At 39.5% G+C, this 67,648-nt stretch overlaps 1 protein-coding gene across 1 annotated transcript; it reads right to left on the bottom strand.

The window, feature by feature from the left end:
* Window positions 1-8,718: 8,718 nt before the first annotated feature.
* On the bottom strand, window positions 8,719-47,252 carry LOC5564389 (pupal cuticle protein 20). The gene is made up of 4 exons (XM_021846542.1): window positions 47,069-47,252; window positions 21,601-21,790; window positions 9,383-9,584; window positions 8,719-9,320 (listed from the first exon to the last, which is right to left on the bottom strand). The coding sequence occupies exons 1-4, from the start codon at window positions 47,075-47,077 to the stop codon at window positions 8,870-8,872; spliced, it is 852 nt and encodes a 283-aa protein (XP_021702234.1). The 5' UTR covers window positions 47,078-47,252; the 3' UTR covers window positions 8,719-8,869.
* Between the last annotated feature and the right edge of the window lie 20,396 nt (window positions 47,253-67,648).

Raw genomic sequence — 67,648 nt, 5'->3', positions numbered from 1 at the left:
TTGTACTACTTTTCTCCGAATGTCGTTTCCCCGAATGTTGATTCCCCAAATGCCAGTTCCCCGAATGCCATTTCCCCGAATAACCCGCTTCCCCGAAAAGAGTAGCAGTTCAAATAGGTGCTATAATAGTTTTCAGTGGTAGGATGGTGAATTAGAAAGAACGATAAGCAATCAATAGAAGGAGGTATTTTATCATTCTCGACTAAAAATTTATTGCCAAAAATGCCAAGGACGATAAAACTCGTAAGAACCGCCAATCAAATAAAGAAGGGTGCATGTTAGATGACCAGTACGTTCACCCTCCTGATATGTATAAAGTTATGATAAATTTGAGTGCAAAAAACTTTTCGGGGAAGTGGGCTATTCGGGGAAACGGGATATTCGGGGAAACGGGATATTCGGGGAACTGGCATTCGGGGAACTGGCGTTCGGGGAAACGACATTTGGGGAAAAGTAGCACAACCATCCGCCGTAGTAGAACATTTTAAGTTTGACACGACGAATAATAGCGCTGATGACGAAGTAGTACGAAACCCTATTGCAGTGGTTTTATTGCATTTTTGGTGTTTTTTGGCGCACGAACCAGAACATCTTTCACAAATTTACACTTTGGAAGCTTGAATATGCGCTGTAGTGGTAAATTTAAAGTTTGATACGATCAGTGTTGTAAGCAATCTCGGTAGTCAATACGATTTCGCTGATATTCGACAGCATTCACAACATGATTCGTTTGAGCGGAATGTCGAAAAGAAAAATGTCAATCCATTGGCTCTGATCACGACAGCTGCGCTAGGAAACGTTACGGTTTTGTTTGTTTCTGTCATTTTTCGTAATAAAGGCATTGTTTTCACTGTTAGTGTGTCACATTTGAAATGACAAGCTACTCATGTTCTTTATGATCCGATTTGTTAGAACTACATGCAAAACTTAAGATTTATGCAAGTGTCATCGTATCAGACGATATTCATCTGACAGTTTTTTATGTTACTCGATGTTCATTCTACCGTTCTTGTTGCGTGTGACGGTAGTGGATGAATGCAGAACAATGAAATGACAGCTGACCATGGCAACCAAACGAACGTCACGCAAAGTGTCAAATGTTTACAGTACTGGGTACGACGAATAACAGCGCTAATTGCAAAGTAGATCGAAAACTTAATTTAAACAAATAATTTTCCATACAAGCTAGTAATCCTGCACAAGGTTACTGATATAATTAAATCGTGCGCTTTTACAAGCCAATATCTCACAGGCAAGACGTCCCTTGATATTCTCTTAAACGACAATGGATTCAACAACCCTAAATTTAAAAAAAAAGCAGCAGGCATAACATATGTTCTGCATTGCTATCAACAAATACAACTACCAATTATAAAAATGGAATCGCGTATTGCAGCACCTTGAAAAGTTTAGCATCATCTAAATTTAATTTTATTTCGGGATTCCGAAATAAAGCTTCAATGTGATTTTTGGGAACATCTTTTGGAATGTTGCCTTGAGCCACTAAGATTTTTTATCTTAGTTGATTAAACTCTTTTCACTTGGTTTTGGTTGATGCTAAACTTAAAACTTTCGGCAGGTAGTGCACTTGAAAACAAGGACAATTGTAATGGTTCAATGGTCAAAGCGAGGTTTCTAAAAATTGTAAACTATCTTTAAAGCACCACCAGGTATATTTCATTGACCCATTCCTAATTCCTTTCCGTATAGTTCATGAAGGACATTTTAGCGTTGTTTTCAGCTTCAACTATGCTATTTTACTATAAGATTAGACACATTATAAACTTTCGCCAAATCACTGCGATTCAAATACAATGAGATTAAAATTTCTTGATTTTACACATTGATTCATAATGTGAAAAATGATGTAAAATAGTGTTTTCAAAATTCAATACAATTTTTATTTTTTATACATGTGCTATCTAGAATGTCGTGCACTGATTTTCATGAAAATCATTTAAGATTAGAGGAAAAAAACTGATTTTCAGTTTCTTACAAGGTTTCTTAAATAATACTAATGATTCAATGATGGATTCTCGAGCCTTAAAAATGTAAGATTTCTATGTTGGTTTTAATGAATTTAATAGATAGGGTTTGACACTAATTGACCCTTAACTGTGAGATGATCGTACTTCGATTACTCTGATTAATAACGATTACATGTAGATTGCACTATTATTCTGAAAAATAATCGTTGTCATTAGACTTATGCAAATGTTGAAGTTTTTGCTCCCTTATGCTAAAACGGTGTCAATTATGATGAAAATCATTCTCTCAAAATTGGAAGTGATTTATAAGGAATTTGGTTAAGCACACGCCTTTTGACGTTTATATGTAAATTACTATGGAAAAGGCTAACCTTTTCTGTTCAGTCCTCGTCATTATAATCTATGGAAAAGTGAACAAATTTTTTTGGTGTTACAACTTTGCCGAAGACCACATTTTGATAAAACGTAAAGATAATTTGTTATTATTAAGCACGAGCATGAGCATTGATGACCGTACAATTCGTAGTTGCTACTCCGTGATTGACCAGAATAGTCAAACTTGCATAAGGAACCAACATCTGGAGCTTGAAAGAAGCTTACCATCTTCAGTGTCTAATTTCGAGATTTCCAAGTACCGTAATCCGGGGTATCATTAATCAGCGGGGTAACAATGATCGGAATGACCCATCTCGTAAAAAGTTCGTATTCATTGTTGAAATATTTCCAAAGCATGAATTGCGCTTCTCTTTCTTATATTCATGAGCTAATGAAAATTAAGATGTTTTCGAAAATTGCATCTACTTCATGCGTAAAATTAACAACTTTTTGAAACAACGATTTCAATGGTTAAGGATCACACAACCGAAGATTCATGTCTCACATTATTTGTGCAAGCGATATGAGCAAGGAAAATGTGATTCTTACTAAAAATGGCATCGCCAAAAACGATTCCGTTGTCAAAACATTCATAAGAATGTTCAATTAGGCAAAATTAACGAATTACTGTTAAGAATCTAGAGTTTCCTTAGGAATTCAAATCTTCTGAAATCAAAAATACACTATAAAGACACGAGCGGTGGGTACCATTACTTATTTTAGAAATACAAAACTTGTGACATTTGGGTTTTCAAATGAAAAATTTAAAAAATATCTCAAAAACTGATCAATGTTACCCCGAATTACGGTTTTATATAGTCAATAACGATGCTGGCAACGGGTCATTGGGGAAGGGAAGGAATGTTAGTGTGACATGCATCGTTGCAAAAGACCGAGTATAGCACTGCATCTTCATGGTTGTCATGGGAGGGAGTTTTTGTTAGTGAGAAGGATTCACAATACACAATCTGGATTCACCTTGGTTAATGATGCGATTCATGTAGCCTCAGTATATGAAAAATATGTCGACAGTTATTATTTAGAACCATTCAAAGTTTTTATGTAATTACAAGCAGAAGTAATGGTAAGTGTTCTTCAATATGTATTAGGTAAACTATGAATTATAGTTCGCCAACACCGAGTGCCAAACCAATCATTGTTTTTTTTTTCTAACAAATACACAAATGCAACATTCATACCATTTTCAAGATAAAAATATGCGTAAATTCATTCCACTCTTTGGAAATACAAGCATGAATCGAGCTCACCAATTGATGATCCATTGCTGATGGCGGAGTCATTTTTATCACCAACAAGCTTGAAGCATTCGGGCAAGCTTGCTTAGGCTTCACGAAACACTGCCCAGAAAGACGCGATAAAACAGGAAAAAAAAGACGAGTTTGGTCTTCACGAAGCCGTCCGTAAGGATAATTTGTTATTATTGATAACAAAGTCTGAATCATGCTGAGAAGATCATTCAGTTACTTTCAGAGTAACACTGCTTTTTTGCTGTAGAACATAGTAGCCTAGATTACTTTGATTTATTCTTCCCACCAGCAGCACCACTGTTGCCTGCCGAGCAGTTGGTGAAGCATCCTACTTGCAAACTCACATTATGATGATGAATAACAATTTATCCTGACGTCTAATCAAAATGTGGTCTTCGAAAAAGTTGTAGCTGAAAAGATTTCACATGAGAAGAATGTGTTCATTTTAATATAGAATATTATGATGAAGAGATAGAGAGCTGAACTTAAAAAGTTGGCATTTTTATAGCAATCTCCATATAAACCTCAAATGGCGTGTGCACAGTCAAATTTCTTCCGAATCATTTCAAACATTGGGGGGATGCTATTTATTTACCATAATAAAAATGGGTGGGAGCAAAAATTTCAAAATTTGCATCACTCTAGTAATCAAAAATTAGTTTCAATTGAAAGTAATAATTGATTACTGAAATGTTTGTTGAAAACCTTGTGCTGAAATGCAGTTGTTTCTTTCTGGGAAGATGTCTTATCAAATAGATGAATGACTAGTAGGGCGATTCAAATTTCAAAAATGTATGAAAATCCAATCTCCCATATGCTTATTATCATCCTTACAATAAAAATAGTGTTCTGTGAAAGTTTCAGCTTTCTTTGTGGTGATTTGAAGGTGGCCCAAATTACTATGGAGAAATTTCGAGAAATTATCCAAACACGCTAGTACTGTAATGTGAGTAGATACTTGTCATCCCATATTAAAAACTAATTATTCAAACCTTAATGAAGGATGTTGCTGAAGAAGCAAATTCCTTTTGAATTAATTTTGTTTGGGATGTTTGTGCATGTTTGCAGGGTTATTATCACATATTAGGCTATATAATAGTAAACAATCTTATGAATACCTCTTCTGATATCCGTTGGATTGAATTTCTTTCTTCGGAAAATTTCTATATTATAGTTTGAAGAATAAGAATTTACTATGGGATAATTAGCTTGTACTTACATTACAGTACTAGCGTGTTTGGAACATATCTCAAAATTTCTCCATAGTAATTTCCATATAAACCTATATTGTCTTTGGGCCACCTTTAAATCATCACCTAGAAAGCTGAAAATTTCACAGAACAGTATTTTTATGGTAAGGATGGTAATGAACATATGGGAGATTGAATTCTCAAACATTTTTATATTTTGAACCAGCCTAATGACTACCTTAATAAACCTAGTCAGATGAAAACCATCAACCACGTTTGAAGATCAGAATTTCATGGTTACCGTACCTAAAAGCCTTTACATATTGACAACCGCTTTTTAACATCAATAATGTGAATTATATCAATTACCCTGCAACATACAAGGCACGTACGGAATACAGCCATTTCTTACACCCATCTGCTCGATCGATCGAAGCGCCAGTTTATCAAGGAAAGCTGCGGTAGTTAGCGATCAAAATATCACCTTTATCGAACAAATATGGCTCTCCACTGTGCGAGGTACGCATCGTCCACGTCCGGCGAGACTATAAATTTTTGACTCTGACCTTTATCCAGAAGAGGATGATCAAGTACGATCCTCGTTCATGCGAACAAAGTTCTTCTCTGTTTAACATACGGAATAGGGCGTAAATCACATGATTTAGGAAGAATCGCCGATCAAAACAATCATAATTTGTCGGATATTCGTTAAATCGTTCACTCACCCACTTGAGTTGATCATAACATCTTGTTAGCAGCAGCAGCATAGGATTACGTTTCGTAGTAATTGATCAATCTTTACGGTATCTTTTGTAAAGAGGGGTTACTGGAAACTCGATGACACTGACCTGTCCCGAGAGCGTAGGTCATCGGTCAGGAAACACTTAGGTTGAGAAATATCATCTTTTTTTATCTGATGAATTCGGTACCATTTCAATTGATAATTGATGATGGTGGAACACCAACCCTCTAATTCCCAGTCTTCAGGTTCTTATTGATTTAAGACACCACGAATCAGATGGATGCTAGTTAATCATGCTGCTATGTTCAAACATAGATATAATAGATTTTTCGAATTAATCACCAAAATTTGTAATACCAATTCTACAAAAATTGTATAAATTTGATTATTTCTTTTTTAAACAATTTAATGTAAAGCACCATATTTTGGTAAAAAAAATTCAACTTAAGTGTTGGGGTAGAAAGGGTTAAATTCGTTACGGTGGCACGCAATAGTTGTATCGGAGTGCCTTATCGTAGAGTTTAGTTTGTTAGACATACACGTTCAGTGAGATCGCCATTGCAATAGAAGCAGCGTGAATTTGTTGATGGTTATTCAAGACATGCATAATCAATCTTATGATTTGATGTAACAATCTTCGTAGAATACTGTGGAATGATTATTTTCGATGTTGCATCTGAAATCTAAAATAAAAAACAGGTTTTCAGAGGTTCATTGTTGTATTGTAGAAAGAATAAAAAAGCAATAATGTATAAAGAATAAAGTTATATAGAAAACCATCAGCAATCTATCCATAAATTCCTTCAATGCTTATTTTGGATTAATTCTACGCATTCCTGATGGAGTTTTTCAGAAATTATTCGAAGGAACTAACGATTCCTATTTTTCCATGTATTGCTTCTACAATTATAATACAATAATTAAAAATACCATAAAAAAAGTTTGTAAATTCCATCAAGTAATGAAAAAATGGTTTCAACACCAACTTGTTCGCCATAGTAGCATAAAAAATATTTAAGATGTTGAAAAAAATACCTTCAAGCAGAAATTCCATCTGCTTTAACGCCAAGCATTGGACAATCAGAAAAGACGAAAAAAAGAACAAGAATGTTTGTAGTTAATCCTACAAAAAACACTTAAGCTTTTCTATGATGTATATATTCAGATATTTAGTCAAAAAAATTACAGAAATACTACGGTACGTGCTAAAATTTTCCGACAAAAATTAAGTAAACTTTTCCGAATTCAATTTAAGCTTGAATTTTTACTCCAAAACGTGTTTTTTAATCTATAAATCTAATAAAAATTGAATATGGATATGTATTGATTCGTACAGTAATTTACAAAGTAATTTCTAAAAAAAATGAGGTACTTCTGGAGTACTTTTTAACCAAAAAATGGAGTGTGGTTGGATTTCAAGAACCCAAATAAATTTTTGATTGATTTATTTTTTAAGAAGTTCAAGAACGATTTGAAAATGTTTTAATTGACCTTTTGAAAATTTCTTTAGTAAATTCCCAAAACAATCGCTAGTACTCTTTAAAGAAAATCAAATCTGTGGAAAATACTTGGATGGATCTCCGGTGCATTTTTCAGGAGGATCCTAGGACGACATCCTATGAGAAAAACGTTCTGAAAAAAATCGTTGAATAAATTGTTACGGAAATTTTTGAGTATTTCCGCGAAAAAGTTTTCAAAGTAACGCTTCAAAATATTTCGCAATAAATTGGAATGGATTGATCGCTTTATTTTTTTTAAGTTTTTCTTGGGTTTAAATTTGAAAATATTTTTCTCAAAAGAGTTATAAAGGAATTTGGGGAGCAACATCAAATTTATTTTAAGAGAAATAAAACACACTTGGTGAATATTCTGTGAACAAAAATGCAAAATGCCAAGCTTTAAAAAATTTAAGGATGATTCTTGGAAATAAACGTAAAATAATTCCACACAATTTTGAGCTTGATTGGCCGCCCGTGGATGCTACTCCAGTATCGCCAGATCAGCTGGGGGAGGGGGAGGAATTGATGATGCATTATACTGGCTCCCACGTAGACCGTATATACCACTGCATCTACGCCAGTTCATGCGGGAGTGTATGGATTGGAGGAAAGGCATGGCAGAGAGGTTTGCTTTTGTGGTTAGCAGACTGCCTATGAATCAGGCGTAAGGAAAGGCATGCGCGTGGAAGAATGGAAGCGTTAGGGAAACGGTTTCTTGTCCGTCTCTGGTTCAAGCATTTGCTATGAACGAATAGTTTGAGTGTGATAGATTTAGAATGGAAGATAGAAGCAAGTGAGAGATATACAACTACAAAGTACGAGGAAAGGGATGGGCCTGGGATTGATCCCATGACCTTCTGCTTATGCAGCAGAAGCGGTAGCCATCAGACCACCAACCCCGTCTTTAAAATAATTCCACACAATTTTTGGGAGAAAATTAAGAAGCTTTTATGGCGCATTTTTTAAGAAAACTATAGAGATACTTGCCGAAGGAATGTTCTATAGATTTTAAAAGAATTCGCAAACAAAATTCTCATTTCTCACACTATTGTGTGTCACCTGGTCAAGATTTTTAGTCTCTGTATTCTATTTTATCAAAGTAAATGACCCATAATTGTGGGTGACCTGTAAATGTGTGGTCATTGCATCTTAAAAGTATTTTGTTGTTAATTAAACAAAATACTTTCAAGATACAATGGTCACACATTTGCGGTCTAATTTCGAAAAGTTTGCTGGTTCAATATTTGTAGATTTGTGAAAAGGTAGACGAAAAACGCAATCATTCGATTGCAACACCTGCCTGTGCCTTCATCGACTGGTATTAGGAAAATTCCAAGAAGAGACTCTTGTAATCATAGTTTACTGAGAGGCATGAAATCTCTGATCATCCAATAAGCCTAACTCGTAGGCGCAAGAAATCCTGCTTAAAACCTATTTGTCGACTGCCGCATAGCTCGTTTCCAATGTTCACGGAGATTACTACTTATTAAAAACTTTAACCTACACATTGAGCGCTTGAGCTTTCATTCATAAATACAGCATCTACAAATGAATGGAGCGCCCAGAACGCAGCAGAAATATCCGCGCGCTCTTTGCGTACTACTCATTGCTCGTTACCGGTGTTTCAAGTTCGAAGCGATTAAGACAACCATTCCGTTCATTCACACATCACCGTGACTTTTATTTTTCGTTTTTATTTGCTCCGCCAGTTTTGCTCCATATTTACAGATTAAGCGATTTCCCGTTAAACTCACTCAGATCCAAGTCTGTTTCACTCGTTCATATTTGACTAAATGCAAAAAATTTTCTAGTATTTGTAACCGGACTGAGGACTGAATGATCCGCTTCCCGATGGACGTCCAGTTCCGGGTCGTGCATTGGCCAATGGTCCTCCGGAAGGATAACCAGCTCCTTGCGCTGGTCCTGATCCAGTCGATGGATATCCTCCTGCCCCGGCACCACCTCCATGGCCTCCAGATCCAGCACCAGCACCAGCTCCAGCAGCGGCAGCACTTGCATGAGCGGCAGCATGTTCCTGTTGAGCCTTGAGAATTTCTTCCGGAATTGGCGGAGGAGTTGGCAGATGATCACCCTGGGGAACGAATCCATTTTCGTCGGCAACGTAGGTTAGCGAGATGACCTGTCCTTCCGGAGAAGTGTACGAGTACGATCCCTGAACCGATTGGATTTGGTTATCGGAACCCTTGTTTTTCAGCTCACCCTGCTCTTGGGCCTTGATTCCGTTACCAGTTTCGTAACTGTATGGAAACACAATTTGAAGTTAACGAATATCTGAGTTAGCCAAGTAGGAATTATTCACCTGAATTTATAGCTGCCATCTCCGTTGTTTACGTTTTCGTAGGAAATGATCGGAATTGGTGGGCCTGCTGGGGCGGCTGGAGCAGGAGCAGCACCTCCAAATCCACCGGATGATGGAGCACCACCTCCGAAAGACGACGGAGCACCACCGCCGAATCCACCGGCTGGTGGACCATAAGCCGTAGATGGTCGCGCCGGAGCACCTGAAATATAATTACTTCATTAATTGTCCAAGGAATTCCAGCATATAACATACTGGGAATTTTATAAGGATTCCTTCAAACGTTTGTCTAAGATTTTTCTATGTATTCTGCAAGAAATTCCTTTATTAATTCCTTTAAATTCGTTCAATAATTACACTAGAAATTCTTTTTAAGTAATTGTTTCTTAAAAGAATTACATCAATTCTTATTATTTTATTACTTGTTGCATTCATCCAGGATTCTTCAATGAACAGCTACATTTTGAGAGATTCGTCCAAGAACGCCTTTTTTATTTTGTTAGATTAATCTTGTTGAAAAAAATCTGAGCTACACTACTCCTCTAAAATCGCGTTTAGAGCAACTTTCAGAAATTCTTATGATATTTTTTCTGGATATTTTAAAGATTGTTGGAAAATTCCAACGGGAACCATCGCCACGAGTATTTTGATACTTTGACCAGGAATTCACTGATAAAATTTCCAATAATTGATTTTAGGGATTCCCAGAAAAATCCTTCAGAGATTATTTCTGGGCATTAATTTTTGAGGTCCACCACAAATAACTCCAGAGATTAAAACAGCAATTTGCCATAAGGCGCCACACAGTGCGTTATTCCATGGACAAAAATCCAATTTAACGTAGTTTTAATCGGTGACAATAAGTATCCAAAAGCGTTTATAGATTACATTTTCAATGGAAACTAGTATTGTTAAACTATAAGAAGCATTATAACTATTATAATATGCGTCAAAAATGGGCTTTGTTGCCGTGCGGTTAGCGGCGTCAGTCGTTTGGGCGTATTGTGCTACGAAGCGTGGGTTCGATTCCCGCTTCAGTCGGTGGGAACTTTTCATCAAAACGAAAAAATCATCACTGGGCTACTGGGTGTTATGTGTTGTCCGTTGCCTAATGTTCGTGATTGTCCAGTCTGTGCAGCCTTTGGCTGAGGACGATGTGAATTGTGTCTTTTAAAAAATGAAAGTTGTTGGAAAAGCTCAAAAACTGATATTTCGTCGCATGTTTATAAAATTGTTTTCAATTAGTATGGAGAGGCTTGAAACAAACCATTCAATCAAAATCCAAAAGAGAATACGGCTGTGGATTGGTAAAGAATTTTTGATGGAACAACGACTTCCATTTTGTCTTTGAATCGGAGGAATCGTTACGTTGACGGGTTCATTCGCATATCATAACGCTGAAAATGGCCATTTTTGGCACCCACCCACCCCCTCATAATGCTTTTTGTATGGGAAGTCTTCAAATTTTGTATGAGCAGTAACATCATGAGAACACCCACCCACCCCCTATAGCGTTATGAAATTTGTGAATAAGCCCTGATATGGTTATGTAATTCATCTTCTGAAATAACATCATGCAATTTGATTATTGATACGCAATAGCTCCACTGAGTTCCACCCTAAATCTTACACAGAATTATTTCTTAAATTGTCTTCTAAAATATGTGAAAGAAACTATCTGCAAATCTTCAAGATTTTTTCTATTTGTAGGTACACTTCTTAACCAGTATAAGAATGTAAGAAGATTGTTTGCTTTAAAAATCAAAACATTTTGTAACACTATATGACATTGACTCAACCAGACATTACATCAGAGCAAGCTTATGATAAAAATAATATGTAGTTCTCGATATTTTTTCCGGAAATCAGATTTGGAAGAGATTCAGAAAAACTTAAAATTCCAAAATATGCGATTTTTATGCTTAAAGGCATAGAAGCATAGGCATATATATTAGAGTGATTCAAAAAATCATTTTTGCTCCACACCACTCATTCGATTCTAAAGCCTAGATCATTTAGAAATGGGGCACTTCATTTTAGCGATAGCAGCGCAACCAGTGGTCGGATATGCAAGTTTTTTATACCGTTTTGTTGTTTGTAAACAGTATTGTTCGGTCTATTTTTTCACAGCCTGAAACTAACGTGGTTCGAAGATATTCGCCATGCAAGAAGAGAAAAGGAAAAAAAATGTGCACAGTTACCAGCAAAATCCATCTGCGTCAACTCGGGACGCAGACGAAACTCGATGGATGTCTTTTGATCGATGATGAAACATACGTGAAAGCCGATTTTCAACAAATCCCGGGGCTCAAGTTCTACAAGGCTCCTGCTCGTGGCAAAGTTCTTGCACGATTCAAGTTTGTTTTCGCGGATAAGTTCGCAAAAAAGTTCATGATTTGGTAAGGTATTTGTTCCTGTGGGAAGAAAACCAGTGTTTTTGTAACAGATAAAACAATGAACTCGTAAGTGTACAAGAGGGAGTGCCTCCAGAAACGGATTTTGCCCTTCATTAGGTCCCATGATGGTCCAGTAACGTTTTGGCCAGATTTAGCCAGCTGCCATTACAGCAAGGATGTGCTTCAATGGTACAAAGATAATGGGGTCCAGTTCATCCCAAAAGAGAAGAATCCACCCAATTGTCCTCAGTTCAGCCCAATAGAGAAGTATTGGGCGATAGTTAAGCGGAAGCTCAAGATGAAAGGTGCAGTCGTTGGTGACATTGGTCAGATGAAGAATTGGTGAAATCGTCTTGCGAAAACCGTGACTGAAGAAGGTGTGCGCCGGCTGATGAGCGGCATCAGCGGAAAAGTGCGAGAATTTCTTCGAAATAATGATGATTAATTTGTTTCAGATTTTTTTATGAAATAAAACATTATAACCTTTGTTTCATTCTTGGAAAGTTTTTTGATTGAAAGAAAAGTTTAAGAAATACACGCATTTGAAAGTGCCCCATTTCTAAATGAACTAGGCTTAAGATCAATTTATGAGTGTCCTCCCAAAATTTGAGCTCATTTGGATGAAAACTGAGACTGCACAAGCCCTTTAAAGTTTATATGGGAATTACTTTGAAAAAAGCAAGCAATTTTTTCAATCGGTCATAGTATATGCCCATGTGCTCTTGGGGATTAGAACTATGTTGACACTGTGAGATACAATAATCAGCTACAACTTTGCCGAAGACCGTTTTTAAATCGGGCGCACCGTTAATTAGTCATTGATTTTTGAATGATTTGTAAAACTTTGGCTATAATTATTAGGCTATTTTGCAGGCATCACTGGATATATGCAGTTAAAAATAGTGCCATGATTTGTACGTGCTATCTTTCGCGCCATCAGCAGCAATGTTGCCTGTTCAGAAGTTAAATGAGCTCTGCTGAAAAATTTGTGACTGGATATAAATGAATATCTAATTACTGAGGCGTCCGATTTGAAAACGGTCTTCGGCAAAGTTGTAGCTGATGAATGTATCTCACATTATCAACGTAGCTCTAATCCCCAAGAGCACATGGACGAACACTATGACCGATTGAATTAATTGGTTGCTTTTCTCATAGTAATTCCCATATAAACTTTAAAGGGCTTGTGCATTCTCAGTTTTCATCCAAATGAGCTCAAATTATAGGAGGACACTCAGAAATTGATTTAGAATTGAATGAGCGGTGTGGAGCAAAAACGATTTTTTGAACCACTCTAATATACATTTTCAAATACCTATTTACGTGATATACTGCAATTTACGAACAACTTGTAATGTTTTTCAAGAAAAAATATTTAACTGGTGCTTGAGAATGTTTTACTATTATGCGTGTATCGTATGATATTTATGCCAATTACAGCTCTTTTGACTAAGAACAACCTGCACTTCCATGCCAAGGTGTTGAAATGGTCTTCCAGGTTTGATTTTCATTCCGCATCTTCATACATTCAGCGCAATGTGCGTCGTCTACAAATTTCGTAACGTTCGAAGACCAAAGGTGGTAGACTCATGCGTTAAAACTTATACTTAGTTTTGAAAATTGGGCAATAAGATAACATCCTGGCAATTTCTCTCTGAACGCTTCCTGGGTCTCTTCATATAATTTGAATTTTTAGGAATTTTCCTTGTTTTCTTTCCAAGCATTACCTTCTGGATTGTACTAAATATCTCCAGTTATTCTAGGGTGAACAGCTACTTGGGCATTTCTATGGTTCACTTTGGCAGTTTTTCTAGGCCGAAGTGTCTGAAACTTTGCAGTAAGGAGCACTTTAATACGACGCATATTGTGGCCATATATGAGCTCAGTAGCTTTCAAAAACCTCACTGCCGAAGTAAATCAAAACTACCAACAATAGGATCCAGATCCCCATTCAACAATCCGGCGGCGATTACAACAGAAAATATTTAGTCAATTCTTCGATTTTTCACTAGACATATTACAAAGAATTTAATCGGGGAATTCTACCTCGACTTTTTTCAAAGTTCCACGAAAATCGAAAGAAGGACCTTTTAAGATATTTCTTTTTTTATCTTAAAAAATGCGAATGTATGAAGTTTAATTTTAAGTTTTGAAATAGAAATTCGTCTAAAGATGCTACAGAAACGATTTCAGAGATTTTTCCAGTACTTTAACCAATACTCCCTACAAGTTTTACTGTTATCCATCCATTACTACATTTAAAAACCCTAAACACAAAACTAAAAATAAAATAAAATATTACTTTTTCGGATTTTACAAACTACAGCAATGATTAATTTATAATGTTAACATCTGAACAGATAACTCTGAATCAACAATTTCAAGCCCCAATACTCGGTTCGTGGCCGCATCTCTCCATCCTCGGTTCTGCCCCACGCTCGCCAAATCGATACGCACTTGATCCGCCCACCTAGCTCGCTGCGCTCCACGCCTTTTTGTACCAACCGGATCCGAAGCGAACACCAGCTTTGCAGGTTTGCTGTCCGGCATTTTTGCAACATACCCTGCCCATCGTATCTTTCCAGATTTGGCCATCTCCTGGATACTGGATTCGCCGTAGAGTTGGGCGCGCTTGTGGTTCATCCTTCACCGCCACACACCGTTTTCCTGTACACCGCCAAAGATCGTCATAAGCACCCGACGTTCGAAGACTCTAAGTGCTTGCAGGTCCTCCTCGAGCATCGTCCACGTTTCAGGCCCGTAGAGGACTACGTTTTGTACATGGTACATTTGGTGCGGTTGTGCAGGCGTTGTGGTGAGGAAGGTCATAAGGCACTAGGCTGCAAGAACCCTCCGAAGTGCTTGATTTGTTCCGGCAAGTCCGTGAACAACAATCACCCAACGGGAGGCTCAAGGTGCCCGACCTTCAAACGAGCCATCAACGAAAAGTCACAGTGCAGGTAACGCAGCTGAACCTGAACCACTGTGACGCAGCTCAGCAACTGCTGTACCAGTCAGTTGCTGAGTGGGGGACGGACATCGCCATCATATCGGACCCATACCGAGTACCCGCCGGCAACGGCAACTGGGTCGTGGATGGATCCGGAAAAATGGCGGCGATATGGACAACGGGTAAATACCCTATCCAGCAGTTGGTGTCTACTACCTACGAGGGCTTCGTGATCGCCAAAGTAAACGGGGTCCTCTTCTGTAGCTGCTATGCGCCTCCGAGTTGGTCGACCGAGCGGTTCACGCAGATGCTGGACTGCATGACGACCGCGCTGACAGGGCGAAGGCCAGTTGTAATAGCGGGTGACTTCAATGCCTGGGCCGTGGAATGGGGAAGCCGTAACACGAACCAGCGAGGTCAAATCCTGCTAGAGGCACTGGCCGTGCTAGATGTCGATCTGGCTAATGTTGGTGCCAAAAGTACCTTCAGCCGTAACGGAGCGGAGTCGATTATCGACGTTACTTTTTGTAGTCCTGGCCTAACGAGTAGTTCGAACTGGAGGGTAGACGATGCCTACACTCACAGCGACCACCTGGCGGTTCGCTACAGTATCGACTACAACAACAGCAGGCAGCGGGTTGAGGAAGCGGCTAGGTCAAGGCCAAGCCCTCGTAGGTGGAAGACATCGTACTTCAATGATGAAGTACTTAGGGAGGCGCTCCGCCGTGAGCGTAACCTACTCGGCCTAAGCGGGGACGAACTGGTAGCGGTGCTTACGCGTGCATGCGATGCGACCATGCCTAGAAAAGTCCACCCTAGGAATGGGAGACCACCGACATACTGGTGGACTCAAGCTATTGCGAACCTGCGCCGTGCCTGCCTACGGGCCAGGAGACGGATGCAGCGAGCACGTACCGAGCAGGAGCGTGAAGAACGACGGGCGGTGTTCACCGCTGCCAAAGTCGCGCTGAAGTCTGAGATAAGGGCAAGCAAAAAGGCCTGCTTCGAGGGACTCTGTCAGAGTGCCAACGCGAACCCGTGGGGTGATGCCTACAGGATCGTAATGGCGAAGACAAGAGGTGCAATTGCTCCTACGGAGCAATCTCCACAGATGCTGGAGGGGATCATCGAGGGGCTCTTCCCGCGCCACAACCCTAGCCCATGGCCTCCTTTTGTAGGACAGCTGGGGATTGGGGCTGGCGATGAGGATAGAGTAACTGATGAGGAACTTGTAGGGATTGCAAAATCCCTAAGCATGGGGAAGGCACCAGGTCCGGACGGAGTTCCAAACCTGGCCCTCAAAGTCGCAATCTTGGAGGCTCCCGGTATGTTCAGATCTGCTATGCAGATATGCCTGGACGAGGGAGTATTTCCAGATGCGTGGAAGAGGCAGAGCCTGGTACTATTGCCAAAGGCGGGGAAACCACCCGGTGACCCGTCGGCGTATAGACCAATTTGCTTGATTGACACGGTGGGGAAAGTGCTCGAGAAGATCATCCTCAACAGACTGTCGAGGTACACCGAGGGTGTAAATGGTCTCTCAGGCAACCAGTTCGGCTTCCGGAAAGGGAGGTCCACTGTAGACGCAATTCTGGCGGTTAAGAAAACCGCTGAGATAGCACTCCAGCGTAAGAGGAGGGGTATTCGCTACTGCGCAGTAGTGACTCTGGATGTAAGGAACGCATTTATTAGTGCCAGTTGGGCGGCTATTGCTGATGCGCTCCTGCGTCTGGGGATACCCGAGTACCTGTATAAGATTCTCGGAAGTTACTTCCAGAATCGGGTATTAGTCTATGACACAGAGGTGGGTCGGAAGTGCTTTCACATAACCTCAGGAGTCCCGCAAGGTTCCATCCTGGGTCCGGTGTTATGGAATGTCATGTACGACGAGGTGTTGAGATTAAAATTCCCGGCGGGTGTGGTCATCGTTGGCTTTGCCGACGATATTACGCTGGAGGTCTACGGTGAATCGATCGAAGAAGTGGAATTGACTGCAGCCCACTCGATCGCAATTGTGGAGGAGTGGATGAGCTCCAGGAAACTGGAATTGGCTCACCACAAAACGGAGGCAGTTGTTGTCAACAACCGAAAGTCGGTGCAGCAAGCGGTGATCAGTGTAGGCGACTGCACAATCACTTCGAAGCGCTCCGTCAAACACTTGGGGGTGATGATCGACGACAAGCTTACCTTCGGTAGCCATGTCGATTATGCCTGCAAGAGAGCCTCCACAGCTATTGTGGCACTGTCCCGGATGATGTCCAATAGCTCTGCGGTGTACGCCAGCAAGCGTAAGCTTCTGGCCAGTGTCGCCTCGTCCATACTGAGGTATGGCGGCCCGGCTTGGGGCACGGCTTTGAGTACCGATAGCTACCGTAGCAAGCTAGAGAGTACTTATAGGCTAATGTGCCTGAGGGTTGCGAGCGCGTACCGTACCGTGTCACACGATGCACTTTGTGTCATCACCGGTATGATGCCTATTGGTATCCTTATCATGGAAGACATAGAGTGCTTCGAAATGCGCGGCACAAGAGGCATACGCAGGACTGCCAGACTGGCCTCCATGGTCAAATGGCAGCGTGCGTGGGACAGTTCCACCAAGGGAGTGTGGACTCACAGGTTGATTCCGAGGTTAGATATCTGGGTCAATAGGCGCCATGGGGAACTAACATTCCACCTAACACAGGTCCTTTCGGGTCATGGATGCTTTAGACAATATCTACACCGTTTCGGTCATGCGGGTTCTCCCGAATGTCCAGTTTGTGCAGGTTTAGAGGAAACGGCGGAACACGTTTTGTTCGTGTGCCCGCGTTTCCGCACAATGCGTGACCGCATGTTTGCCACATGCGGTCGGGACACGACTCCGGACAATTTGGTCCAGAGGATGTGTGCAGACGAGTTTGGCTGGAATGCCGTTTCATCGGCTATCACCCACATCGTCTCGGAACTCCAAAGGAGGTGGCGTGTGGACTCGAGGAGTGACTAAATCAGACGCTAATCAACAGGTGGTCCAAGGGTTCGCAGTCGGCTACGTAGGTCATACCGGTGCCCTACGGTCGAAATCGACCCTTACAGCGATTAAGTGGCCGCGGGGAGAACATCCTGGTAGCGCTGCTGTCGTGGCGCCGGCCTACTGGGTGGATACGAGCCTCTGGTTGTTCGGGGCAGGTGGAGGCCCCTTCGTCAGCAATCCCAGCTCGTGCTAGCTGATAGGGCCTGAGCCTTCAGTAGGTCAAATTGCGAAGCCCGCAGTATCAGTTCTTGATACCTGCGGTGCAGCTGGGCGCGGGCTTAGTGGTCGACCCTGCCCGCCTTCAGCGGACAACGGGAGGTGAGGACCACCTGGGAAGCTGGCAATGCGCCAGCATGCTACCTTGGTGGACCCCCATAAGCGTGTCATCGATGTTCGTTGCTGCATGGCTACGCAGCTAACCTGGAGGATGCGATGTGCAATAGCCCCTCTCCGAAGCAATGCCTTCTTGGTGGTCCCGGAGAGACGAAGGGTTTGGCGGCAATGGAAATGGTTTAGTGGGTCGGGGGTGTAGTCCTGTTTACTGCTTGTACGTAGTAAATGGTCCCCAACCCCACACTCCCGGACCTCGGTCCGGAGTCTGTTGAGCAGATTATCCCCCCATTGCTTAGAAGGAAAAAAAAAAAAACATTTGGTGCGGACGTGAATCTTTTTTGACCGTAGCTTCTTATGGAGGCCATAGTAGGTCCGACTTTCACTGATGATGCGCCTCCGTATTTCACGGCTAACGTTATTGCCAGCCGTCAGCAAGGATCCAAGGTAGACGAACTCGTCGACCACCTCGAACGTATCCCCGCCTAACCAACATTGCTACCTAGGCGAGCCTTGTCGCGCTCGGCCCCACCAGCTAGCATGTACTTTGTCTTGTCCAACTTTTGCTACCTCGCGTTTCAGGCGGGTTTACAGTTCTGCCACCTTTTCAAATGTTCGGCCGACAATGTCCATATCATCCACAAAGCAAACAAATTGACTGGATCTCATACCCCGGCTGTTAAGCCCGGCACTCCGCATAACAGCTTCTAGCGCAATATTGAACAACAGGAACGAAAGTCCATCACCTTGTCGTAGTCCCCGGCGAGATCCATACGAACTGGAGAGTTCGCCTGAAACCTTCACACAATTTTGCACACCTTCCATCGTCGCTCTTATCAGTCTTGTGACTTGTGCTTCCCGAGAAAGCTGTTCTCGTCCATGATTTTTCATAGCTCTACGCGGTCGATACTATCGTATGCCGTATGGACCTGATGTTCACGACATTTTTGGAGGATTTGCCACACAGTAAAGATCTGGTCCGTTGTCGATCGGCCGTCAACGAAGCCGGCTTGATAACTTCCCACAAACTCGGTGACAGACGACGGAAGATGATCTGGGATAATACTTTGTAGGCCGCATTTAGAATGGTGATCGCTCGAAAGTTCTCACAATCTAACTTGTCGCCTTTCTTGTAGATGGGACATATTACCCCTTCCTTCCACTCCTCCGGTAGCTGTTCTGTTTCTCAGATTGTGCCTTTCAGCTGGTACAGACAAATGGCCAGCCTCTCCGGGCCAATTTTTATGAGTTCAGCTCCGATACCATCCTTACCAGTAACTTTATTGCTCTTGAGGTGGTGAATGGCATCCTTAACCTTCCACAAAGTGGGGGCTGGTTGATTTTCATCGCCCGCAGCACCAGCGAAGGCATTTCCTCTGTTGTCCTGTCCTTCATTGCCTGTGCTCTTAGCGCCATTCAGGTCTTCGTCGAAGTGCTGCTTCCACCTTTCGATCACCTCACGCTTGTCCGTCAAAATGCTCCCATCCTTATCACTGCACATCTTGGCTCGCGGCACGAAGCCGTTGTGGGATGCGTTGAGCATCTTATAGAACTTACGTGTTTCTTGAGACCGGCACAGCTGTTCCATCTCCTCGCACTCCGTCTCCTTCAGGCGGCGTTTTTTCTCCCGAAAGAGGCGGGTCTGCTGTTGCCGTTTCCGTCTATAACGTTCCACGTACTGTCGAGTCCCTTGCTGCAGCATGACCGCCCACGCTGCATTCTTCTCCTCCAGAATCTGCCTAAATTCCTCGTCGAATCAATTGTTCCGTCGGTTTTGCCCCACACCCGATGTTGTTGCTCTCAGCTGCATTGTTGATAGCTGCTTTCACTGTTCTCAAGCAGTCCTCAAGAGGATAGATCATACCGGGGTGGCCGTCGGTACTGTACGTTGTTAACGACGGAGAGTTTCGGGCAGTTTAACCATCACCAGATAGTGGTCAGAGTCGTTACAGCAATGAATATTATAATAAAAATTTTGACACAATTTGTGGTACACATCTTGCAAAAATTTCTTAAATGATTGAAGAGATTCCTGAAAAGTATGGAACATCTCAGGGTGAGTTTATAAGAGATTTTTTTAGAGTAACGCCTAAGGGAATCCCTAGAAGAGTAACTGAGGAAATTACTATTGCTATTTTTGAGAAGTTAAAGAAACCATTAATAAATTTCAATATGAATCCCTATTCGAATAACGCTGAACTAAGAGATACACCTTCTTTAATTCTTGGAGTGGTTCTTGGACCTTGGTCGCATATTTTCAAGAACGGCCCTGGAAATTCCACAAGAAGGAGATCAATCGAGGAACCATGATGGGTTCCATGGAGTATTTATGACGAATAATACAAGGTTGAAAGACAAAACATCTAAAAGACAGAAGGACAAAAGGTCGATAATTTATAAAAGGGAAAATTTCGCAACAAGTGTTTATTGTCGACTTTTTATGCTTTTGACTTTTTGACCTTGTGCATTTTCGAAATATTGTCTTTTGACATTTCGCATTTAGCCATTTATGACAGAGTTCCAGGAGGTAATGCCTGATCAAATATTTTGACGATAGCACCAGAAAAAAGATACAGTTACACCTCCTTAAGCCGATATCTGAAGAGTCCATCGACTGATGGAGCAGTAATGCTTGATCAAAGTTAACATGAAATCTGTAGTCACTATCGAATCATGGAACCTCGACAGCTGTTTAACTGTAGATTAACGTGAAAATGCATCGACGCCAATGCAATCCTAAATTTTCAAGAGCATAAATCTGAAGAACCAGTCAGCTGTTCACGCTGAACATTTCATCGATTGGTCACTACCAGCGAGGTGTCAATCGATCAAGTTTTCAGTTTAAACGGATATTTGGTACCCTAGATTTGGGTGCTTAAAAATTTGAGGTTTGGCTTCGATTTATCTTCATCTTAAATTTGGATGGAAAAAATTGTAAAAAGCATGAAATGATTCCTGAAAAATTAACACATTAGTTGTATCCCTGAAACAATTCCTAAAGGAATTAGGAATCTCGGAAGAATTTGAAGCAATCTTTTAGTGAGATGTGAATGTCGATGTAGATGTAGACTCTTGCTAAATAGTTATTGAATGATAGTTTTTTTCAAAAGCTATCGAATATTAAACTCATTCGATAGTTTTTGAAAAAAAAACTTGCCATTATACATTTGACAGAAGTGTAAAATACCCGGATGAAACACTAATAAAAATCCTGAATGTATTACTTGACAGCTTAGACAGCGTCCATTTATTACGTAACGCTAAAATTGGAAATTTTTGACCCCCTCCCCTCCCTCCGTAACGCTTTTTTGTATGAAATTTTTGAAATTTTTGTATGAGCCGTAACGCTTGAGCGTACTCCCCCCCTCCCCCTAGAGCGTTACGTAATTTGTAGATGCCGCCGTACGTACTGTATTTTTTGAGAGATATCTGGAGAAATTCAAGAGTAATTTCCTGAATGAAGTTCAGATGGAATTTATATTAGAGAGCTAAATTAATTATTATATAATCCTATGGTCGAAAGTTTACATACCTCCAGCACCACCTGGTCGTCCACCGAATCCACCACCACCACCGCCGCCGTGGCCTCCAGCGGGTCTACCTCCGGGAGCAGGTGCCGTCAGTCCTGGACCACCTCCAGACGAGGCAGCTCCGGGCGGAGGTAGATAGTTGTTGTCCAATCGAGCACAAGAACATACCGCCACAAGGGTACTCAACAGGATCTGTAAGATGAAACAAAACTACAATCAATGGGCTGGCTGGCGACTCATGAATAGCTTATTCTGATGTCGACTCTTTTGAGAGCAACAAATGCGGTCACGATGGTACCGTCTTCGTATGTGATACCGATCTATGATTCTATGTTCAACTGCATCGCAACAGATGCTAAATTGTTCTTCCACCAAAATGAGTACCATTAAACGGGGTAACTTTGATAATTTTGTGGAAGAAAATGTGATATTTTTTTCTGCCTCCTTCGTTATATTATTCTAGTATGTATTATTTTTTCATTCGTCATACTGACCTGATTAACAGAAGTTATATTATTTAGTTTAGTATATTATGGGTCCTTCAATATCAAAAATACCCACATTATCAAAAATATCCCGCTTGACGGTAGTTAAGGTTTAATTTTAAACAGCAAACCCATTGTAGACGTTTTCTCACGCGAATCCATCCGATTTGAGAGGAGTTGCTGTTCTTATCGATCTCGGTGTAGAACATTTATATGCGCGGCAGTTGTCTGACGGTGGCAAATAGGACATTTATTCAGCGGCGAATTTGCGCAACAAATCATGTAGCTCAAATTGTGAACTACTTGCAGAACAGAGTGGATACCAAATGGTGTGGTGTTGCTTGCGACGATGAGCTTGGGAACTGTAAGTCATATTCTTAACGGCCATTAATCGGTGTGAGGGAGAGCCCAGGCACGAATTGGAATCATTTTTTAGGGGTTTGCTTTATGGAATAGGAGGCAGAAGGTAGTGATCTGTTCGAGGGAGTTCACTGATGTACGTGACCTTTGTGGATAGTGAAATTACTATCGCTATAGAATTAAGTGGTTGATTGAGAAATCACGTTCTTTTGTGGTGGCGAAATGAAATATCGACAGGTGAAATGATTGAAAATTTATCAACATGTGGTTTGATACCAATTTACGACTCATTCGCGTAATCAAAAGGAAATAAAGAATACATGAGCGTCCCTCCCCCCTGATCGCGGAACAAAAATCTGAATCAACTCTTTTACTATGCACAATTTCCATTTGGGACTCACTAGTCCAATTGAAAATCAAGAGAACGTTATCGTGAATTTCTGGGAGACTAATTTGGAAGAAGTAAGAACTGCTATTCTTATTTCTTCCAAATCAGCCTCCCAGAAATTTTCGAAAACTTTGGGGCCTTCCTTATCCAAGTGTTTAGAGTCCGAGGCTACAAAGCAAAGCCATGCTGAAGGTGTCTGGGTTCGATTCCCGGTCGGTCCAGGATCTTTTCGTAATGAAAATTTCCTTGACTTCCCTGGGCATAGAGTATCATCAGACCTGCCACACGATGTACGAATGCGAAAATGGTAACTTTGGCAAAGAAATCTCTCTGTTAATAACTGTGGAAGTGCTCATAAGAACACTACGCTGAGTATCCGGCTCTGTCCCACTGGGGACGTTAATACCAAGAAGAAGAAAAAAATTGAAAAAATCAAAAATATGAAAGCCCCTAGTGATGATGAAATACTTAACATTCGCATCAAGAAACTTCCAGAGGTAAGGTTTTTACCATAGGTTGATATTATTACCAAATGTTTTTAGTTGGCATACTTGTTTTACCAATTTTAAAACCGAAAAAAAAACAGTTGAAGCCTCTAGCTAGCGATCAATTAGCATGCTTTCCCCCATTGGTAATCATTTTATAAAGACAATTTTGAATAGAATAATTTTTGACAATCAACAGATTGTAATCCGACAAGGACATCCGACCACTCATCAACTTTTACGTGTAACAGTGTTTGGCATGAGAGATCAATTGTAAAATTGAAGGAACTTTAATTTTTCAACATAAATTGTTAGAATAGTCTAAAGTTATCTGTCAAATCTTACACAGATAAAAATATTTAAATTTCAATGTAGCGTAAACAGAAGAGTATGGTTAAAGTAAATCAAGTTCATGTATTGTTACATCATAACGTTTAATTTTCAACTGAAGATGCTTGAATGTTACATAATCATGTAAATTGAAAGTGCATTCGATTGAAAAGTAAGCGATTTGTCGTTAACATTTCAATTTATTTTGATGCTCCAAATATGTGCATGAAAATAAACTGAAATTTACAACATATTTTAAGCTGTGTACATTTCAGGTTAATTATCAGAACTCTTAGTCTGAGAGTCTTCCTGTAAGAGCTGGTGTTCCTCAAGGTATCATTTTGACAATAATTTTACCAGCTGTTGTAATACCAAGAAGAAATCTCTGCAGAGGTTTCAAAATAAGATTTTGAAAATGATCCTGAAGTTCCCTCCCTGCTAATGAGTTACATAGAGTTTCCAATTTTGAATCATAGAAACGGCCAAATAAAATTATTATTAATTTTAAACAAAATCCGATGCAATCTTCTATTGGCACGTTTATTGCATTATATATTTTCTTCTTACTACTTCTTTTCTCGAAGCAAAATCATTCAGAAATGTTTGATGAATTTATTAAGGAATCTTCTCAAAAATTCATCCACAAATTCTCCAGGAATCCATTTAAAGATTGATTTTCATATTCCTGCTGTTTTATTCCTCATATTTGTTTGACAAATAGTAGTATTTCGAACATACACGGTATACAGTATGACCCATAAATAAATTCGAAAATCGCCATATCATGTTTTATGGTAGTTTTCACATAAAATATGTGATTGAAACATAAATATTATTCATGAATTGTATTGTTAAGACATAGTTTTTCGCTTTGGACAGGATTTTTATCTGTTACTTTCACCTTACCAGAGATGAATTGGAAGCATACCTTCAAATTTTATCATGCAGACGTCGAGTTCAATATCTGCGTGATGGAAGCTTCTAAAACATCAACGGTGGCGTGAGATTCTTCACAGGCCTTGTCTCCAGCATACGGCCATATCAAATGATAGAATTGGTTCATAACTAGGTAATTGGAAACTTAAACATATTTTCGAAAAAAACGGCTCATTTTGGAGAACTTTGATTGAACTTTAATATAAGTGTGATAAGCGGCTTCGTTTTGCTCAAAACCTATGAGCTAGTATTGATATAAGTTGTCTCTAGCCGAAGGAATAAATTTCATCCTCAAAAATCTGTTATAGGTCTCCGTATTTATTTTTTATTCAACCTTAACAAAAAACTAAAGGCATATCAAACCTATAACACGCAAATGTCCTCAAAACTATGACCCTGGCAAAATATTTAATTAAGATCATGAAAAACACGTTCTCTAAAAACTCCTCCATCCTCTGCATACCAAACAAACTATAATTTTCAACAATAAAGTGTGATTTTTGGGGATGGAAAGTTTATCACCAGAGTATACGACAATCAGACGCTGTTTCTAGCTTTGGGAGGAAAAAATCTTTGAACTTATTTGCTTTATTACATTATTTAGGATAGTAAGAAAAATATGACAAAAATTGTCTTGGATAGTAAAGTTGTGTCAGAATATATTACAATAATCAGAAATTATATTCACTAGCAAAAACAATGAAAATCACGCTTGTGGATGCTATATTCACGTTCAAACAATTTTCGCATTTTTTATGGGCCATACTGTAGTGCAAAGTCCTCAACGATTCATGTTGATATTTGACTCTTAACAATTTTATAGAAATTCCAGCAAGAACTCTTTCCAGAATTTACAAAATTTTCCCAACATAAATTTATTCATTGATTCTGTAACGAAAAAAGAAATTTAACAGAGAAATCCCGAAGAAATTTTCTTCAAAAATACGAAAAATCGCTTTAAGAATTGCTTAAGAATTTGTTGTATTGTTTTCAATATATTAAAGCCTGTCCACGATAAATTTCGGACACTTTTTTTTCAGTGTAGGTTTTGAATTATTTCACGGATTGCTGAAACGTTTCACTTATATGACAGCTGAAACTCTCCACTTTATTTCGTGGTACAACATGTTTACATTATCGTAACATTCACTGAAATGGCGTCCAATCAAGTGGAAGTGCGCAAACGCATTTTGTTTGAACGGCAGCAAAATCCGAATTTATCGGTACGCGATCTTGCCAAAAAACTAAAGCTACCGAAAAGTACGGTATTTAGTGTTTGCAAATCATTTGACCAGCGCTTGACTGTGGATCGGAAGGTTGGAAGTGGAACAAATCGAAAAGTATGCTCCCGACAAATGGATAAGAAGGTGGTAGCCATTATTGAGAAAAATCCCAATCTTTCTGTGCGAAATGTGGCTCGCAAAGTTGGAAAGTTCGAGAATTTTACAGAAAGAAGGATTAACATCCTTGTCAACTGTATATTTTGTAGATATAACTCTTTTATTCTGAAATAAACAATTGTTTTTGTTGAATTATGAGTAACTTTTTTTTGCTGCCATTATTTGGGTGTCCGAAATTTAACGTGGACAGGCTTTATATAAATGTTGAAAAAATATATCAAAGATTTTTCTTAATATACTTTTTTGATTTGCTTTTGGTTCTTCAAGGAGTTATCCAATTCTTAGCCAAGATTTTGTCACGATCTACCCTTAAAATTAGTTATTGGATTTCTCCAGAATGCTGGATACGATCTGATTGTTTTTTAGACATCGTTTCTTCAATGCTCCATGGAGTTTCTCCAGACATTACTTTGAAGGATTCTCAACCCAAAAGCTGCGGGAATTTTAAATTATGATTCTTCCAGTATTGATTTTTCTAGAACATCCATCTAAGAATCATTGCAGGAGTTCTAAAAAGGATTTTCTAACAATTTCCTCTAGTAATTATTAGTTTTTCTGATTTTTTTTTCATTGCTTATCGAATTAATAATTCAGGAATATGACCAGATACTCTTCTTAGGGTATTTCTCCAAGTATGTTATCTTAACATTCACCAGTAGAACAAAGCGGGGCAAAAGTTTTTTTTTTTTTTTAAGATTTCTACCTCTATTTAAACCAAGTAATTTATATTTCGATTCGATTCGAATTTAATTTCAATTCAAGTAAGGGACTTCCACTCCAAATATCATAGAAATCTATTGAGATTTGGGAAAGCCACTACATGGTGTTTATGTAACTAATAATTAATAATAATCCGCATTTTATTTTAAGAAATTGTAGTCACGGTGCTCCGGGCGGGGTTGGGACCAAGATAGTCATGACGGTGAACGCGCAGCTATTCCACAAGATACAAAGTTGGGTCGTGGGTTCGAATCCCACCAGTCGAGGATCTTTTTGGGTTGGAAACTTTCTCGACTCCCAGGGCAAAGAGTATCATCGTACCTGCCACACGATGTACAAATGCAAAAATGGTCAATTGGAAAAGAAAGCTCTCAGTTAATAACTGTGGAAGTGCACATAAGAATACTTAGCTGAGAATCAGGCTTTGTCCCAGTTGGGACGTGACGCCAGAAAGAAGAAGCAGAATAAGTCACGGTGCTCCTCGGACCGTTATTATCAGGAAAAAAAATTCAATAAAATCTGAGCTCACCAGTCGTTTTCTATGGCTTAACTGAATATTTGGACAACATTTAAAAAAAATCTGGGGTTTGTTTTGAAGTTACGCCCTTTTAAAGTTATAAGACTACGAATTGAAATAAAATCAGTGGTATTCAAACGGTTTTTCGTTAACCGTGTAAAATACCATCAAAAGTTTGTTCTAAGTTGGTTTGTCTAGAGATTTCTCACCTTTGAGAGATACGCCCTTTTTAAGGCGTAACCATTAGAATTTAATTTTAAATAGGTTAAAGAGATGTATCAATACCGTTAATCATGTTCAAATGTTCCCATCGATGCTCTGCAATTGCATGTCATAAAACTATGTATTTCAAAATATACTGAGTTTTCATAGGCTCAAGTGATTTAAGGCATCACGGATCCAGTTTTATCATGTAACCACAATATTCTGGGTAAGTTGGTGAGTCCATTCAACTTACGTTTTAATATATTTCAAATACAACACATATAACAATGCGCAAGTTTACCTCAACGAATATTTCAGGATTTTTAATTTTCTATTATGAGTAGCCCTCCGGTTTTGATTCTTTGTAAATTCAGGGTAGTGAAAATCAACGACATAAATAGCAGAAGACTTTGACCGCCCTTTTCAATGCATGACTAGTATGAATAATTAAATACTAATCTATGATAATCTAGTTGCTATTTTTAACGTATTCTTGAAACTTGTTACATTATATTCACTACTCTAGTGTTAGTTTTCTTTAAAAATAATGGCCCATTATGGTCCAATGCCACCCTGCATGACGGTACTAAATAAAGAAAAGAGTGAAAAGTATAAAGCATTTTTTATATTTTATTTTATGGAGCTCAACATCGTTGCTGATTCACTTACAGAATTTTATTTGAATGATTTGACTTAAAAATTAAAGACTCATCGCATAATTACAAATTACCCGAACAAGTGGATACGAGTAACTGATACTTAAGAAGGTAATCGAAATACGCGTATCTGTCAAGGATAAGCAATTCGGGCAGAAATAAAAGGTACAAGGTACTCAAATAAACTTTTTTGATTCTCTATTGAGATTCTGCTCAAAGGGTTACATTTAATACATTAAAAAAAGATTTTCAACTTGAACATAAAGCTAACATTCTGAGAAGTAGAAAATTCAACACAACATGGAAAAATTGTATAGCTTAAACAGTAAGATTTTCTATGTTCGACTTTAACGGTTATAACGACTGGTGTTTCTTAACTTGACAGGCTCAGTGTGTGACTTTCTTTTCCAATTTTGAATTCAAAATGAAAAATATAAAAAAGAATAAATATTTAGATTACCTCTAATTTCAAAAGAATCTTTCAAAATGTGAAAGCTTCTTTTTATTCAGTTTTCGTTCACATACACTGTACACAGAAATACATCGATTAAGATAGTACTGTACAACAGAGTTAGACTAGGTCAAAATGATTGAATCAAAATGAAAGATGCAGCAATAGAGTACAGACTAGAGCACACAATCGTAAGCTAAAGTTTCTATAGTAGTCTTTGTAGCAAATGGAAGTTAACACAATATTCAATGTGAGTGTCTAAGTTTATCTAGTAATCCAGATTATTCTGATTAAAAAAATATTCCAATATTCATTATAATACATAATTGGCTCCGTAATGCTTCATAGCACTTGTTCCAATAAAAATTGAATAAATTATGGATAAATTCTGCAAAATGGTCTAGCAGTTACCTTCAAAACAATGATTTACTGTTAAAAATGATTACCGATATAAAAATACATATTTAATCTATGAAAAAAAGAATTCCTATTATAGTTAAGTCCCAAAAAGGGAATAACTATAGATTTAACCGATCTTGTGTTTATATACTCCGCCCAGAGGTTTCAAATCACTTGAAACCCAACTTTGTATCAAGTTTTGATGGTACAGGTCGGACTCGATTATCCGGAATATCGATTTTGTTTTTCACTTCGGATAATTGAATCAATAAGAAAAAAAAATTATCTTTTTTTGTTGTTTTTTTTTTATATGAGGCGGTGGCGTAGCCAGAAATTATTTCTAGGGACAGTAGGGGGCTTAACAGGAAAAAAACATTTTTGGACCGACTTTGTGTACCGCTTTTTCAAAACACCCCCACCCCCCCCGCCCCCCCTGTTCTTAAATACGTTTAAAACTGCAAAACCATTCATGTTGAATATTGCAATAACAAATTATCTCAGATTTATGCATAAACATTCTAAAACAAGAACATACAAAATCAAATTCCGAGTCTAAAATTCCGTAAAATCGAATCCCGAATAAGCGAGTCCGACCTGTATATTGTTTTCTGGTGAACACGGTAAATGAAAAACCGTGTTAATATCTCCAATTTCCTTTGAATTTGTAAACTTACAACTTCAAAAGGGCGTTACTTCAAACCAAGTCCTATTTTATTTTTTTAATTTTTGCCCAGACACGCAGTTTAACTATGTGAAACGACTGGTGAGCTCAGATTGTATGGATATTTGTAATATTGGTCAGGGGAGCATTGTGGTAGCCACTGATGGTTTAATGTCACATCAGATCATATAAAAATACAGTTAACTCTACCTTATTCGATATTTCGTAGCTTGACATCGAATTAAAGAGCCATAGTAAAAGATGGTTACACTGCTTCAATATCGAGTTATGGAGAGTTGACGGTACCCCAATTAGTGACATACAAAAAGATAATCAAAATGTTCAGTTACTTAATATTTCTAATAGATGAATAAAAGTACTTAACATTGCGACTAATAAAAATATCGAAATTTCGGTGGAAAATATTTAATTGGCATTGAGTGTTGTTGGATTTGAACCCCCATATAAGCAAGAAAAATACGTTTTATCAACGCTCTCTGTTTGGGGCTTTCCGTTGCTGCATTTATTTATTAATAAACTTGTTACGGTCATATTTCGACCGATCAAGGACCGATACAGATGCGATGTTTTATCCTCTCGCTTTAATCGTTCTTCGAAATCAGTTAAGAACAAATTCTGCAATGCCTGGTTTCAAGTCAAAATATGGTTTATAAAATGATGAAATAATTCGATCCAAATTGTTGTCACCTCAATATGCAGGTCATTAAAATCTCAGCAAGGAATTCATATTTTTAGAATGCGTTGGTTTTGGTTAAAGTTGAAAAGTCTTGCAAGTTACCCAGTTTGACAGTATCGTAAAACGGGGTATCTTTGATAATAAGTCGAAGTCAGAAATTTCCGTATTATGTAAATCGCCTAGAGGTATGCAACGCCCTATTTGCTTAAAGTAATTTATTTGGACTTTATTCGAAATATACGTCTTGTTTTCGGAATAACGTTTGATTTATGCTCAATTTAATATCGAAAATTGAATATCAGTCGATATATTTTCAGAAATATTATTTTATAGCAATTCAAATAGACTTATTATAGTGTTTGTCATGCAAATTTCAACATAAAACCATTTTGTAGGCGAACTTTCCTATAAATTCTGGTAATTTATGAACAAATTCACGTTAATTCACGTTCTCTTTTCATATTCCCTAATCAAGTCCCAACTGCAATCATGCCAGTAGTTTGGGTCGATTTGCATGTGTTTACATACCCATTATCAAAGTTACCCAAAAACCGAAAATAGACTTTCAATTATTTGAAAAATTATCGGTCCATTTAAAATTAATCGTTAGCAATCATTCAACTGCAATCGATAACTGATATACCAGTACTTGTTTTAAAAATATGAAATAAAAAATTATCAAACTGAATGCAGATATTTTTAGATTTTCTTTCGAAAACCTATCAAAGTTACTCCGTTTTACGGGGTAAATACATAACGAACACTCGATATACTGATGTAAAATTGGTAAATTAGCAAAGAAAGCTCTCATTTAACTACTGTTAAATTGCTCATAAGAATACTAAGTCATTAAGCAAGCCCCGTTGCTCTCTGAGTTCAATGTCAGAAAGAAGAAAAAGAACAAATCAAAAATATTGACAAGATTCCTTCATTGCATCTTTAATCAATTCATAGTCAATGAATGGCTTGGCGGATTTGGTCGGTTTGAATTATAACAAATATAATTTCTGTTGGAATGATAATTTGTCTTGAGTCGACCTCGGACAGTTTCATCAGATTCGAACAGGAACGATACTGATCTTCCGATTTGTGACGCTAAGCTGTTTCCAATTCAAACCCCAATAGCCTTTGCCAGAAGCACACTAAATCAGTGCACTGATCAGTTGATCCAACAATTTCCCAATAAACCGATCCATCTATAAAATCAAGCTAAACCAGTGGGCGTGATCGTTGCCGTTTGGTTTCGATTGGTTCGGTATGGATTATATTTGTTTGAAGCATGCAGCATGTTTCTGAAATAAATCCTTCGTTTCACCGGTGGGCATAAAAGAGTTACAGTACATCTCTCATCATTCTTGCACTATAGGAGACCTCAGCTCCTTTAAATAAGACTCTTTGGCTGTGACATCATAATTTATTCCCAGCCGTAAAAAGCACACTAATTGCCTATTACAGCGTCAGCGACAATATCAATTACCAGGCAGTTAGCTTTATGGCTCTCTATCAGATTATGATCTTCAACGCGCGAGCCGCTTTGTCTCGGTGTCTGTCAGCATGTGATATTTTTCGCTTGGCCGAATCCCTCCCAAGCTCCGCGACATCGCCAGCCCACCACAATCACTAGGGTGCTCTTTATTCAAAACCTTCAAGTAGGCATGTTGTCACGATGAGAGGGTTTCAAATAAATTGGGCAGATGAAGTTATATACCTAGGGCTAATGCTAGTCAAAAATTCGACTTTCAAAAATCACATTGAGGGCATTCAAATATTTTAAATGTCCCCTCATTAATAGAAAATCAAAACTTTGTCTTAAGAACAAGCTTTTGATCTTCAAACAAATATTCAGGCCGGCCATATTGTATGCAGTACCAGCTGTTCTAATATCAGGAAAAAAGCTCTCATTTTGAAAATGATTCGGAAGTTCCCTTCCTTGTATATTACTAATGAGTTACATAGACTATCCAAGGTTGAAATATTGGAACAAATATTGAATAAAATTATTGATAATTGCAGACAAAAATCGTTGCAATCTTATATTGCTTCGATTATCGCGATATAAATTTAGGTTAAGTTGATAAAAAGTGTTTTTTTAATAATTTCTGCAAATTAGGACGATAGTTTTGCTCAGCACAGAACACCTAGATAAAGAAATTATACTAATGAAAGAAAGCGGAAAAGGGAAAAATAAAAAACCAAGGGATTTGGTTTTGAGAATATTGGAATTATAAACAATGTGTTGCGGCCAGGATGTCTTTCCCTACGTTGTGATTATTTTTGGTGGTGATGAACGGACAACGACTCAAACGCACTACTTTTCATACTGCTAATTTATTACCACCGAGGGGCAGCGTGCCCGCTCGGTGGGGAACGAACGCTAATGTACAGGGAATGGATACAAATTTACAAGTGATGTGATGCTGTGTCGAGTGTGGCTTATATATTACAGAGGTAGTACGGATTGAATGCTATACTGCGTACAATGCATTGCAATAGCACAAAGCAATGCTACGCTTGCGGTGTGTCACCACGATGCCTAATTTCGCAGAGATAATAAAATTAGGCTGCTACTGATGCTGGGCGCAAAGGGGATCAATTGAATGGGATCACACGCTAGGTGTGATCTACACAGCCAGGGAGATACTGATGCGAGATCAAACATACTCCCGCCCGAAAACGAATGTTTTCCAATTTGCTTGGCCCGGCGACGGTTGACTGTAGGTAGTGTTCTCGATGGCTGCATTCGGTTGCCTACTTCGATGATGCGATTCACTTGCTTGGATGGATGCTGGCGTAGGTACGGCTGGACAGAAACGATGCCTACTTGGATGGTGTTCGCCAATCGATGCGGTCTCATTCTAGGTAGTATACTTTCACGGGTTGATATACATTCCACGGATTGCTTGCTTTGATGATTCGCTTGAATGAGTGGTTGGTGTTGATCGTTGTCGTCCGCTTGAATGGATGATCGTTTGAACGGGGCTTGCTTGGATTCGATGCGACTTGGATGGTTTCAGTTGACTTGTTTGGTGTGTTTCGAGGATGCCTTTCTTCTTCGGTTGGGCGCTACGGCCCGGACGGTGGACGCTGGGGTCCGACGGATGGACGCTTCGGTCCGACAGGTGGACGCTTCGGTCCGGATGGACGCAGGGGTCCGACGGGTGGACGGCGAGGTCCGGCAGGTGGACGCTAGGGTCCTACAAATGGACGCTGCGGTCCGGTTGGACGGCAGTGGTCCGGGATTGGACGGCAGTGGTCCAGAATTGGACGCTATGGTCCCTCGGGTGGACTCTACGGTCCGGATAGACGCCAATGGTCTTACAGGTGGACGAAGGGGTCCGGATGGACGGCAGAGGTCCGGGGCATGGACGGCAATGGTCCGGCGGGTGGACGCTGGGTCCCACAGGTGGACGGCGAGGTCCGGATGGACGCAAAGGTCCCACAATTGAACACTACGGTTCGGATGGACGGCTAGGCCCGACAAATGGACGCGGGGGTCCGACGGGTGGACGGCGGGGTCCGGAAACGAGGTAGGCATCCTCCTTCTCTTCGATACGGTGATCCTCACTGACAAAGGCTCGACGAAATCTTCAATCCTGGTCACGGCACCAATGTTTCGTCCAGGGTTGACCTGGCCCTACGTTGTGCTTCTTTATTGGTCCCGAAGGGGCAGACGAATAACGATGACTTTCTTCTCTACTATACTGATTTATTGCCCACCACCGAGAGGCAGTGCTCCTGCTCGGTGGGGGATACGATAGGTGACGATTACAGCTTACAACTAACATTACACATGAAATTGTCTCTCTTTTATACCCGAGAGGTAGTACGGTTGTCACATTGCATTACAATTGTAAGATGCGCCGACAGCTAGCATCACGCAGCCCAACGCAAGAGCATCAAAGCAATTGGGCTGCTTGCTGCTAGCTGGGGGAGAAACAGATAAATTAAACACACTGCTGCGCTGCTACTGTAGCTGAGTGCGCCTAGCATACAGTGAATGGGAGATGTCGTTTCAGCGTGACCGAACATACTCCCGCCCGAAAACGAATGTTTTCTACTGTATGTAGGTACTCGGCTCGGCGCGACGATAGCTTGCTGTTTGCAGAGTGAGATGTTGTACGCTTTCTACGGTGGTGATGCGCAGTCAGTCTAGGTAGTGCTGCTGCTGCTCGATTGATTGACTGCAATTTGATGATGTGTGGCAGAACACTTGGACGGGATGAAAACTTCGCTTGATCGTTGATTGATTGTGATGACGCTTGGGTCCATTGATGACGATCACGGTCTGATGATTGGATGCGGGGATCCAGAGGGTGGACGCGGGGGTCCGACGGGGAATTAACGCTCTTCTTCGGCAAATCGACTCTTCGGTTTTGCACAGATGGACGTTTGCTTCGCAAGTCGACACTTCGGCCTTGCTAGTGGACGGGACGGTCCGACGGGTGGACGCAGGGGTCCGGCAATGGACGGCAAAGGTCCGGCGGGTGGACGCAAGGGTCCCACAAATGGACGCAGGGGTCCGGAATGGACGGCAATGGTCCGGGAATGGACGCAGGGGTCCCACAGGTGGACGGCGAGGTCCGGATGGACGGCAATGGTCCGGCAAATGGACGCAAAGGTCCCACAGGTGATCGCTACGGTTCGGATGGATGGCGACGGTCCGGGAATGGACGCAGGGGTCCCAACAGGTGGACGGCGAGGTCCGGTTGGACGGCAATGGTCCGGAATGGACGCAGGGGTCCGGGAATGGACGCAGAGGTCCCAACAGGTGGACGCAGGGGTCCGATGCATGGACGGCGATGGTCCGGCGGGTGGACACTGGGTCCTACAGATGGACGGCGAGGTCCGATTGGGCGACACTTCGGCCCGGGTTGAGTTGTCCGTTGCCTATCCAGTCTATCACTCGTCGATCGTTCCTCCGGGGTGTCCGTCATCCTGGTCACGGCACCAATGTTGCGGCCAGGATGTCTTTCCCTACGTTGTGATTATTTTTGGTGGTGATGAACGGACAACGACTCAAACGCACTACTTTTCATACTGCTAATTTATTACCACCGAGGGGCAGCGTGCCCGCTCGGTGGGGAACGAACGCTAATGTACAGGGAATGGATACAAATTTACAAGTGATGTGATGCTGTGTCGAGTGTGGCTTATATATTACAGAGGTAGTACGGATTGAATGCTATACTGCGTACAATGCATTGCAATAGCACAAAGCAATGCTACGCTTGCGGTGTGTCACCACGATGCCTAATTTCGCAGAGATAATAAAATTAGGCTGCTACTGATGCTGGGCGCAAAGGGGATCAATTGAATGGGATCACACGCTAGGTGTGATCTACACAGCCAGGGAGATACTGATGCGAGATCAAACACAATGTAATAATGTAAGATTTGCAAACTGTTCCGTAATTTGAGCCACCCTTCCGTCGCCATCGAGTGAGTTTTCACACAAAAGATGCCATCGCGCCGCAAACATCCGCCCAAGCAAAAGGCCAATTCCCGCACGAAAATCCATTTCAGTGGATATTACACGAAACTGCACACGACATCGGTTCTGGCCCCCTTATGCTTGCTCGATAAATGTCAAAAGCATAGAACGAATAATTATGCTTAGAATCGGCTAACGTTCGCTAGACATCGGTAAGTATCGGGAGTCACGTGGCGGATGGTGTCTTCATCATCGTCAGCTGTTCTATTTGTGGAGCATAGAGCATCTAGGGCTCACACATGTTCAGCAAGTCACTCCCCAAGACATTGAGTTCAGTTCGGAGCGCGGGAATTGGCACGTTCTTGGGGTGGTGTCGGTTTTCCAAGTGTCTTAGATTCTTTGTTGGCCTCCAGGCTAGGCAATGCATGCTAAGGCGTGGAAGATGACCTGCTGCTACGATCGAAGCTCTGTCGGGAAATATGATCGTGATTCGCAGTCGTCGTGCTACTAATGTTCGAAACAGTTCGCCAGCGGGATTTGAACGAGCAGCTGTTGTGACTTCATCACTTGAAAGGATGAATCGGATGAAGGGTTTGATGATGCACAAGTGAATTTATGCAACACTGTTGCATGGCGGACCTCGAGACAGATGGAAACACCATGCAGCATGTGACTGACAATTCAATGCCAAGACTACTGTCCATGCAGTTGCCGATCTGTAGAAATCCTAAAGTAGGGCAATACGGTTCTGGGTCGATCTTATCAAATTAAACTTATAAAAAATGCGTGACGTTAATGATCGTTTGAACTTGACATTTTGAAGCAATAGTTTATTTTCTAAGTGAAAACTTTTTTTGGAATGTTTGTGCAGCTCCTTAAGCAAAATTAATTAGTATTGATTTTTTGGACAACAGTAATTTTTTTTGGGATGTAAAGGCCTTTTGTGTCTTCGGCAAAGTAATAGATAAATTTACTGGGTAGATGAAAATTTACCGAACATACTTGATATTAATGATCTTTCATATTTTCGAGGCTTTCATATTGAGGTGATGTAAACATGGATTCGTGAAACTTAAATTCTGAAACTATGTTTACTTGTGTTACTTGTCACGTATACTCGCAGATTCCTGCTGAATTACATACAATTTACGAAATACATCACTGAGGTTAACTAGACATATTATGCAAATATCCATGATGCACGCTCAAATTACGTGTATTATATGTGACAGAAGTTTACACGACATGTTTGAACCATGTGGAAAAGAACACTTCGGAACTTACATTAAAAAATCAAATAAACACAGTTTCAGCAGAGTTTCTAAGTACAATAGTAACATTTAGAGTAATCAAATTTGTTATTACCGGAAAGAGTTCATTTCTTCAACTCTCAGGGCTGGTAGCAAGTCATTTTTCAGTGATTTGAACACTTTTTTCGACCAGGTCACTAAAAAGTTACTATTGTCAACCAAAAGCTACTAAAGTCACTATTTTCGTGATCTTATGATAATGCTTTTCAAATACAAATATCAAGGAATAGATATTTGTTATTTTAAAGACAATTATAGTGTGTTTTGGAAATCAAAGTGTCAAGATTGACAGACAAATAGAGACTCCCGGTTAACTTTCTGGAAGAATTCAGTTGAATATTCCGTAGACATTTCAAACGTAAGGAATAAACATTTTCTGGTAAAAGTTTTGAAAAAACAAAACTGGCAAAACTTGAAGAGTGAATGTGGGAGAATTTTTTTGACCGAAATATTTTAATTTTTTTTTATGAAAACCAGGATCAATATCTGACAAACCTGCTGAATAAATTACTAGTGAACTTTCTGCAGTAATCTATGGCTGTATAAGGAATCCCAAATCTGTTTTCCGACGGAACATCATTAAAACTCCTCCGGAAGATGAGCATTAGGATAAACATAAAAAAAAATAATGAAAAAGTATGTCAGAAACTCGTCTATGACGTCCAGGAACGAGTACTAATTTAGCTAAAAGTCATTTCAGAAATGACATTACAAATAGAGTCCTAAAGGTCTGTCCTAATTGTAATGACAAACGCTTATGTTTAGGCTAAAAACACATATTTACTCAAATTTTTAATGTTTTTCTTTTGTTTAAGTCCAAAAAACATTTTTTTTAGTTTTTGTAACACTCCTTGGCTTAAACTCAAAATTTTGGGTGTATTTTGCTTTCCGTGTCCCTTCCGAAATGTCAGATAGGAACAACCCCAGTGTTAAAACTAAAAGCCCTGTGGTGTTTTTGTCGATTAGGCGAACGTCAAACATGATCAAAAGTGTTAAGGTTCATTTATGGACCCAATTTTTGAAATAAAGTTTAAATATAATGTAGCCGTTATTTGAGCGGGAAAAATTGCTAAAATAGTTACAGTAACATGCACATTCGTGTCATTAAATAAAATCAAGATTTCTTTAAACATTTTAGGACCCAATTCCAACATATGAACTATTTTTGAACATTTTTGCATTGATTAATTCTTGATACTGTTTTTTACATGACATTGGTCAACTATTTCTATTCAGAAATACGTTTCTATGATGAATGCTCGAACATTGTGTGACAATAATAATTTATCAATAGTGATATCTGTGGCTATGGACCAACGCGGTGCCGAATTCACTCGTTTCCATGGTCAAATAAATGACACGGCACCGCTCAATCGTCAAATAGTGATCTCTTGCATCGGTACATTACCTAAAGTCAAATCTATCTGTTCATGAATTTAAGCAACAAATTTCAATCGTTCACTCTTTGCTTCATAATCTACGTATGCAAAATAAGTCATTTTCAGGGTTACAGATAAAACGTGAGGTTATGAATAGTCACTGAGTGATATGATTCTTTTCAATAAATAATTTGTTGAAATGATCAGTTGAAATACAAATATTTTAAGAACGCATTGACTCATTTTCAATTTTTTATGCACAACATTCGCGTTTGCCTCGAATTCATCAATAATCAATTTAGTCTGGAGTTGTTAACCTGTTCATGAATTTGAAAGAAGAGTTCAATTATACATAAATTCTACACAAATTTAGCCTCAGTTTGTATTTTTGTTGTGAGTTTCAGTTTTGAATTTTGTTAGATTTATTTTTAGAATATTCTGTAATTCGTTCAAGAATTTTGACTTAAACCAACAATTTTCCTTCGATTTATACCACAGATGTGTAAGATTTTTTTCAAGTAATTCGTTTAGTTTACTTCAAAATCTTCACTGATTTTTTTTTGTCAGTAATTTCCTCATAAATGGAAATGTTGCTAAAAGTTCTGTCTTGAATTTGTTTTCCGAAATTCAAGCATTTGATTTGTTCGACTAAAAACTAAAACATAAAATAATAACCTATATCAAGCTTATGTTCATCTCGTAACTTGTATGTGTATTTTGATCATTTTGGTCATCAATATCACTATTATTTTTGCTGTCTGACTGCTACCAGCCCTGAACTTTGCGAAATCGTACAAAAGAGATCACTGAATCTTCTCTCAAAAATTCAGTTTTCCCAAAGGGTTTGTTATATTTTTATGTAGACAATGCTCAGCTTCTTAGGGGGTCCCGTGGCGTAATTGGCTACACGTTTGATTTAATCGGATGGTCATGGGTTCAATTCCCAGCCCCCTCACCAACATTTCTCATCAAGCTGCTAGAAGACGGACGCAGAATGCAGTGCTCTGGGAAACGCACGTCTGTCAGCTAGCGACTGAGACACCTGACCTCTTCAGATATGTACACATCAAATGATCTCCCATACCGGCAAACTGACCAATTATTCTTACAATGGAACACTCTCTGGATTAACTTCGTTTGTGACTGGGACAAGACAACAGCAGCAGCAGAAGTAGCAATAGTGAGAGTAACGACACCTCTACGTCGGTAAAGTAGAAGTTGTCAGTTGATACAGCAATAAAATTAGATACCTAACTCTGTACTGTTGTGAGTGTATTGTGTGCTCGTCTCGTGTGGTGTCCACAGGGACGAAGGAGCATAACAAAAAAAAACATCTTGTTGTTATGGAAAAATACCCAGCTTTTCTAAATATTGAATTCACTGTAGAATTAAAGACGATTGACTACCTTCGGAAAGTTTGTGAATTATTGCCAAAGTAAGACTCTAGCAAATATGAAAGCAGTTGTCTCCGCAACATGTACCATTAGAGTGATGCAAATTCCAAAATGTTTGCTCCCCTATGCTTAAACGATTAAAATTATGGTAAAAAGCATCCTCCCAAAATTTTAAATGATTTGGAAGAAATTTGACTGTGCACACGCCATTTGAAGTTTATATGGAGATTACTATGGAAAACGCCAACCTTTTGTGTTCAGCCCTCTATCTCTTCGTCATAATATTTTATGGAAAAGTGAACACACTCTTCTCATGTGAAATTCTTCCAGCTACAACTTTGCCGAAGACCACATTTTGATTGGACGTCAGGAAAAATATCAAGTTTCAGATAATTTGCCATGCCAAAGAGAATCATATAAGTGCCCGAGTAGCTCTGCATCCTACATGAAGAAAGTCACCAGAATAAAATATGTACAACAAATCTTATATATATTACTGTTGCACTTAAACTGTACGGTCTACAGGAAGTAAAGATAACAACTGCGGGATATCAGTTAACATTATAGAAAAATCGTGACTATACGAAAATAGTTCAGTTATCATCCATTTTTGGCCATCGGAATAGTAGTAAACTAATCCGAAACCTGTTTGAATGTCATATATGGTTTATTTTGATCTTAATTTGAGGAAAACATTGATTAAGTGCAACAATAGACAAGAAAAACAAAATGTCATTTGGTTTTATAAAAAGAAATTGCAGTCCTTTTTGACTCTATGACACTACCCCTAACGCTACTACACCGAATGCCGAAAGCAAAGTATTTTTAGATGGATTATTGTAAAGTATTGTGATGTGGCATTTCAATAAATTAGATAATATTCCTATGAAATACAAACAGGTACATCCTTAAACGCGCAATAAGATCATTCTCAGGGTGACAGGTTCATATCCAACGATCGAGGTTTACTTCGAGGATGGAAGTACACGTAAGAATATTAGCAAATATATTATATTAACAGTATAGGTCACTCTCATATATTTCTGGCGACCACCTTTGTTTAATACACTCCAACCTCTTTTTACCACCGTTTTTTTACCGACAGTTTGTTTTTCGACCACTTTTTTACGACCGAAATTCAGATTAACCGTTTTTATAAATGATCAATATCTTAATAAGTATTCAAAATAGAGAATCATGATGTTCAGCAACATTGTTCAGTAGTTCAAGGGCTAACATATGGTGGTCATTGAATTGCGGAATTCTGCCACTAGGTGGCGCTAGTGAGCATCGAAATTTTGTTTTGCGGATATCTCAGGATCCTGACCACTTAGAAAGATGGCGTCTTCGGCAAAAATGTTAAGTAGCTCAAGGACTATCATTATAAAAGCTGTGAAATTCGGGAGTTTGCCACCAGGCGGCGCTAGTGGACATAGAACTTTTGTTTTACGAATATCTCAGGATTCTGACCACTTAGAAAGATGGCGCCTTCGGCAAAGTTGTTCATTAGCTCAAGCGCTACCATAATAAAAGCTATGAGATTCAAAATGTTGCCACCAGGCGGCGCTAGTGAGCACAGAACTTTTGTTTTGCGTATAGCTAGGGATCTTGACCACTTAGAGAGATGGCGTCTTCGGCAAAGTTGTTCAGTAGCTCAAGGACTATCATTATAAATGTTATGAGATTCGAGATTTTGCCACCAGGCGGCGCTAGAAAACATGAAACATTTGTTTTGCGGATATCTCAGGATCCTGACTGCTTAGAAAGATGGCGTCTTCGGCAAAGTTGTTCAGTAGCTCAAGCGCTACCATAATAAAAGCTATGAGATTCAAAATTTTGCCACTAGGAGGCGTTAGTGAGCATAGAACTTTTGTTTTGCGTATAGCTAAGGATCCTGACCACTTAGAAAGATGGCGTCTTCGGCAAAGTTGTTCAGTAGCTCAAGCGCCACCATAATAAAAGCTATGAGATTCAAAATTTTGCCACCAGGCGGCGCTAGTGAGCATAGAACCTTTGTTTTGCGTAAAGCTAAGGATCCTGACCACTTAGAGAGATGGCGTCTTCGGCAAAGTGGTTCAGTAGCTCAAGGACTATCATTATAGAAGTTATGAGATTCGAGATTTTGCCACCAGGCGGCGCTAGTGAGCATTGAACTTTTGTTTTGCGTAAAGCTAAGGATCCTGACCACTTAGAAAGATGGCGTCTTCGGCAAAGTTGTTCAGTAGCTCAAGCGCTACCATAATAAAAACTATGAGATTCAAAATGTTGCCACCAGGCGGCGCTAGTGAGCATAGAACTTTTGTTTTGCGTAAAGCTATGGATCCTGACCATTTAGAAAGATGGCGTCTTTGGCAAAGTGGTTCAGTAGCTCAAGGACTATCATTATAAAAGTTATGAGATTCGAGATTTTGCCACCAGGCGGCGCTAGTAAACATGATACATTTGTTTTGCGGATATCTCAGGATCCTGACTGCTTAGAAAGATGGCGTCTTCGGCAAAGTTGTTTAGTAGCTCAAGGACTATCATTATAAAATCTGTGAGGTTCGAGATTTTGCCACCAGGCGGCGCTAGTGAGCATAGAACTTTTGTTTTGCGGATATCTCAGGATCCTGACCACTTAGAAAGATGGCGCCTTCGGCAAAGTTGTTCAGTAGCTCAAGGACTATCATTATTCTAGCCAAGAGATTCGAGATTTTGCCACCAGGCGGCGCTAGTGAGCATAAAACTTTTGTTTTGCGGATAGCTCAGGATCCAAATCTCTTGGCTAGAATAATGATAGTACTTGAGCTACTGTACAACTTTGCCGAAGACGCCATTTTTCTAAGTGGTCAGGATCCTCAGCTATCCACAAAACAAAAGTTCTATGCTCACTAGCGCCGCCTGGTGGCAAAATCTCGAAACTCTTGGCTAGAATAATGATATTCCTTGAGCTAATGAACAACTTTGCCGAAGACACCTTCTTTTTAAGTAGTCAGGCGCCTAAGCTTTTCGCAAAACAAAGGTTCTATGCTCACTAGCGCCGCCTGGTGACAAAATCTCGAATCTCTTGGCTAGAATAATGATAGTACTTGAGCTACTGTACAACTTTGCCGAAGACGCCATCTTTCTAAGTGGTCAGGATCCTGAGCTATCCGCAAAACAAAAGTTCTATGCTCACTAGCGCCGCCTGGTGGCAAAATCTCGAATCTGTGGTCAGGATCCTAAGCTATCCGCAAAACAAAAGTTATATGCTCACTAGCGCCGCCTGGTGGCAAAATCTCGAATCTGTTGGCTAGAATAATGATAGTACTTGAGCTACTGTACAACTTTGCCGAAAACACCTTCTTTCTATGTGGTCAGGATCCTAAGCTATACGCAAAATAAAAGTTCTATGCTCACTAGTGCAGTCTGTTGGCAAAATCTCGAATCTCTTGGCTAGAATAATGATAGTACTTGAGCTACTGTACAACTTTGCCGAAGACGCCTTCTTTTTAAGTAGTCAGGCGCCTAAGCTTTTCGCAAAACAAAGGTTCTATGCTCACTAGCGCCGCCTGGTGACAAAATCTCGAATCTCTTGGCTAGAATAATGATAGTCCTTGAGCTACTGAACAACTTTGCCGAAGACGCCATCCTTCTAAGTGGTCAGGATCCTGAGCTATCCGCAAAACAAAAGTTCTATGCTCACTAGCGCCGCCTGGTGGCAAAATCTCGAATCTGTTGGCTAGAATAATGATAGTCCTTGAGCTACTGTACAACTTTGCCGAAAACACCTTCTTTCTATGTGGTCAGGATCCTAAGCTATACGCAAAATAAAAGTTCTATGCTCACTAGTGCAGTCTGTTGGCAAAATCTCGAATCTCTTGGCTAGAATAATGATAGTACTTGAGCTACTGTACAACTTTGCCGAAGACGCCATCTTTCTAAGTGGTCAGGATCCTGAGCTATCCGCAAAACAAAAGTTCTATGCTCACTAGCGCCGCCTGGTGGCAAAATCTCGAATCTGTTGGCTAGAATAATGATAGTCCTTGAGCTACTGAACAACTTTGCCGAAGACGCCATCCTTCTAAGTGGTCAGGATCCTGAGATATCCGCAAAACAAAAGTTGCATGCACACTTGTACTGCCTGGTGGTGCAATTTCACTTAAGCAGTGTTGCCAGCTACGACGAAATTTTGAACATTTCATGAAAAACTGGATTACAGTTGAAGAGTATTGTTATGTTGCTTAGCATTCTATTTTTCTGTTCCGTTCAAGTTTTAGGGTTTTGATCCCTTCTTTATTCTTCTTAAACAGTGTTGCCAGCCGCATGAACATTTGTGATTCGGCCGACTGTATGGCACGCAACACTTCCTTCAACTTTGGTGAACATTCGGTATCGTCATCTTTAAAATTTTTTGGTATTTGCATATCACACCCCCATAAAATTGGCTCTTTTGATAACAATCGAGCAGTGTTGCTATCTTTTACAAAATATGATAACTTGAACGGCCATTATGGAAAGTTCTCAACCCATGCTTCAACTTTGCCGAATATCTCGAATCAGTATTTCCGCATCTAGACGTTGCATTTTTCAAAAACATAATTATAACCCTGATTTTTTTTACGACCCCCCGATAACGGTCGTAAAAAGAGGTTGGGGTGTATTGTGGTACCACACATGGCAAACGTGGCAACTACTACACTTTAAATCAGTGTTGTAAGCAATCATGGTAATCGACACGTTTTCGCTGACATTCGGCAGCGCTTCTTTTAAAACATTTACAATGAATGTCGATAGAAATGTCTATTGAATGCCTCTGACCACGATAGCTTCGCTTGGAAACGTTACGGTTTTGTTTGTTGCTGTCATTCTTCGTAATAGGCATTGCTTTCACTGTATGTGTGTCACATTCGACACAACAAGAAAGATCAAACTGTTCATGTTGTTCATGATCTGGAATGTCTGAATTCTATGCAAAACTTATGATTTATGCAAATATCATCAGGTCAGACGACATTCAATTCACAGCTTTTTGTATTTATCGATGTTCATTCTACCGTTCGTGCTACGTATGAGCATGGCAACAAAACGAACGTCGCGCAAAGTGTCGAATGTTTACAGCACTGCCCTAAATCAAAGTGACACTTCATATAATATTCAGCGTAACATATCAAAAGTACCAAACTAAAAAATGAATGAACTTCTGCAGAGTTTTAAAATAATTCGTTCACCTAGATGACCATTCTGTATTATTAGCAACATTATTTGCTGGAACACTGAACAAACTTTGAAAAAGGGATAAAGGAACAATTAGAGTTTCCAATTTTTCCAGGATTTAACTACCCGGGAAACGGGAAATAGAATTGCAATTTGCCAGGAAATCTCGGGATCTCGGGAAATTCTCAAAATCGAAAAAATAAAAAAAGTAGCACTTTTCAGCACTGTTTTTTTGGTAGGAAAATCAGGCCATTATGTGGTACATCTCATCAATGAAAAATTGATTGATTTGCAACGGAATGGCAAAAATTTGTTTTTGATTGGAAAAGTTTCTTTGCATATTTATTAAGTAACGTAAGCAGAAAATTATACTCTATACTATTACCACTGTGTATGACAGAGCTTCAAAAGTTGATTATAAAAAAATGACTTTCTTAACCGAACTTTTCCCAATAATTGAGCTTCTATGGAGTAATTATTTGTTTTTATATTTTATATTCGTTTTACAGCACATGAAGTAATCATTTTTTTTTTTTCGATAGAATAACCTTTTCATCATATTTCGTTTGATATAAATTTTGTTCAAAACAAATTATCGAATCTTCAAAAGACACATGAAAAATGTAATTTTGTGCAAAATTGTTTTTTTATGCTTTGTAATCCTTGTTGTATTTATATTAAGACTACATAGTATTCAATATTTTTATTTATAGTTATAGTCTCTTCAATACTTGATGACATAATGAAAATTTGCGTGAAAAAAGCTTTTGATAAGATACACTATGCTCTTAAATATACCGTTTTGAATATGTGCCACTACTTTTCGATACACTCCTTAGAATATGTTCAGCTCAAGAGAAGATTGAGTACACTTATCCAGAAAATTTTGAAACTAACAATTCAATTCTTCTTGTTATTGCTTTCTGCTTCAGGTATTTGAGTAAAAATGTATGATTAAACATAGAAGTCGTATTCTATTTTTACATTGGAGCTAATGAACCTCCATTTTGTTTGTTGTCTATTAATCAAAATAACAAACATATCAGCAGAACTCCAAATCTGAAGAGTTGTCTTCATAAAAATCATTTATAGGTTTTTATAATTTGTCATATGTCTAGAGACTAGGGTAGCACACAAATGATTGTGACTCAAACACGCTTGCTCTGATATAATTTTTATCTTCACAACAGTCTTTTACAAATGTATGACGTCCACATAGAAGGGAGGTTGTGGAGACATACCTCCTTTCTATGTAGGACGCCTCATAAGAACACCAGCTGAGAAGCAGGCTCTGTCCCAGAGGGGACGTTACGTCACAAAGAAGAAGAATTGTAATAAAGTGTATATAATAATGTACATCGATCAATCAAGACATCAAATTCTTGTTAATACAGCAAAAGTTTCTCACAATATATACGAAGCGAATGTACCACAAACACTAAATGATATTCAAATTCCTTTTTTTCTCTTAAAATATGACCTTTTTTATTTTACGTTTCATTTTTTTCATAGCTGTTATTGCTGACCATTCTATACATGCATTTATATATTGTATGATAAGCAATAAGACACATTTCGTCTGGTATATACATAAAGCATCTTGCTCGAACACTTCTTTGTCTTCTTTTTAGTATTACGTCCTCACTGGGACAGAGCCTGCATCTCAGCTTTGTGTTCTTATGAGCACTTCCACAGTTATTAAGTTTTCTTTCCACAGTTATTGAGAGCTTTCTTTGCCAAAGTTGCCATTTTCGCATTCGTATATCGTGTGGCAGGTACGATGATACTCTATGTCCAGAGAAGTCCAGAAACTTTCCTTTACGAAAAGATCCTGGACCGACTGGGAATCGAACCCAGACACGTTCAACATGACTTTGCTTTATAGCCGTGGACTCTAACCACTCGGCTAAGGAAGGCTCGAACACTTCTTTGGACAATTATGAAAAAGGACCTGTCATCTCCTTGTTAACACTCCATTAGATCACACACTTATCAAGCCAATAACTTTTTGCGATATTTGTAACAGTCCATATTTCACCTCTACAGTTTCTTTTAAAATCATACAATAACACTACCTTCCTCCAACACTTACTATTTTCATTTTGAACAGCTGCTTTTTCCACGTTATCACTTCGCAAAATATCCTGCACAGATCCTGAGATCAACCCTGCTTGCTGAACGATATCCTTATGTATTCCACCGCAGGACTACACTTGGTTACACAACGGAAAGCACAATTCGGAATGTACTCCTTCGACCTAAACCGATGCTTTATATAGGCATCACGATCAACAGTATCTCCCGAAGTTCTCGACTTGGCGCTGACTGCTGGCCTGCAGCCACAGTTCATTCATTTGTAGGATTGTTTCACTTTTTTTTTTCTTCTGCTGCCTGGATCCATTCGACGCAACGCGACGCCAGTGGAACCATCGGAACCGATCCCAACAACCAGCAATGGTACCCCCTCGTCACAAACGGGTAGGTACTTACCATACAGAATTACCCTACCGTCCTACCCTCTCGAATCAAATTGATATCGCGCGTCATTGGCCCTGTTCGGGTCGGTTCGTCGTTCTGGCTCAGTTTTTGTTTTGTTTCATCGTCGAATCAGCTGGAATTCACCCAGTCAGCATGCTCTCACACCACCCCCTATGGGTGAGCAAAAGGATGCTGCTCCAGTGAAACGATGCGCGAAGGCGACTGGCGGCGCCCGATCGGATAGCGAATTTTTTTGAACGGTTGGTCACTTATTCTCGACGGCGGTGGGCAGGGTTGAAGTGCTAGGGAGATGCGAGTTTGATAAAACCATTTCAAATATACATTTTTCATCACAACTAGTCGTTTGGAAATTCATTAGGGTCAACTAAGGGGGTAAAAACATAACAAACAATATACTGGAAACTCGGATATGGAGCTTAAAGACGATACATGTACATCAAGTTAGTTCCTAAATTCAATAATTTGTAAAGATAGATTTGAAATGTAGATTCTGTTTCAAAAATGTTAATGTTATGCTCTATTCGAGTAAATCTGTCGGTATGTCAAATAAGTTTTGTTTATTATTGGAACTCCATATGAATGAAAGGAATGATTGTCAAGTTCGTTCAAGTATATCTCCCAGTTGAAATAAGAACTTTAGAACCAATTACCAAATTGTTTGCGACATTGACGGGGTTTGGTGGTCTGATGGCTACCGCTTCTGCTTCATATGCAGAAGGTCATGGGTTCAATCCCAGGCCCGTCCCTTTCCTCGTACTTTGTAGTTGTGTATCTCTCACTTGCTTCTATCTTCCATTCTAAATATATCACACTCAAACTATTCGTTCATAGCAAACGCTAGAACCAGAGACGGACAAGAAACCGTTTCCCTAACGCTTCCTACTTCCACGCGCACGCCTTTCTTACGTCTGATACATAGGCAGTCTGCTAACCACAAAAGCAAACCTCTCTGCCATGCCTTTCCCCCAATCCATACACTCCCGCATGAACTGACGTGGATGCAGTGGAATATACGGTCTACGTGGGAGTCAGTTCAATGCATCATCAATTCCTCCCCCTTCCCCTCATTGGTCTGCATTCTGACGTGGCAGGTGCCATTGTTGCCTAAAAATAGAAGATCACCAGCACTTATACACTGAGGATGCCTGTTAGTCCCAAGCAGTCATTCGGTTGGTTCCTTGTGTAAGTGCAGCTGATCTGGCGATACTGGAGTGCATCCACGGGCGGCCAATCAAGCTCAAGCTCAAGCTCAAGCTCAATTACCAAATTGTTTGCGACATCCTAATGAAGTTATGGAGTCGGCAACCAATTTGCAGTCTCTACTGGAGGGGTTGAAACGAGCTGTCCTGTCATTGAAAAAGCTGGATCACCCTTGAAATTACAAGGATATTCTATATTTTGGAAAATAGCGTAGATGATTTGCATAACATGAGATGGAGCCAAGAAATCAATTAACCTTTTTTTTCGAAGTTTCACCGGTGGTCAACCTCATGAGAACTAAAAGACTTATTTCATTTATTAGTTAACAACTAAACAGATAACACTGAATTAACGATTTCACGCCACAATACTCGGTTCGTGGCCGCATCTCTCCGTTCTCGGTTCTGCCACCCGACACTATGATACTACCCCGAATCCATAACATTTCGAGACTAATTTTAATTAGGAGGTGGGAAGAAAATTATACAGATTAAAGTATTAAACAAGTTAAAAAGGAGCTAGATTTTCATAAAACAACTTTTACATACTATGTTTCGTTCAGACTTGTCCTCTAATTTTGATGAGATCAACACAGCTACACTGCATTGCTCTGAAGAACAGCCTAATTCGAAAAGAAGGGTGAATTTATTATGAAAAGGATAGCTAGAATATGCACAAAATAAGGATGTAGTGAAGTTTCGTTGTGGACGCTGCTACCCATTTCCTTAATTCAGATTTTTTAGATGTCGGCTACTAGCATATAGATATTATCGCTGCAAGTGTTGTTCGTTTAAAGATCAACCTGATAGACAATCGTTCCGCGGTGGCATAGAAACGCTAATACACTTGTACATGTTAAAAAGTTACAGTAAAGCAGTTCCATAAGAGATCTGACTGTTTTAATGTAAGAAGAACAGGAAATTTTTGATTAGAATTAGCAGGATTAACTTCAATGAATGCCTTGAGGATATTTTGATTTCAAAAAAATGAGCTGATTCATATGGAAATATGGATATTCAACTAGCATATCCAACGAAAATTTAGAAGAACAGCCTATTTCAGAAAGAAGGGCAAATTTGTGGTAGAATGCTTGCAGCTATGACGTAAATAATCAATATAACAACGTGATGCTTTCGCACAACCTGTATTCATAAGAAAGGAAAATCTTTGTTAAAAACAAAATTGAAAAATTAACACCACCAAGAAGTCCAAATACCGGTGAGCACACAGCTATTCAGCAAGACCATATTGAGGGTATGGGTTCTAATTCCTCCGATGGTGGATCTTATTGCATTGAAAAATTCCTTGACATTCCTGGGCTTATGAATATGAACCAGAATGGTAAATTGTCAAGGAAAGCTTTTGAAGGCTTGTTAAAATATATAATGAACATTTTACCGACGAATGTTACACACCATTGTTACCAGTTTACATTAGAGGCGCGAATATGAATGGTCAATCCTGTATAGCAGTATGGTCATCATTTTTGCAGGCAAAACAAGATACTGCATTGTATCTCATACTATTCGGGGTAATAGCTCATTCAGGGTAGTGGCGTTCGGGGTAATGACCCATTCGGGGTAATGGCTTTCGGGGTAGTGGCGTTCGGGGTAATGGGATGGAGCCCTGCCACACGCTTGCCAAATCGATACGCACTTGATCCGCCCGCCTAGTTTGCTGCGCTTCATGCCTTCTTGTACCAACCGGATCCGAAGCGAACACTCTTTGCAGGGTTGCTGTCCGGCATTCTTGCAACATGCCCTGCCCATCGTATCATTCCAGCTTTGGCCACCTCCTGGATACCGGGTTTGCCGTAGGGTTGAGCGAGCTCGTGGTTTATACTGCGCCGCCACACACCGAACGACGTTCGAAGACTTTAAGTGCTTGCAAGTCCTTCTCGAGCATCGTCCACGTTTCATGCCCATAGAGGACTACTTTATGAGCGTTTTGTACATGGTAGATTTGGTGCGGGTGTGAATCTCTTATGACCGCAGCTTCTTGTGGAGGACGTAGTAGGTCCAACTTCCACTGATAATGCGCCTCCGTATTTCACGGCTTCCGCGGGGCCTTCCTTAGCCGAATGGTTAGAGTCCGCGGCTACAAAGCAAAGCCATGTTGAAGGTGTCTGGTTTCGAATCTCCGTCAATCCAGTATCTTTTCGTAAGGATAAATTCCTTGACTTCCCTGGGCAAAGAGTATCATCGTATCTGCCACACGATATACGAATGCGAAAATGGCAACTTTGTCAAAGAAAGCTCTCAGTTACAGTTAATAACTGTGGAAGTGCTCATTGAACACTAAGCTGAGAAGCAGGCTTTATCCCAGTGATGACGTTATGCCAATAAGAAGAAGATGATTTCACGGCTAACGTTATTGTCAGCCGTCAGCAAGGATCCAAGGTAGACGAACTCGTCGACCACCTCGAACATATCCCCGTTTATCGTAACACTGCTACCTAAGTAGGTGATCCCGGTCGCGCTTGACCCCACATGCGCTTGACCCCAGCATGCACTTTGTCTTGGTCTATTCACCACCAGTTCAACTTTTGCTGCCACGCGTTTCAAGCGGGAGTACAGGTCTGCTATCTTTTCAAATGTTCGGCGGACAATGTTCATACCATCCGCAAATCAAACAAATCGACTGGATCTCGTAAAAATTGTACCCCGGCTCTCCGCATAACACCTTCTAGCGCAATTTTAAATAACAGGTACGAAAGTCCATCACCTTGTCGTAATCCCCGGCGGGATTCAAAAGGACTGGAATCCCGACCAATGGATTCCAACAAATTTGTATCACAATTATATCGAAATTTGCTACAATTAATAATATTTGTTTAATTTTTGTTAGAAGCATTTTGTGTTGATGGAGGAAATTACAACATAACTCTTATTAACTATAACTATCTCATGGTAATACTTCAGGAGGCAAAGGGCTTGTTGATGTCTCTATGCCTTTTCGTCACCTCTTGCTCTGTTCGATCTGGCTGCAATTTGTATCTTCCAAGTCACTCACATTTTGGAGCCGACCACACGCCTGGGCCATGTGAGAATTTTTCGATGGATGCTGCTGTGTTTTATTGGTGCGCTTGACTATATTTTACTGCTCGTCATGCTCTACTGGCGGACTGGTTGGATGCCGAGGTCGGTCCTGCGATTCCGGTTGGGGGGGTGACGTCCGGTTCGCAAGCGCCCCGACGACCCAAAGCCGGCAGTTCGTCGTGATCGATACTACTCGGGTTCGTTCCCGACGGTGAAGCTAGCCTACTCTGATGGAGAGTACCTCGACGGAGGAATATCTCCCGAAACCGGTAACGTTACGCGTTGTTCATACTCCGTTGTTGGCCGGTAGAGTGCCGAACTCGGCCCAGAGGTTCCGGTTGGAGGTTCGCTTCCGGTTCACTGGCGCTCCGACGACTCAAGCCGGTGATACGCTCGTACCACTCAAAATAGCCCCCTACGGTAGTTCTAGCCTACTCCAACGAAGATTTCCCCGGCGGCGGAAGATCTTCCGAACCGATGCTATTCGGGCAGATGCCGAGGTCGATCCTGCGATTGCGGTGGAAGGAAACTTCCGATTCATAGGCGCCCCGACAATCATTTGCCAGTGCTGTTCCGCGAAATACGGGTCACATCTGGACGAGAGGTTGCGTACCACAGATTCCAATCTTGAGAAGAACATTTCAAGCATGCAGGTGAGACACTTGCAGCCGTTTGGAACCAAACGACCTTCGACAGTTTTCCAGTAATATCCGAATATATTGACCCATCAGAATCAGAATTATCGTTTGAATATATTCTCCGTTGGTATGTAGATTGGTTCTCCAATCATGTTCGCGAATTTCGATTTCGATAAGGCAAACTGAGGACGGCCTGAAAGCTCCGAATCCAAGCATGATTGATAGCGGCTCATATGCTTCCCTGCTCATTCGAACCACAATTAATGTTGGAAAAATGTTGCCAATATCTCTCCATGTATACAAGGAACTACCGTATGATTTGTACTGTCCCTCTGTGCTAAAGAAGTTACAGAACAGGATATGTAAGAGTTGTGGAGTATATTTTGCTTCCCAGGTTATGCTAACTGAGCATAGTAAACTCCACAAAGCAGGATCCGCAGGTAAAACTGGTCGCGGAAGTCGGAAAAAGGCGATTGGAAAGCGGGATAAGGATGTGTTAACAATCGAGAACCAAGAGGCAGTTTGAATTGATGATGGTTCAGATGTTGATGATGATCCGAAATATGATGAGTTGGTGGATGATTTAATTCCAATTATCACAAATGATGAACATCTGCAGCCAATCTTGAAAAATTCTCAAGTAGAACTACGCAGCAGTACCCATATTCGTTTTTTGTTTTCTTTTTCTTTTCACTATTTGCTGTTCAACAGAAAATGGACCACTTGTTTGTTTTTTAACATAATATAGATAACCTTGGAATAAATAATTTCTAATCGCCTTATAAAAAAATGGAAAGAAATTGCTCATAGCAAATTTTGTTATAATTTAGTTATGGAATATAACAAAATGAGTTATATTATTGATTGATTTGAAACACAATGAGTTATATTGTTCTTAAATTTACAACATATTTTGTTTAAATTTTGTTTGGTGTAGAGGAAATTTTGTTATATATTTTGTTATGTTAACTGCTAAGCAGCCAAAATTATGACATATTTTGTTAGAAAAAACGCGCTAACTAAGTAACAAAATCTGATACAAAACTGTTGTAATCCATTGGTCGTGATGTTCGCCTGAAACCTTCACATAATTTTGCACACCTTCCATCGTTGCTCTTATCAGTCTCGTGAGACTCCTAGGAAAGCTGTTCTCGTTCATGATTTTCCATAGCTCTACGTGGTCGCCGCCTTGAAATCAATGAAAAGGTGATGCGTTGAGACCTGGTATACACGACATTTTTATAGGATTTGCCGTGCAGTAAAGATCTGGTCCGTTGTCAATCGGCCGTCAAAGAAGCCGGATTGATAACTTCCCACGAGCTCGTTTACTACAGGTGACAGGCGATGGAAGATGATCTGGAATAATACTTTGAAGGCCGCATTTAAAATAGTGATCGCTCGAAATTTCTCACAATCTTAATTGTCGCTTTTCTTGTAGATGGGGCATATTACCCCTTCCTACCACTTCTCCGGTAGCTGTTTTGTTTTGTCCCAGATTATGCCTATCAGCGAATGCAGAGTTCTTGAGCTGGTGAGTTACATCCTAAACCTCCATCCAGCCCCTAGCTGGTTGGTTTCCAGAATGTGCCTACATTCCTCGTCGAACCAATTGTTCCGTCGACTCCATCCCACGTATCCGATGTTGCTCTCAGCTGCATCATTGATGACTGCTTTCACTGTTTCTCTAACATTCCTAAGGAGGGGCTTCATCCAGTTCACCGTCTTCCGGTAATGTAGCCTCGAGGTGCTGCGTGTCTGCAGCTGTGACATCCGGTTGCATAAGCCTCTATAGGTCATACCAGGGCGGCCGTCGGTACCGTACGTTGTTAACGACGGAGCATTTTGGGCGCAGTTTAACCATCACCAGATAGTGGTCAGAGTCGATGTTAGCGCCACGATAGGTCCTGACGTCGATAATTTCGGAGAAGTGCCATCCATCAATCAGAACTTGGTCGATTTGTGATTCTGTCTGCTGTGGTGATCTCCAGGTGTATCGGTATGGAAGGCTGTGCTGGAAGTAGGTGCTACGAATGGCTATATTCTTGGAGGCGGCGAAATCAATTAGTCGTAAGCCGCTTTCCTTCAGCACGTCGGCGAGTACGGGTGTGCTCCCGGTGAAGTTGAGAGATTTACAGTTCCACGTACCGAGCTTCCAATCGCTAGTCCCTTTACGTCGCTGTGGTTTTTGCCGATTGTCCTGGTTCGTATTCTCTCGTTGATTATTCGTTGCTTGATATTTTTAAGGCTGGCTTGCAGGGCCTGACACCAATCCCCTAGATTTCCGGAGGAACATTCTCCCTAAATGTTTGGAGGACCAAAGTGCGCAGTTTAGCTTAGAGTCCTTCTCTGGCACTCGGACGATGATTAGCCGCCCCTGACATGGGGAACAGACGCTGTTGTAAGCCGCTCCTAACATGGAGTACAGACGCTCCAAGTTTGCAAAAGCAAAAGCAAACCCCCCCTTCCCTCTCAGCATACGACCAGAGTTCCCACCGGGGTTGGTTACCCGATCTTCCCTAAGGTTACTCGTACCACGAGGAGGTAGGGATAGGAATTTCTGAGCAAGAGGCTAAGGATCAAACAAAGGGGTCTATTTTATTCCTGCAGGTACGCGAGGTACCAATAGTACGCCATGCAAAAATTTTAATTTAAAACCAGACAAAAATTTTAATTCAAAACATCACATTGAGGGCATTGAGAAATGTAACGAATATGTTTGTATCCACCTAGTTACAGATAATCGGAACAAATTCGATTCACCTGTACAAATTCTGAACTTCCATGACAAATAAAATGTAATATGGTGTTAACAAAATGTTGATAATGAATAATTAGAGTTTTACCAAAACTAGGATGAGTTATATCAATTACAAAAACATGGATATAATAAATTATTGTCATATAATAAAGAAAAAAAAATCAGTTTCTACTTCTATTTTTAAAAATTCTCATCTTCAATTTTCAAATGTTGTTACTAGGTTTTGAGTTTGTCTCATTTTCAACGATGCGTAAAAGAATTTATCTGACTTCAACCCTTGCTTATCCAGTTGAACCATCACCGCAATCTTTCCCTGGACCATGAGGTGCCCATCGAAGGTATATTCGTGCCAGCGAGCTCAAAACAGGTGAGAGATCAATCGTAAGTAAGCACATCAATCGGTATTACTCGGAGAGGGAGAATTATTTCATGTTTTTGTTTCAATCGATTCGTTTTTTTTTTATTCGTTCTGCAGTCAGGTACCTACCAGCAGCAGCAAATTGTGACAAGTTCAACAATCCTCCAACTCATTTGGCTCACGTCCAGCAGTTTACCCGAGTACTTCCAATAAGTCACAGCAAACTTCCAATGAGCACTGATGATCAGAGTTTGGAGAAAAAAGTGCACCACCAAAGCTGACGACGACAATGAAGCACATTCCAGTGATGTCTCCTTTTTGCTTAACGATGCAAGTGCGATCGCTGGTACCTTCTAATAGGATTTGAAGTTCAAGATTGTGCACTTCACTCGGTCACCCACCAACATCATCAGCTGGAAAACGTCTAACTATGCAAAGCTGATAAATCTTGAGGACAGGATCGTTTGTGTACCGCTATGGAAAATCTGTGACAGCTCATTGTAATAATTGATGTTATCTGATGGGGATTGTTTAAAATTGAAACAGATAGACGATAAACTGATTACGGTGATGGCGACAGTTAGGAAAAAGGTTGACAGTGTTTGAGCTGATCATTCTTAATTCTTACCATTGTTTGATTGTACGGCCCTCACAGAGTATAATTGAAAGTTTCCTGACATCTCCCACAGGTTTGAGGTTATTCTTCTTCTTATTTCTGATGTTAAGTCCCAACTGCTTTTGAGCTTAGTGTTCTTATGAGCACAGTTGATAAATGAAGGCTTTCTTTGCCAAATGAACATTTTTTCTTATGCATAGACACTCTATGCCCTGGGAAATCGAGGAAATTTCTCACCTGGAAAGATCCTTGACCGGTGGGATTCTAACCGAAGACTCTAAGCTTGATCTTGCAGAATAACAGCACTTCTATAAGTCTTAAATATTGAATAAGTTTGTTGTTCAGATGTTCAGATTAGCTTGAATGATGGTGACATTCAGCCTAGAGGGTGACGATGCACCAAAGCATACCCTGAAATGTCTCAGCAAATATTGGCAATATAAATATGTTGAGTTTCTCCTGCTTTTGGTTTTGCTAATAAAAACATCGCAGTATGCATAACAAAGTTTGCCAAATGACAACTAGTATTTATATGACATTTCAATTAAATATTTCTTGCAATTATCTATAACTATCATCAAAAAAGAGTTATTTAAGCTTCTTTGGTGTAATTCTTAGACAAGACGTATCAGGCCAAAGTACAAAAACGAAACCAATTGCCTGTAGAAAAAGACCACTTCCCATTGGTCGATTCGGCAAAGACCTACTTTCACATCCTTGAGTTGAATTGCAGCATGGCTCTTTGTTGCTAGCCCGACCGAGTTTGGATTTTTTTATGCAACCTTTTTGTTTAAAATATATGTATATTCGATGTTAGGATTATCGCATGTGCTCCAACAAAACTAAAAATAATAATAAGTACCTTGAGGGCAATACAATAGAAGATGTGTCAGTTTTGTTTAAAAATATCGATGGTTTTGAATATGTACCTGATTTGAAAAAAGCTAGCATCCTCTATAACTCTGAATGAATGAAACGCGCACACATTATGGGCCTTGATATTTGAATTTGTTCACACACTGGTAGCACTGGTTTTTGGATCGTCAAAGTTATCTACTGAAAAACAACGGAGTAGTCTTAGTTGAAATATAATGTTTTGTCCTAGGTGTTAAATATCTGTCGTGCGAATTTTTGGAACGCGTGTAGTTGCGCGTTGTACTTTGTGCAACACTCTTGGTTTTACGAATATCCAAGGAGTCTGACCACACGCTAACAATTTTTTTACTATAATCTAAGTTTACTGTTATCTGGTACAAATCACTGAGCAGTGCAGTAAATGTGACCATGTCCATAGTAGTATCTACTACAAAGCATTGTATTTCAATCCATGACATCCACCGACCAACACAGTTCGGTCAAAAATAAAATGCCAAACTGGTCAAATCCAGAATGTCTCTTGTCATAAATACTGCAACTGTGGTTATATAAACCGAAGATATTTTCTTGTGCAATGATGTTGACTATGTTTTGGTAGAGTTATTAGATTGAAGTAGTCGGATGAAAATTGTCAGTGCAGTTCTTAATTTTACCATTGGTTCAGTAGTTTCGATAATAAAATTCATTTCAGTGCACTTAGAAAGATGGCGTCTTCTGTGAAATTATTCAGTAGTTCAAGGGCTATCATTATTTTAGTCAAGAAATTCAGGATTTTGCCACTAGGCGGCGCTAGTGAGCTTGAAACTTTGGTTTTGCAGATCACAGGGTCCTGACCACTTAGAAAGGTGGCGTCTTCGGCAAAGTCGTTCGGTAATTCAAGGCCTATAATTGTTCAAGCTAGTTGATTTTAAATTTGGCCACAAGGCGGCGCTAGTGAGCATAAAACATTTGTTTTGCAAATATTTAGCAGAGTTGTTCAGTAGCTCAAATGCTTTCTTTGTTTAATCCTTGAAGTCCAAGATAGGGTAATATAATGATAGCCCCCGAGCTTCTGAGCAATTTTGTGGAAAACTGTTTCCTGTTAATATTTTTCTTGTTCTTGTTTTGATTCCCTGGACAAAATCGAATTTGATGAAAATTTCCCGCTATTCACACACTTCACATAGACTTACATCTCAACAAAGAGGCGACCCATTTCACACACAATATTCGATTTGATTTTCGAGGAACCAAATCGATAGTACTGATATTTGACCAATGGAACTTTAGTACCCTTTTTTCGCTTTAAGATTAGTTCCTGAAAAATATTAGAAAAATTAAGCTTTTGTGCTAACCGAATCAAGCTGGAAAACTTGTTCAGTTATCAGCACTCACGTGAGTTCTTGAATAAACAGTATTTTACAGTCAATGAAAGTTTGACAGTACATATATCAGGTATTGGAATAAGTCGTGAGAGAAGGGGAGGGGTTCTAAAAATTCAGAAATACATAGAATATACAATGTTGAAACATTGGAACAAATGTCATATAAAATAATTGATAATTTCAGCAATTGTTACAATCTTCTATTGCCACGATTAATGCGTTATATGTTTGAGTGAAGTTAGGTTAAGTAAATTGAAAGCCGAAAAGCTTAACATTACATATATTTTGCAATTGGATCAAATGGACAAATTGATGTGAAGTTTTGCGAAAAAGTTACACGTCTTCTCAGTGAAAATCGAACTCACGACTCCCTGGTCTCTAGTTGGGGTGCGTTACCCCTTCGCCATGAGAGGACTCATGGACGCAGAAGTTAACCTGAATTATGGGTAACGCGCCCTAACTAGTGATCAGGGAGTCGTGAGTTCGATTCTCACTGAGAAGACGTGTAACTTTTTTCGCAAAACTTCACATCAATTTGTCCATTTAATCCAATTGCAAAGAATATGTAATGTTTAGCTTTTCGGTAGTTGTTAAACTTCCACTCGGCTGGTTAGCCGTTAACCACGATTTATAATTAAAAAAAAATGCAAAGCGTTTTTTATCTCTCTCAAGCAGGCAAAATCAACTCACTTGTAAAAAATCTAAACTGCTACGGCAAATGAAATGCAATATGTTGTTAACAATATGTTAATAAAATCTTTAATTTGTTTTACCAAATTAGGATGATAGTGTTGTCTAACACAGAACATTTGGACCGTAGTGCAATTCTTACCAGTGCTGATCAATCACGGAGTAGCAACCATTGATGTACAGTCAGTCTATGCTATGCTATGCTATGCTATGTACGTTTATCTGATATGGATTAGAAGTATCTAAGAAGAAATCTGGGACATTACCAGGATAATTTGATTGTTTTTGAACTGCTTGAAAGCTAAAAATGATAATCCTCATGAAGGGTTCGATAATTATAGAGCATTTCAGCCATTCAAAAATTTTACAAACTTTGTTTCAATTTTTAATTGAACATTGGTGAATCGCGTTCTAACAATTACTTCGCCATTAATAAGAAAGGCTCACAATGTGTAACATGGAGCTAGCTCAAGCGCGAATGATGATACTTGTAATTTTTGTTAGCTGGATATTCCATGACTGTAGAAACGATAATTACAGGCATGTTTATAGCGTACAAACATCCCATTAACAGCTATTGCCAATCGATAGATGAAGCTTAATCATTGGCCATTATGGGAAAAAAGCAGTAATTGATTAAATCGGCACAATCCAGCTGGATCTATAGAATCATCATTTACAACGCCGTTTCAGTTTTTCTTTAGTCATATGATTGAACTAGGCGGTATTGGCATCCGATTTATTCACCATCAGAACCAGCACAAAATGTCGTTAAATATCGAACTCCAAAGGCTCATTAAACCCATGCTTCAATCGATACCATAAACCGATCACACTCCTTCGTTCATTTATTTCACACTCAATTTGTTCCACGCCGAAGCGACGCTGGCGGTGGTCGTTTCCACCGAAAAATTACAACAATTTGGTGCACGAACTCAAGAGGTACATTTCCTCAGCCGCAGCAAACTATGGGAAAGAAACCTATTTTGGGGTTGGTCTTAAAGGTATGATAAATCCGGAAAATTATCTTGGGTGAATTAGATTAGATTTTTATCGAACATTTCTACGTAAAAATGGTAAGGAAATGTGCTGAAATAATGGCAGTCACAAATACTTCAGAGTATGGGAGTCTTCAAAAAATTATTTAGAACAATTCGATGAGCAACTTTGTTTTGTTAGAACGCTTCTACCAAATGATAGAACTAATCTAGATAAGTTGTAAGTTATCTGAATTGAATTCAATACCGTCAAATTAAAGCTCTAGTTCACCCAAGACAATGTGCCGAAGACATCGAACTTCTAGTATAATAGGTTTTGGTCAACCAAAGTAGGTTTCTGTCCCATAGTGCGGCCAAACAAAACGGAGAACATTTGCATCTCGAAACATTGGCCAACTTTTGCTCGCCGCCGGATTCGATGCCGAGAGAATCCCAGGGCGCTTCACAGTGTAAATGCAGATCACCCGGCAGCGTGGATTCAGTGTTCACCTATTGTAATGGAGAAGCAGTTTTAAACTGCCAGATCACTGCTGATGGTTACTCGATGATCGAATTCAAATGTCGATGCACTTTGTGGAGCATGAAGAGGGTGGAGGTGGTTCACCAAGGTAGGTTCGAATCCCTGATAAAGAGGATAATTGTCAGCATTTTTCTTTATTGTATGATATGCAATAATGAAAAATACTGACAAAATGTCTAGCAATTTTTTTTATAAATTTGTAGCTATTATTATGAATTATAACATTTTTTTATTTAGTATCATTTGAAAAATTTCATTGATTTCTTATAACTAGATGTTCTGTGTTAGGCAACCTACTTTTTTCATCCTAATTTGGAAAAGACAAATTAAGCATTTAGAAACATTTTGTTAACAACATATTAAATTTCATATGCCTAAGCAGTCTAGAATTTCTACAGGTGAATTGAATACACCTGCTTATAAGAGAAAACAAAACACTTTCAAGTCACTTAACCCAAATTAACCTAAATATATAAAGCGTTTATAGTGGCAATAGAAGATTGCAAGTATTTATGCCTGAAAATTTATTTGAAGATCGAACATTTGTTCTCAAGATAAAGTTTTGATTTTCTATTATTATATGAGAAATTCTAACGATAATTTCAGACCCCTAGAAACCTAGGACCAGATGCGCCCTCCTAGTCATGCTACTGCAACCATGCCACAGGCTCCATTCAGATAGCGGTAGCTTTAGTGAATCAGGTGGAACGATGTTCGAATTTATGCTCTCGTCTGATTTGAATTACTGGCGATCCGTTTCAAAACGAAGGATGCTGATCAAGAGTGATATTTTATGAGCTCTGTTGCAGTTATTGCCCCTTAGGTATTTGGCTGGCGTAGTGATGAACACAGAGTTTGCGGATGATATTTTCTATTCAGTCGGAAGTATGACGGCATATTCTGCTTTGGAATCATTCTTCTGAATTCTTACACTAACGTTCGGATGATTAAAATATTTACCCAGCAAATTATCCTGCTACAATTACCTATTTATGAAAATTTGCCATTCACTGATGATCAGATAATTAAAACTGCTGAATTGAACCTTTTCGCTCCAAGCTTTGAGCGTTAATCCTCACGGACAAATGGGTCAGCAATTGTTCAAGGAAGTTTCGTGATTTACTAATTAATTCTGACATTACTTCAATTATGGCGGTCAGTCCAGCTTCCGTTATTCGATCCGTGCGAACCCACACGCAGACGGTTCTTCTGGCGTTTAATTTATGACACTAATTTGAATCCCGATTTCATATTTTCGTATCTTCACGATCGCCGTCGGAGGACGATCTGCTCATTAATACGTCCGAAACAATAACTGACCCCAGCTAGTACCGAAAGGGACAAGGCACTTGCAAAAAAAGAAGACCCATTATTTAAAGCCATTCTAGTTCCAGTCTAAATCACGCGCTATAAATTTGCTCATCACATGTTTGAATACATTATAAATCAAGGATCCGGTGCACCGCAAAACCCGTATCAGCAATAGACGGTGAAGCTGACACCACTCACTTCGGGCGAAAATGGCTCGCTAGCCAGTCCGTGCAACAAAATGATGGTGATGACTAGACCTATGCACAGTGGTGCGCCTTCATACAAATGCCGGACAAAACCTCAAAAGTGGTTCAAGTGTATAACGATTGTTCCCCAACCTTACTTGATATATAAAATAACATTCATGGAAATAAACAATTATTTCAAAATTTTAATTTTTTGATGTATTTTGTACGGATGAATTTGCTCACAATTCAGATAAAAATAAGATTTAAATGGAGTACAAAAAACTTCACAGCAACTACAGATAAAGATAGAAGTTCAATTTTCTTAATGTAATTTAACATATATAAACGGAAGTAGTAAAGTAAATTCATGGTAATGGACATGAATTACAATATCACGGAGCAACGTCATTCGAGGTAATAGTACATTCGCAGAAAAAGTATCAGGGATAATGATTTCGGGATAATGTGATAGAATACCTCACATTACTTTCCTTCGAATGCCAGCACCCCGAATTCCATGTCCCCAAACCACTCATTCCCCCGAATTCCGAAATCACGGCGCAATGTCGATCAAGGTAATTGTACATTCGGAGAAATAGCATTCGGGGTAATGGAATTTGGGGTCATGATATATTCGAGGTAGTGATGGCATTCGGGGTTATGGAGTAAAATCATAGAAATTAATAAAAATTGTAGTAGGCAATTGGCACCAAACAAAAAGAGTAATCAGTGCGCATCGTACCTTCCTGCTGTGCATACACGAATTCTCGCTGCTCTTGGAATCTTTTTTTAAACTACCTAAAGCAATAAAACAGTACTTCTCAGCTAAGATAAGATCGGACACCTGGCTTCTTTTAGTTGTTCTTCTTTTCATCCATGAGCCCAGTTGTGAATTTTCCACCCTTGCGTGTTACGTAAAAACAGTGTTGCCATTTGTATGGAAGACGGTACACAATTTCACAAAAAAAATATTCCTAATTATTACTTATTTTTTAATTGTATTGATTAGATGAATTATAGTGTATTCTACTTCTTGGCATTACGTCCTCACTGGGACAGAGCCTGCTTCTCAGCTTTGTGTTCAATGAGCACTTCCACAGTTATTAACTGAGGGCTTTTATTGCCAAAGTGGCCATTTTCGCATACGTATATCGTGTGGTAGGTGCGATAATACTTTATGCCCAGGGAAAGGAAATTTCCATTGTGAAAAGATTCTGGACTGACCGGGAATCGAACCTAGACACCTTCAACATGGCTTTGCTGTGTAGCCGCGGACACTAAAATTTGTTTTTTCAATTTGTTTTTCAATTGGAATAGTTTCAATCGATTCAATTTTTCATACATTTACTTTAGACATATTTATAGGGCCTTCATTAGCCAAGTGGTTAGAGTCCACGGCTACAAAACAAAGCCATGCTGAAGGGTTCTGGGTTCGATTCCCGGTTGGTCCAGATTTTCTTGACTTCCCTGAGCATAGAGTATCATCTTATCTGCCACACGATATACGAATGCGAAAATGGGAACTTTGGCATAGAAAGCTCATAATTAATAACCGTGGAAGTGTTCAGTGAACACTAAGCTGAGAAGTAGGCTCTGTCCTAGTGAAGACGTATTGCCAAAAAGAAGAAGAAAAAAAGGGCATATCTATCAAAGGCAACAGTTCTGTCACTTCGCCTTGTGCCGTCTTCTCCTGGAAATGTTACTATTACTTGTAGTTTTGCAACATACAGTTTCAAATTTTTTATTCATTCCGATCTGATTTCGTTTCCCTTTTTTGTTAGGTTTACTTCAGTCGGCTACGAACTTTTATGCATAACCGCAAAAAATAACGACCAAATATAGTAATCCGGCAACACGGGCAAAACCAAAACAAACGCATCCGATGGTAACTTTCCACACGCAGCTACACACTCGCAGACATCAAATTCAACCAATCAGCGACTAAATCACAAACTGGATTCAATTTTATTCCCAGTTGTCCTATCTTTATCTTAGCTTCTCAGTGCTAAAATTTAAAACAGTACTTTTCTGTACTACTAAAACAGTACTTTTCAGAACTAGTTTTCCTATTATTGATCCCTTTACGATCCTTGTTTGGACCTGTGCCTTCGATTTTTCGTTTGACCCGTTAACGAAAGCTAACGGTGGTAATCCTTCTTGGACACCGTCTTGGGAAAAAACCTCTTAGAAGATCTCGTCTACTTCCGTTTATTCACTAAACATGGTTGCAACAACAAACAAAGGGAAGGGTGAATCTCTGAATTCACTACTTCCTACCAAATAAGTGGGTTTTAAAACTGTCACTAAACGTGGCAAGAATAGAAGAAAAGACGTTTCTTCGGAATGCGAACTTTCTTCCAAGGGTGAAATGGATAATGTTGATAATCGCATCGAAATGAAGAATCAGGCTCTTTGATTCAAGTGAGGAAGCAAAGAGTGCCACCTATCGTGGTCAGTTATTTCGAAATTGGGGGATTTTAAATGGAGATCTTGAACTCCATTAGAGGAATCCAGGTTTCCTTCCAAATCGCAAAGAAAAGAGACTGTCGTGTTTTGCCGAAAACTCTTAAAGATTGCGAACTTCTTCTCAAACATCTTGAAGAGAAGAAGCACAAATGTTTTACTTACGACGACAAAACTGAACGTTTGTTCAAAATCGTCTTGAAAGGTCTCTCAAATGACTATAAGTCACCTGAGGAGATCAACAATGGAATAAATCATTTACTTGGATTTTCCCCAGTCCAAGTAATCATTATGAAAAAGAGAACCCAATCTGGCATTGTTCGAAAAGGGCTTTTTCAAGAATATTATTTAGTTCACTTTAACAAAAAGATCTGAATAATATTAAAGATTTAGAAAAAAGCAAGACTTATGTTCGATGTTCGTGTGACATGGGGACGTTTCCAGAAACCTTAAGAAAATTACCAGAATCCCACTCAGTGCCGTCGGTGCCAAAAGTGGGGTCGTGCTACGAAAAATTGCCACATGGATGCTAAATGGATGAATTGTGGAGGTTCTTCTCACGCTAGGGACGTCTGTCCAGTGAAGGAAGATACCGATAAGCTCATATGCGCCAATTGCGGGGGCAATCATAAGTCAAATTTTCAGGCTTGCCCTTCACGTAGGCGAGTCGTTGAGGCTTGTGCCAGGCAGATAATATCCGTTACGATAACGGTCGTTACCGGAATTTCCCTTGTAGAGTTTCGAACAATGCTTATTTTCCAGTAAACGATCTCTTGATTAGGAATCATACCCATCAGGAAGGTCATAATCATGCTAATTCACAAACTAATTTAAATCCATCGGATAGCCGTTCGAATATTTTTTTTAATGTATCTACTCAAGGAAAATCCTTTGCTGATATCGTATCAGGTAATTTGAACTCCTCCCCCAGTCATACTATGAGTACCCAATCCTATTATTTCAAATCAAATAGAAAAAAACCCTTCCGCCACAGGAAACTTCTTCTACGCCTCTCCGTCTACCGAAAATTGCAACGGAAAATCATCAGATAATGTACCCACTTCAAGTGATATGTCTGCCTCTGATTTTCATTTTCCAACTGAACAATTGAATCTAATGATTGATGCAATGTTCAAAGCCACCACTATGACTGAAGCAGTCCAAGTTTGCGTGAAATTTACCAATCAAATTGTTTTTGGATTACGTTTTTCTAATGGATCCAATAAATAATAATTTAAATATTTTAAATCTGAATGCTCGTTCTTTGAATGGCAAAGAAGACGAGCTGTTTGATTTTCTTAGAGCTAATAACGTGTATATAGCAGTTATAACTGAAACGTATTTGAACCCTAGATCCAAACTCAAAAGAGATCCTAATTTTTTTGTTTATCGTAATGATCGACTTGATGAGCCTTGTGATGGAGTTGCAAGCATCATTCATAGGAGTATAAAATATCAACTGTTTTCGTCATTTCAAACTAAAGTTTTTGAAGTTTTAGGTGTTTCTGTTAAAACACAGCTTGTTATATATATTTCATAGCTGCTTATTTGCCATTTCAATGCTCTGGACAGCAAGTTAATTTGCTCAAAACTAACTTGCGAAAATTGACTCGCAATAAGTAATTTTTTTGTCTTTTGTGACTATCCCAGACAACCAGAAATCGCATCAAAGTTCACGTTATAACTCGTTCATTCATACTAATTACATCAAACTCGCAAAACACTGTGGATAAAATCGTCAGATTGATGAGTTTCCTTGCATAAAACACTTTTTTTCTGAGTTCATTTGCACATTTTGTTTCCTCCCGTACACTCGTACGAAGTAAGTCGAATCAATCCGTAGCAGCTGTCAAATCAATCTTTGTTATCATAAGTTAAGTCGCATAAGATGACAGGTTAGTTCGGTAGAATATTTAAACACTCTCATTTTATGTTATTATTCATCACAGAATATATGCACGTATATCGCCTCCACCTTTGTACGTAGAAGGCCTTTTCGCGACATCTTATAAGTAAAATTTTGCACATACAAAGCCACCAGGTGATTTCGTTATACGTACCTTTTGATTGTCTGGGATAATACCAAACATCGGTCATGGAATAATTCTCAAAGTAATTCCAACAGCAGAATTTTATTTGATGAGTGCTCTTCAGGATATTTCTCAATTCAATATCCTAATAGCCCTACATGCTTTTCCTCTTCTAGAAACCCATCTACGATTGATTAAGGCTTAACCGACTCTAGTCGTCTTAGTAACCAACTGATTACTCATGCCAATTTTGATTCTGATTATGCCTCTGTTACATTTCAAATATCTCATGAAGCGATTCTCAATCCTACCAGCACCACTTTCAATTACTTTCGAAGTGACTGGAATATATATGAAACATATATTGACTCTAATCTTGATGTTTACATTTCTTTACAAACAAAACTTGATATTGACAATGCTCTTGAAACTTTTACAAATTCCATTGTTGAAGCCAGGAGCATTGCAATTCCAAAATGTGAAGTTGAAGTTGAATCCGTAATTATAGACTCTTAATCCGTCTCAAAAACGTGAGGAGAAAGCAATTTCAACGCGATCCTGCTATAAAAATTATATCGGAGGATTTGCAGAAAGAAATCAAGGAACGTTTTTCGCAATCAGGAAACAAAAATTCTGAAAATAAAATTTCTCAATTTGACCCTGGCTCTAAGCCCTCTTGAAAATTATCTAAAATTTTGAAAAAACCTCAGAAGCCAATACCGGCATTGAAAGAGGAAAACAAATTATCACTAACTAGTTGCGGAAAAGCTAAACAACTTGCTATGCAGTGTGAAGGCGTGCTCAATTTTAATTTAGGACTCACTAGTCCAATTGAAAATCAAGTTACTCAGGACTTCAAATATATTCTCAATCAAGAGAAGATTTCGGAAATGCCTGTGAGACTGATTTGGAAGAAGTGAGAACTATTATGGAAAAAAATTAAAAATATGAAAGCTTCTGGCGATGATGGAATTTTCTACATCCTCATCAAGAAACTTCCAGAAAGTAGCTTATCATTCTTGGTTGATATATTCAACAAATGTTTTCATTAAGCATATTTTTCGTGACAAATGGAAAAATGCTAAAGTTGCACCAATTTTAAAACCAGACAAAAATCCTGCAGAT

This window comes from Aedes aegypti, chromosome 2, assembly GCF_002204515.2.
Source record: "Aedes aegypti strain LVP_AGWG chromosome 2, AaegL5.0 Primary Assembly, whole genome shotgun sequence".
Taxonomy (NCBI): domain Eukaryota; kingdom Metazoa; phylum Arthropoda; class Insecta; order Diptera; family Culicidae; genus Aedes; species Aedes aegypti.
This window is presented reverse-complemented; position numbering and strand designations above follow the sequence as displayed.

Bases quoted from the DNA above. Each gene is read 5' to 3' on its own strand.
- LOC5564389 (XM_021846542.1), bottom strand. The intron at 9,585-21,600 runs GTATGTAAACTT...ATTATATTTCAG, and splicing joins ACGACCAGGTGGTGCTGGAG to GTGCTCCGGCGCGACCATCT. The intron at 9,321-9,382 runs GTGAATAATTCC...GTTTCCATACAG, and splicing joins GATGGCAGCTATAAATTCAG to TTACGAAACTGGTAACGGAA.